This window comes from Embiotoca jacksoni, unplaced genomic scaffold (assembly GCF_022577435.1).
Source record: "Embiotoca jacksoni isolate LCO1_2020_lvr unplaced genomic scaffold, fEmbJac1.0.p SCAF_37, whole genome shotgun sequence".
NCBI lineage: Eukaryota > Metazoa > Chordata > Actinopteri > Embiotocidae > Embiotoca > Embiotoca jacksoni.
In genome coordinates this window covers 433,871-502,513 of record NW_027185389.1, presented here as the reverse complement: position 1 = coordinate 502,513, position 68,643 = coordinate 433,871, and the positions used below count along the sequence as shown (strand labels likewise).

General features: G+C 44.3%; 5 protein-coding genes across 6 annotated transcripts in view; all 5 read right to left on the bottom strand.

Moving 5' to 3' along the window:
- Positions 1 to 3,322: 3,322 nt before the first annotated feature.
- Positions 3,323 to 6,443, bottom strand: bmp10 (bone morphogenetic protein 10). Its single transcript, XM_069166149.1, has 2 exons — positions 6,032 to 6,443; positions 3,323 to 5,554 (listed from the first exon to the last, which is right to left on the bottom strand). The coding sequence occupies exons 1-2, from the start codon at positions 6,441 to 6,443 to the stop codon at positions 4,488 to 4,490; spliced, it is 1,479 nt and encodes a 492-aa protein (XP_069022250.1). The 3' UTR covers positions 3,323 to 4,487.
- Positions 6,444 to 10,544: 4,101 nt separating this feature from the next.
- On the bottom strand, positions 10,545 to 22,147 carry arhgap25 (Rho GTPase activating protein 25). 2 transcript variants are annotated; one of them, XM_069166027.1, is made up of 12 exons: positions 21,849 to 22,147; positions 21,547 to 21,655; positions 18,916 to 19,118; positions 17,225 to 17,312; positions 16,763 to 16,876; positions 15,265 to 15,469; positions 13,805 to 13,937; positions 13,606 to 13,679; positions 13,172 to 13,293; positions 12,848 to 13,002; positions 11,606 to 12,156; positions 10,545 to 11,218 (listed from the first exon to the last, which is right to left on the bottom strand). In XM_069166027.1, the coding sequence occupies exons 2-12, from the start codon at positions 21,608 to 21,610 to the stop codon at positions 11,032 to 11,034; spliced, it is 1,896 nt and encodes a 631-aa protein (XP_069022128.1). In that variant the 5' UTR covers positions 21,611 to 21,655; positions 21,849 to 22,147; the 3' UTR covers positions 10,545 to 11,031. The 2 variants fall into 2 exon arrangements, with proteins under 2 accessions (XP_069022128.1, XP_069022127.1); XM_069166026.1 differs by having other exon boundaries at positions 21,547 to 22,147.
- Positions 22,148 to 22,217: 70 nt separating this feature from the next.
- On the bottom strand, positions 22,218 to 36,830 carry cds2 (CDP-diacylglycerol synthase (phosphatidate cytidylyltransferase) 2). The gene is made up of 13 exons (XM_069166028.1): positions 36,634 to 36,830; positions 32,104 to 32,246; positions 31,574 to 31,670; positions 31,090 to 31,187; positions 30,354 to 30,493; positions 29,297 to 29,355; positions 28,115 to 28,197; positions 27,834 to 27,921; positions 27,615 to 27,683; positions 27,181 to 27,333; positions 26,623 to 26,742; positions 26,381 to 26,484; positions 22,218 to 25,729 (listed from the first exon to the last, which is right to left on the bottom strand). Exons 1-13 carry the CDS (start codon positions 36,688 to 36,690, stop codon positions 25,591 to 25,593), a joined length of 1,350 nt encoding a protein of 449 aa, XP_069022129.1. The 5' UTR covers positions 36,691 to 36,830; the 3' UTR covers positions 22,218 to 25,590.
- A 6,961-nt stretch (positions 36,831 to 43,791) lies between these two features.
- neff1 (neuronal intermediate filament family member 1) lies at positions 43,792 to 49,967 on the bottom strand. Its single transcript, XM_069166083.1, has 4 exons — positions 48,834 to 49,967; positions 46,666 to 46,983; positions 46,360 to 46,484; positions 43,792 to 45,877 (listed from the first exon to the last, which is right to left on the bottom strand). Exons 1-4 carry the CDS (start codon positions 49,581 to 49,583, stop codon positions 45,520 to 45,522), a joined length of 1,551 nt encoding a protein of 516 aa, XP_069022184.1. The 5' UTR covers positions 49,584 to 49,967; the 3' UTR covers positions 43,792 to 45,519.
- Positions 49,968 to 60,718: 10,751 nt separating this feature from the next.
- The window catches only part of mxd1 (MAX dimerization protein 1), a 17,549-nt gene continuing 9,624 nt past the window's right edge, over positions 60,719 to 68,643 (bottom strand). The window contains exons 4-6 of the mRNA XM_069166023.1: positions 65,862 to 65,976; positions 65,374 to 65,533; positions 60,719 to 65,010 (exon numbers count right to left, since the gene is read on the bottom strand). Coding sequence (XP_069022124.1) covers positions 64,814 to 65,010; positions 65,374 to 65,533; positions 65,862 to 65,976 — 472 coding nt within the window. The 3' untranslated portion in view covers positions 60,719 to 64,813. The remainder of the gene's footprint in view (positions 65,011 to 65,373; positions 65,534 to 65,861; positions 65,977 to 68,643) is intronic.

Genomic DNA, 68,643 nt, shown 5'->3' with positions numbered 1-68,643 from the left:
GCTGAATCTTTTGGCAAGGAAGAAAGTTCCAGATCTAAAACACCTGGAAGAACACTTTGAGAATGCAGAACTTCACCAAGGCTAAAAGTGAAATCTTCTACGACCATATCTGGATATATTTCCAAAAAGTGCATGGTTATCTGAGGACTATTGAGACATTTTACCATGAAGTTTGTTATGAAGTTTTTGTATTTCTAGATTTTCCACGATTAAGCTTTCCTGCCATCTCGGTGATGAAATAATTTATGAAAGTGTCACAGGTTGTTCTGTGGCTTGTGCTTACAATCCCACTTCGCCCAGTTTCCATGAAACTCGAGCCAGTAGTTTTTATTTAATCCAACGGAAAAACGGACAAACCCATAAACATACAACCTCAGCAAGGGGGACAAGGGAGAAAGACAATTAGCAGGACGACTTGAGGCCAAGGACAGAGGAGCTGGACTGAAGACACAGGAAAAGGAGCAGAGGAGAGGGAGAGAGAGAGGGAGAAAAGAGGAGGACAGCTCGGAGATTCGTGTGCTTGAAGGGTGAGTTCAGAGACGGCCCGTGTTGCACGTGCAGCACAGTGACATGGTCCGAGTAAGGGGAAAGCTATAATCTCCATGAGAAAGTATGTTGAGTTACATCGCTTGTTTTTGTGACCACTGATACGTGAACATTTGCGATTTTCCCATTGAGCAGAGAGCGCATATCAAATTGTGTATCCAATTTTTGGTGACGCACAAAGAAGTTGCAGGGAGCCAAATCTGACAATGAGGAGTGGTGCGGAGAAACAACCGTGTTTTTGTGGGCGTGAAACATGTGAGCGGGCGTGTTGTCATGTTGGAGAACCCTGTTGCCATGGCGCCACATTTCAGGTTTTTAAGCGTTTTCCCCTGAGACTCCTCACAGCGTTACAGTAGAGCTCGACGTTGACCGTCTGACCCTGCGAGACGAATTCATGCTGCGCAACCCTGCGAATGTCAACGAAAACCAACCTGGTTGCTCGCCATCTGGCGTGCCTCCTTCGGTCTTTGATATCGACATTTTGCCCCTCTTGAAAAGCAGATGCCCAAAATGTTTCCTTGCTTCATCTATGTGGATTTTCTGCAGCGTTCGAAAGGTCTCCGTCGCTATTTTCCTAATTTTGACCCTAATTTGATGTGCGCTCTCCGCTCATGTTCACGGTGAAAATCGCAAAAGCATGTGTGACTCAGGTCCTGATGTGGGATGAGGAGACGTCATGATGGTTTTCTTGCTGCGTAATAACATTTCTGTGTTTCACCGTGGTCGCAAACAACACGAGCAGTCATGGAACTTTTTGATTGCCCCTCACGAGAGTCACTTAGAGACTCAACAGGGAGGCAAATGTAATTCTTCCAGAGAAATAAATGTTTTATATATCATCGCTTTAAGGAGCACTTGAATTAGACTTTTCTCACAGGTAGCAGTCTACTTAGTGTTAAAAATTACATTTTTGAGGGTCTGTGGGAAGTGAAAGCTATTCATTTTTATGAGGGAAGACAGTTGGCTCTTGTCCCGGATTTCACTGAACTAATTTTGCTGAGAAATCAGAGTGTTTCTTTAACTTGGTCTGGACAGCCATGAGCATGTGTTTTTCATTACTGCCTCCTTCAACAGGCTTTCTGAAATTTCGCAATGCTAAATGTTAAAAGGTGTTTTTAATTTAGGTGCTTTTTACATGTGAAAGTCGAGCAGGGGTTGGACAAACTATCCCTGAAGAGATGGGAGGACAGAGCGAGCAATGAGTGTTGGGTGGTGGAGTTGCCAAAAGATGGAGCGATAAACATGTGACCCAAAACGGAAACAATCAGGCCCTATTACAGACCCCACGTCAGAGTCAGGGCGAGTCATGACACGCACCGAAACCACACGTTCACAGCAGGCTACACATCGACATCCAGCAGCCGCAGGCGGGATGTCAGTCAGTGGAGAAGTACAGGAGTTTGAAGCGTCTGTACATGCGCTCTTAAATTGATCACGTAGGCTAAATGTTCCATAAACTGCAGCACAACAACAAGCAGTCAGATTAAAATTCTTCTGACTGATGAGGCTAAATCAAAACAAGAGGGAGAAGAAGCACAGAGCGCTCTGCGGCAGTCCTTATCACCAGACTAAATACTTCCTATTTCATCATATTCCACTGAAAGTTTGCCATTCGGTGACAAAGGCCAGATTCATATTTCTCCCACCGTTCTGTAAATATTCAATTAGTGAGCTCCACGTAGCCGAGACCGCCTGTTGTCACAGTAACTGAGGTTCTTGCTCTCTAGTCTGCAGCCATTTTTAGACGACCTCTGCTCTCATCTTCTACGAGAGGTCTGTCAGTGCTCGACTTGTTTCCTTTCTGAAACAACTCAGCGCATTTGTTCGTTGGCTGCTGCCAAAGACTGCAGCAGCATGAATAAAATGTTAACGTGTTCCATGTTGGAGAACCGGGACACCAAAAAGCAGCCAAAGCGTTACGTAATCACTACTTTTGCAACAATGTAACTTTTGTTTAACAATTGCATAATTTTTATTTACCCAAAGTAAACTTTTTACAAGAGTAAACACCTACAAATCAACAATTATAATAACGCATGTTGCTTTCTTGCCAAGAGCGAGACGAGAAGATCGATACCACACTCGCATCTGTTTGTAAAGTATGATGCTTTAGCTAGTTAGCTTAGCTTAGCATAACGACTACAAACAGGTGAAATTGCTGGCTCTGTCTGTGTGTCGTTTCTCCAATAGTCACACCGTCTACTCTATATTCAATCCAATTCACATCCATAGCTCTAGCGTTACACATTTCAGAGCTGCATGCTTTATTTACATCTTTCGTGTGCGTTGGTACATTAAAAAAAGAACAACACCATGCTCCTGCAGTCTGGTTTCATAGAAAATGTTGTGAGAACGGACAAGAGATGGTGGAGTCCAGATATTCGTTTGCTTTTTGTTCACATCTGCTCTTCTCCAACAGGTTTTCCATCACGGCGATCTGCAGCCTGCGAGCTGTCAATGTAAGCAGGAGGCCATCCGTTTTGTTCATTAGCGGGGTCTTCCACTCATTTTCCCATGGGTCTATGTTTGTGTGTTGTGCATGAACTGTGACCCGTGAGCTGATACCGTTGGACTGTATGATCTGAATGTCGGCAAAGCATTGTGTCATGTTTTGCAGCTTCTTAGATAGATCATGTACAATTAAGAGTGACAAACAATGTCGGTGAGGCATTTTAGCTCCAAATATTTACGAGATAATCCTGAAAAAAAGTGTGCAAACTGTCTGAAACAATAAAAATCAGCAATTTGTTGAGTAATTGTTCTTTATTGTCTTAGAAATTAACATTATTCTTCCCAACAAAATTCCTTTTGTGCTGCAAATGCATTGTCATGGTTACAAAACCCTTTGCTCTACACTAACTTACAAATTTACATATATATTTATCTGCTCTGTTGTAAAAATTAATAAATTAGAACAATAAATAGTCTCTTATTTGACACAAGCAGCAGAGGTATCAAAAGACATATAACAAAAAGAAAAATAAGTGTTTTTCCATTGGGTATCTGTGACATCAATGCGTCCCCCTCTTTTCCACTCCTGATTTCTGTTAACAGAAAATAAAAAGGTGGTATGTTCGGGGCTCACGGTGCTGGGTCAGTGAGTTGAGCCAGTTAAAATTGTTTGTTACCTAGGAATGTGGTCCTGTCCCACCACCTCAAACAAACTGCCCAGAACAGCTTCAAGTTCTCCGAGCCGAGTAGTGGCGTACATGTTTCTCAACCGCCGACACCTTGCTATCGCTGCAGCTCGTCGGGGAGTGGAAAAGGAGGCATGTGAAGTGGGAAATGGGGTTGGGACAGATAACCCTGCCAGTGGGATGCCTGCACAGTGCCTGTATGTATCAGGAGGCTGCAGGAGGCAGGAGGTGGGCCCGCAGAGTTCATGTCTTGTCAGGTCCGCCTCAGGGAGGTCATTTCGCTGCGTTGCGGCACATGAAGTGCTGATTAGTGTTTGCATCGAGTGGGGAGGCCAGAGATAAGCGGAGAGGGAGACAGAAGTCAGGGGAAAGGGAGAGGGAGGGAGAAAACAGGCCCGCTAGTTCCCACCAGGCCGCACAGACTGGAGGATGGGTTTGGATCTTTGGGAAGCCTTGTGCCTCTTTGGGCAACCATGACAACACAACGACTGTAGATCTGCTGCACATCTCTCGAGTCTCTCCACCGGCTGACCGATCGCAACAACGTGAAAAACTCGTTTCTGGCTGGCGGTACAAAATATATATCTGTCCACTCTCATTCATTTGGAGTGCACACAGTTTCGTGAATGCTGAACGCACACTTCCAGTCTCACCGAGTCACCCTTAAAGAGATGCCAACGATTGTCCTCCTCTTTCACCGAAGGCCTCCCTGACTCATCTCCTTTTCTCAGCTTATCGTTAAGTTTCGTGTCCTTCCCCTCATTGTAAGACTTTTCGAAGAGTTCAATTCTCTGAAAGCGTGGACTATCTGCAGCCGCACTCGGCCACCACCATGCCTTCGAACTTGTACTTGTAGGTGACCACGCCCGTGTCGTCCAGGTACAGCAGGGAGATGGGGTCCAGCTTGGTGGGCACGCAACACGCCCGCGCCGCCTTCTGAGGACTGTTGATGTTCACCAACGTCTGCACGATGGCGTGCTTCGTGGGCGTGACGTGCTTCGTCAGCGGGAAGGAACAAACGCCGCTGCACTCGAAGGCGTCGTAACCGGTGGGTGCCAGGATCCAGCTGTCCCATCCGATGTCCTTGAACTCCACGTACAGAGACTGCTTCTTGCAGTGGTTTCCCTTGGCGTTGCGGCGGATGCGGGAGGCCGAGTCGTAGATCAGATTGGAGCGCATTTGGATGAGGTCTTCCTCGTCTGGCTCTCCTTCTTCGTCCCTTCCCAGGTCCCCCCACAGCCCGTTCAGGCCCGTCCCCAAGTCGTTCTGCGGAACCATGTTGGAGGTTTCGCGGTCAATCATCTCATTCAGCTCGAGCTTGTCGTCGCGGTGATCACTGCTTTGATCGTTGGAGAAGACAATCAGCAGGGGTTTGTGTTTTTCCTCGGGGCTGGTGTCAATCTTCATGTCTCCTTCAGCCGGACTGCTGCCTTTGTTGTCTTCCATCACACCTTGAACGTTATCAGCAGTAGCGATGCTGGCGATGTGTACTTCCAACCGGTGCGTGGTGCCGTGGTCAGACTTGCGCCAGCGCTGAACGCTGGCAGTGAGGTCGAAAGCCTCCCAACCGTTATCTGTGTTGAAGACCTGGCGTGACGCCAGCTCCACCAGCTCGATCCGCTCCTCTCCCCCTCCGAATGTATCTCCTCTGCCGGCGTTCGCGTCGGTCAGGTTGTCGTCCCCGTCGTGCGATTCCAGTTCGTAGATGGTGACCTTGCGGTCGACACCGGCATAGAGGTGGCGGTCGGTCTGGACGAGGGTGTAGAGGCGAAGCTCGGCGGCGGTGATGCGTTCGTGATGGGGGACTGACACGTTGAAGAGGAGTGGGTGGCGCCTCACTCCTCCAACACCCACAACACTCGGAGAGGAATCTGGGGAAGGGAAATAAACAGGGAACGTTAATCTTCTGTCCATTTTGGATCATCTTTTTAACGAGACGAGTTGCGCAACACACCCTAGTCCTACCCCCCAAAACACGATTTAACTACTATATTACATTGTTTTTGCAAAGTGTACCACATCAGAATAACAGTAATATTTTGATATTAGCATTGTTTTGCAAAGAGAAGTAGCAAGAAGGGTGTTTTCTGGTGCTGAGATTTATTTAGCTAAACTCACTTGGAGCGACAGTCTCCTTAAAAAATTTTGCATATATGCGAGAAGATACTTATTCTAAATTTCAGTTCTCGTATATCCTGGCCTTAGACATCAGGAAGCGATCAGGTAAATACAATTCAAGTTTTTATGATTGAAGAAAACATGTAAACAAGTAAAATGGGTTTTTTAACTACTTTTTTAATGAATCTACATTATCATCGGGGTCATCATGATAGCTTTTAGAACTGTACCTTCATTTTTGAAGCTGCGGATGATGTTGGCAGTGGGCATGGCGGTGCGGTCGTTAGCGAAGCGGTTGTAGAGCTCCATCATGTACTCGGGCGGCTCCTCTCGCGTACCTCCAGGAGGCAGAGGAGGGGGACCCAAGCCGGACAGGTTGAAAGTCCTCAGGAACTGTTCCTTCAGGCTCTCCATCAGGCTTTGCATGTCCATGTTGCTCTCCTGCTCCAGCATGGAAAGATCCAACACCCCTCCATGTCCGTCCCCGAGCCCCGGAGCCGGGCGATGCCTCTGGTGGGTGTCAGAGATGGGACTGCCCCCTCCACAGAGAGGCCCCTGGAGCAGCAGCAGGATGGAAAACAGCAAGAGCAAAGTCTTGGAGCTGCAAATGGTTCCCAGTTGAGAGACCCAAATGCTCGCCATGGGAGAAAAAATCTGCAGCAGTCTACTTTATGCCCTCTGGGGTTGCCTTCGGATGAGCTCATGCAACAAATGATTGCAAACTTTAATCCGAAGGTTTGATTAAGTTGTGGTCAGTTCATCTGTAGCCTCAGAAAGTTCTGGCAGGAGCTGCTGACCCTTGCGCCGACCGCCGGGAGTGTGTATTCCTGACGCTCTCTTCCAGATCTCACAGCATTTATTCTCATGCACACCTTTTGATGTCCTTTGAGACGGGGCTGCAGTTCCGGTGACAGGGTGGCCGAGGTTTGCCGTCGCCCGTTCGACTCATCTCTGTGGTGTCCTCTCCTCTGTCAGTCTCTCTCTGTGCTCTGCTCTTTCTTTCTGTCCCCTTATCTATGATATGGTGGGCTCTGCATTGCTCAGTGCTTATGGTCTCTTTGCTGGTGTGTGTGTGTGTGTGTGTGTGCGCGTGCGTGCGTACGTGCCTTCCCTTCAACTCTGTGTGATGCACATGAGTGTGTTATCTCACAACTTCCTTAATGAGGACTTTGTAAACACTGTCCTGTAGCCTCTTCCTTGTGGAAGAGCTATTTTGTTTGGGTGGGTGCTCCGGGCTCGATATACTTCATTTGTTTATTTGCTTTGTAAATGGTGTAGCTCTGCGAGCTGCTGTCTAGGCTCCATTGACCATTTCTATTTGACAAAGTACACCACAGGTCCGTTGATATCGTTGAGTGCAACAGGATGCATCTATTAAGGCAACGCGTGTCCAAATGAAATTGAAATGCAATGAGCTGTAAAGGCGGTAACGATCGAGGATCAAAGATATCGAGTTCAGGACATTTCAAGATGCTCACGAGAACAAAAGAGTTGGACAAAATAAGAATTTAGAAAAAAGGAGGATAAACCCGTCAGTTGTACTCGCTGAAACGTACTTCCTCCTCTGGTAAGTGGACACCATGTTTGAAATGAGACACGTGGGCACAAGAAGCTTCTTCAAAATGCAACGCAAGAAGGAGAGATGATGTACGTTCACAAGGTTTCATCAGGGGCAATTTCCGAGAAACATTCGTCTCAATTAGAGAGACAGCTAAAAGTCAAAGGTGATGAGAAACTCGAAGACGCCATCCAACAAGTCGTCACCGAATCTACACGTTAAAGCGGACTGGCACAGCTACCAGGTCCGAGATGCTCCGATTCAACTTCAATTATATTTATATAGCGCCAAATCACAACACGGGTTATTTCGTGGCACGTAACACATTAAAGTCCTTGTAGGGGCAATTTGTCCTGACTTAACAACAACAAAAATAACTCAAAGCTCAAATTCAAACGGTCACTGAGGCACAGAGGAACTAACTGGACGTAAGGAAAACATTCCATTAGGCAAGCGTAACCTTTCAGAGGATTTATTTGATCGTTTCAAGCGAGCAAACAAAGAAAACGATAACGTCTGCTGCCTCTCTTAATCTGGTAAAAAAACAAAAACAAACATGAACCTTTCCCGGGGCCTGCCCAGGCTTTGCCTGCATACCAAAATGTGTAGATTCACCTGAGGTGCTCGAGCTGACCGGTGCCTTCAAAATAAAAGCATCAGCAATTACTCCAATTAATTAAAGTAATAATATTAATAACGTCGTCAACAAGTGAATCTATACTGTTCAAAACAGCAACAAAATAAATAGATATGGATTTAATTAGTAAATACAACTAATAGCTCCAACAGTCAACAGAACTTTACAAAAGGAATCCAACAATTAAAAAATTCCAACGTAAGCTAGGAGGAATAAAACTCCTCCGACAGAGGGAAGGAAAAAAAACTCCCTTTTAACAGGAAGAAACCTCCAGGTGGGCGGCCATCGGCCTCGACCGGTTGGCAGAGCAGAGAGAGATGACATAAGTAAGGGCTCACGGTGGATCCTCGGCAGATCTGCATACATGCCACCTGAAACCCTCATTCCACCACACAGCCGTCCTTCATTCCTGAGCTTCTTCGGGTGACCTGCAGATACACTCCTGATTTTGGTGCGTGACATAGACGGGAAGGAATGAGCTTTTTTCCTGCCTCTGCCACTCATCTGCCAGTCTGACGGTTGACAGACCTGCTTGTTATCTGCCGCTTTGTTAAATTCCCGCGGCAACAGACCATCACATCTTCCTGATGGCCTTCAGAAGGTTTTGATAGTGGCGTTGTCCTTTTCGCACACACAGCCAGGCCCCTGCATGTGGCGTTCATTATGGGCCTCAGAGTGGGACGAATGTGGAGACTTACGGAGTTGTTATTTTTGGACTGACCTCTCTAACAGACAATATTTTGTGCTGATATACAATTTCTGAAGTTTATGATTTCAACCCGTTTCCCCTCCAGTGCTTTGTTTTTACGATGAAAGTACATTTGAATAACGAATGTATTTCCAGACAAAAACCAAAATCATGTTGGGAGGTGGGAAACCAAAATAATACTGATCACTCTTTCGTTATTAATATTTAGTCTCTTTTCACGTCTGACTTGTTCTTTAACTCCTGAAGGGAATATACACCAAGTCATTGGTCCTCAACTGGTGGTTCCCAACCCATAAGTGGGCCGCTTTGAGTGGTTCGATGGTTTGTCTGTGATTTAACAAAAGTTTAGGGGGGAAAAAAAGAAGTCCCACTTTTATTTTGAAGAGTACACATTTTGTGCTGCTGCAGTTAAATTTTGAAGGACAGACGTTTCCCATGATGCAGCATGTGTGTTAAAACTGTTTGCAGCTAATGTTGTAAAGACAAATGATTTAGATGTCATTCGAGCATTTGTCGACAGCTTTAAGATGCGATAAATCTGCCTTTTATTTAATTGGGTCTTTGTCCCTCATTGCACTTTTGTTGCTTTTTTGCTGTTGTTTATTTCATGTTTTTATGTATGCCTTTTCTTGGTGAAATAAATTTCAGTGGCACAAAAATTGGATACATTTGCATCTTACCTTAATGTCCAAAGGAAAATGAAGGTCTTGAGCAACTGGAAAACCCAGCCGCTGGTTGATGAAGGGTCGTTTTAAAAGTCTAGAGTCTGACTTTTTGGCCACCGCCATCTTGGTTTTCTGGAGCAAGAAGTTAGCATGTTTGGACGAGCTGTGGAGGAGCAAGGGGGTGGATCTGATCCAACGTGACCAAAAGAGTCAAGCTGCAGCAGTTGCTTTCAATTTGTTGCAAAAATAAAAAGAAGAAAAGGATAATAATCCAAAACCAACAACAGAAAGCTGATGGGCCGGCCAAAATTAACTAAAGAAGGGAAGCCACTCAGACCGACCTACAAAGAGTCATCGGATCCAGTGTTTTCCCTCTAAACTAGGCCAACATCAAAACTAATCCTAAGACCAATAAAGCCCAAAAAAATCAGGACTCAACAAAAGATCTGAGCTCCCTGCCCCCTTTTTATTGGTTTCCACTCAATCAGACCAGACCAGATTCATCTGAGACTTCACAACGTTGTTTAGCTGCTAATTTCTCCACTATGATCACCACCTAGGTCGCTGTGGGCTGAAAAAAGCTGTTTACTGTTGGTAGCCTCCGAAAGGTGTGTGTTTGGGGGCGTGTCTGGTTTGATTGACAGGCCTCTGTGCAGTCAGACCTCCCCTTCGCTCCTTCTCCAATTTACACAAATATGGTAACTTCTGGCTCAAAATTGTTTTTTTTTTCAAAATGTCAGTTCACAAACCAATGGGTTGCCGCTTGGGCCCGACATCCAAAACAATGAGCTGAAAGGGTCTATAATGTGTCATAGCCCTGAGCTAAAGGGAGCTGAAGAATCCAGTGATAATTCTCTGCAAGTTTGTACCAAGTGGCACCTGTCAGCTTCATCTAGTTTTTCAAATGTAAAGTGAAATTAAAAAATAACATTGATTAGTACAGTTTTAATAAAAAAAAATGAAAAAATGAAAAAAAAAAAAACAACTGCATTTTTAGAGGAATGTATAGAAAGCTGTATGATTTACATATACTTAACCTATAACAGGATGCTCTGTCAGGAAATTTAATAGTTCCCCGAAAGAGTCTTCATGATTTTCGGGCTCATGCAATCACCAGGTCAGAATTTCCAATTTTGTGGAGTAAAAGTATTTCATGCATTCACACAAAAACCACTTAGATTTGTGCAGTTTTATTAATTTACCACTGAAATGAAACACTAAATGACGACGTCCACATGACACACAGCATTTGTATTGTCCGCCAATGATATTATCTAATATCCAACTGTCTTCTGATCAAAGGCTTCGAGCAGAGCTGACGTTGCATTCCCACGTCAACAACTCATTCATTCCAGATGCGATTCTTCCTTCTCTGTATCCTGTATGGCTTATACACAGTGACACGGCTCCTGCAGCACTTTGTGCTAAAAGTCTCTAATGTGAATTTTAAAGCCTATTTAAATGTCCTCTGAACAAACTTTTCTCACAGGCACAAACAAATGAGCCAATTATTTATCTTCAGGACCAAACAGAGCTTAAATGGAAAACATCCAGAAATGACGTCTAGTCAAATACGGGAGTATTTTTTTTTCCACCCGCAGCTCCTGTGAAATTACTTCTGCAGAGTTTTAACGGCGGTCATAAATCCACAAGTCGCAAATTTACTTTTTTTTGTCTTTTTGCTGAATGTCCCTCTGCAGCTCCTCCTTGCGTCTCTGGGCCTTGTCTCGACTGCGCTCTGCATTTTTCAGGGAGATCTCCAGATCGGCCACACGACGGCGCTCCACCTCCAGAGCAGACTGGAGCTCCGCCACCTTGGCCTTCAGCTCCTTGTTCTCCTGCTGCAAACTGACCAGCGATAATACGAAAACAAGGAGGGTTTAGATTTACAGGAGAAAAAGTCTCCCCCCCCAAAAAAAAAACTTTTCTGGAAACAGTTTTCAGTGTAATTGTACCAACGTAAAACAATGTGCTTAGAGAAGTTTTTAGGGATTCAATTTCCTTTCATTCATTTTGTCAAAATACTGACTTGCGTTTTATAACAAAAACCCTTTAAACCCTTCATTCACTGAAAAGGTTGTTAAGATAAGAGAAGAGCATTTTTTTTAAGTGATGTTTACAGCAGTAAACATGGTTAAATGTTGGTTTTAAGGAGTTATTTTAATGAAAGAAGTACCTTTAAGAGTGATATCAGTTGGTGTGTATGACATGGGACGGCTGGTGAATGTGACTCACCAGTCGACAGGCTGCTGCTCTTTCTTCTGTTCTGCCTCGCTGTTGACCTGCTGACCTGAGCCGCTCGCCGTCAGGACGTCTGCGCTCTTTTGATGGGAAAGCACCCTGACGGGCCGGGGGGCACTATTGGGCTTTTGGGAGGCAGCGTCAGCGGCAGGAGCACCCGTGTTGTCGCTTCCCCTTCGGGCAGTGAGTCTACCCTCTCCCTCCTTGTTAGTCATCTGAGAGCCCCCGAAAAACAACCCTGAATTCCGCAGGTCCAGGGTTTTAAAAATGTCCTCCGACAACGTCCCGCTCTTCTCCTCCACGCTCTCGTGGATGCGGCTCCACCTGGTGAGGGCGTCGGCCTTGGCTGCCATCCCGGTGAGCGGGCAGTTGAAGACGGGCAGCGTCTGAGTGCGTTTGCGGGGACTTTCGTGCCATTCGTCCTTTGAAGAAGAAGGAGGAGGCTCCTTCTGGACGGTTCGGGGGTTGCAGTTTCCTGTAGCGGGACCTGGACTGTCGGTGTCCTCCTCTTCCTCTGGAGACTCAGACAGAGATGCATCACCCATCTGAGAAAAAGATGAACAGACAGAACTGGGGTTGAGTCAAAAAAAAAATAACCAAACGTTAATTTAATGACGGCATTTAAAAGTTAGCACACAGGAACTATTAGTACCAATGGCAGAAGCTATTAATGCTGGCATAGACTGTGTGTGGAGATGTAAAGATTCTCCTATAACAATGTATTTTAAATACCATAAAATATTCACTTTCTAGCCAAGAGTTTGATGAGAAAACTAAAATCTAGTGTCTGTGCGTTAAAAAAGTAAAGGGAGCAGGCAGCTAAGCTAACCGTCCCCTACTCCACTCTTATAGATTTTAATAATGGTATCTTTTCACCTAACTAACAGCAATAAAATAACTACACATATTTACCAAAATGTTGAACCATTACCTGTTGATACTGACAAAAACATATGCAACTTTATTTGTTAAAATTGATCTAGTGACAAACTTAATTGTCTGCGAACGTGGGGTTTTCATTCAGTCTTATTTTATCAAAAATTCACATTGAATTTTGGACCCTTGTGATTTAGATATTTTAGAACATGTTTTTCCTCAGTGGCCATTCAATCGCTTGCAGAATAACAAAGCACGATTTCATAATGTTATTCTTCTCGGTGCCAAAGCAGGATATATAAAAAAAAAAAAAAAAAATCCTATCACAGAGGTTCATGTTGCGCAATCAGCCGCTCATACCTCTGAAGACTCCCAGCCCACAAAGCTTCGGGGAGTGTTCTTCTGGCTCTCGGCCTTGTTTGAAGGGGAGGAGGGGGGCACGTCTTTGGAGAGCGGAAACAGTCTCTCATGCTGTCTGATCATCACAGTCATCAGCTTTTGGATCTGAGGAGTCGCTGCAAAGAAAAACGAACACCAACGTGAAACGATAACGATCGAAATGTCTTATCTTTTGGCTTTTATGCAAATCTTTGGACTTTTGAAAAAAAAAAAAAAAAACACTGAAGTTCACCGTGCTTCTACCGTATCTCACAGCACATTAAAGGGCCCGACGTGGTTTCTCACCCTTCATCACCTCGATGGGGTCCTCTATCTGAGGTTTGAGCAGGTTGATCCCCATCACCGTCGCCAGGTTTTCCACGTTCATCTTATTCACCTTGGACTGCAGCTGCACCTCGAACAAAAACCTGAAAACAGAAAAGACGCGATTCACACCGCTGACAGATGTACCGACGGACCCGGAAACTAATCTCAGGACAGAACTTGGCTCATGTGGTCAACCAGAAGGGGCTTTGGACACGTCAATAACGGGGTGTCGTCTCCACGAAATGCCCTTGCTGGGCCTTCGTACCCACGACTGTTTGTTGTGCTGTGAAGGTCAGACATGGGGTTAAGGACCTGAAGGTTAGTCTCTGCCTTACAACCACGAAGACACCAGGTTTATTGTTTTTTTCTAACTGGACCGTCCCGTGATGCTTCGTGCTTCGGCGTCCACTCACCGGCAGACATAACCGAGAAGGTTGTAGTTGGTCCTGGGCAGAAGAGCGATTTGTTTGTCCATCTTTTCCCAACCCTGCGGGGACACACGAAGAAGAGATTAAAGGACATGGACGCTTCAAATATCTCAAGACCTCTCCTTCCTCTCATAGACTTTTTTTTTTTTTTTTTTTAATTTTATTTGATTTTTTTTATGTGTACCTCCGTGCTGCTGGAGTCCAGCATGTTGGTGCAGTCCAGGAAGTCTTGGTACTGAGTCCAGGGCACGACGGGTTCAGGCAGCTCCCGCAGGTACAGTTTGAGTAGTGACGCCACCGTGTGGACATCTGTGTCACTGAGGGGTGATGACGCATTGTTAATCATCCACTGAAACTATATGACCGACATTTAAACCTTAAACCACTCAGCGCCGTGCCAGAGTTGGCGTGTCTTTGATATAAACTGGAACCTTCCCTCTGCAGCACAGACATGCAGTTTGATTGATTACATGCATGTAGAAACCTCTGACATCTTAAATACAAGCTCGGTTGATTCTACTACTGCATGCATTTTAATGCTGTTGACATCATTCAAACATCTTTTCTCACTGCGGAGTTAAAATGTTTGTATCAAGTATGCAACTTTCTCCGTGTTCCCCGTCATGTGTTATAAATATTTTACAGGAAAGCGTCGACATGTGGGATGCTGAGTAAACAAAGTCATTTTCTTTGGAAGTCCTCCAGGATTTCCTCTGATGTTGTAAGATCTGGGCCTCCGGGCCGAGTTCTGTATATTTGGCTGGTGCTAAATATACAACTCGACAAGAATACAACTCAAGGGGATAACACTGAAGCTCATGTCTCAACTTTGTAATAAAGCCTCTTTCAATGACTTTGTGTTCTTTGATTTTATAATACAGTCAAACGGGGTAAATGCAGCAGATGAATGTAACCAAGTACATTTACTCAGGTACTCTACTTCAGTACAAGGTACTTGTACTTTACTTGAGTATCTCCATGTCATGCAGTTTTATGTTGTACTCCACTACTTCTCAGAGGTAAATAATTTACTTTTTACTCCACTACATTTCTCTGACAGCTTTAGTTACTCTTAAAGATGAAAGATTTTCATGTCTCTCCAACTGTGTTGATTTTGAATTTTGCTGATAAATAAACTTGCTGAATAAACTATTTAAAATCCTTTTTGGATCAGGTAAAAACATGTTTCACCTCTAGTTGAGTATTTTCACATATGGTATTAATACTCTTACTTCAGTACTTTACTTTAATGGATGTTTTAACAGCGCTCTGTCAGAGCAGCCTGTGAGGTTGAGTAATAATAGGCGTCCTCTGTGTGCCTACCAGAACAGGATGTGGTACCACCCTCAACTCTGAGAAGACAGAAATCAAACAGCCTCTCACTCTGTGTCATTCTCATCGCTCCTCGTTTTTCTCAGAGTAAAGCGGATGCCGCTGATTGTTTGAGGTTTGGACATTCGTCTCCTTTTATGGCAGTGCCCTTCTTAAGATCATCGAAAGACGACTTAAGAAATTATTTCCGAGCACGCAACTCGTGATGAGTAAACCACTTTATAATCACTTCAGCATTTCCGGCGATTTCAAAAGCCAGAATAATGCTACTCTCAGTTTAGCAGGGTTCAACAGTGTAAACGTGATTTTCACCTGGGGAAGGAGGGCCTCTCTCCCGCATCGAAGGCGTCTCTGAACTGTTTGACGGCGTTGTCCTGGCCGGGCAGGCGGAAGATGCCCTCCTCATTCAGCCCGTGTTCCGTGATGAACTCCACACACTTCTGCACCAGGATCGGCACCATGTGAGGCCCGAAGCGCCGCTCGTACATCACCGTGTCCTTCAGACTCTTTCCGAACACTGCAGAGATGCAAGGAGGGGAAAGACGTGACTTCTCTGGCCGGAAGTTTCCTTCGCAGTGTGATAAGAAAGACAGATTCACACATTTAAAATGACACTATGCTGTCCTTTTCTCTCTCTGCTCTCCCGTCACTCCAACCGGTCGAGACAGATGGCTCCGCCCACCCCTGAGCCTGGTTCTGTCCGAGGTTTCTTCCTGTTAAAACGGGAGGTTTTCCTTCCCTCTGTTGGAGGTTTTCCTTCCCTCTGTTGGAGGTTTTTCTCCCTTAAAGTGGAGGCTTTTTTTTTTTTTTCCCTCTTAGCTTATGTGGGAATTGTTGAATTGTTGGGTTTCTCTGTATAATGTTGTAAAGTTAAAGGACTTTAATGTGTTAAGTGCCATGAAATAACCTGTTGTGATTTGGCGCTAAATAAAATAAAATTGAATTGAATTGAATAGTGTCGCTTCTCACACGGCCTTTATGGTATTTGTGGTACTTGTGCTTTAAACACTTGATTTGTTAAATTGAAGATTTAAAAAATAAAATTCTATTCACTTTAAAATAACGGTCCCAAATCTTATCTTTAAGGAAATCATGAATTCACTTGCAGTTTATTTACAGTAAATATGAACCTAGTCAAAACATTGGTAGCTTAACTTAGCATACAGACTTGAAACCAAAGCTTGTCTCTGCCCACCAACCTCCAATACTCTCTAATTAACACAAGACATTTCCTCTCTGTCATGAGAGGACTCGCCTCTTTGCTGGACTATTTTTTTTTTAATTTTATTTTATTCACTTTATTAATCCCCGAGGGGAGCTGCTGCAGCAGGCTGCCACTAGCGCGGCGCCAGGTAACCTGACCTGAGGTGCATGTTTTTGGATGATGGGAGTATATATGTATATACATATATATATATATGCATTATGTATACCATAATGTACAATGACTTCAATGCTTCCTTTTTTTATGCTAAGCTAAGTGCACCTAAAACAAAACCTGCTTTGTTTGTTGTTGCCTGGAAGCAGATTTTTTTATTTTTATTTATTCATACTTTATTTATTTCTACGCTTGCTTTACTTTTGCCCTTCCCCCCCATTCCTACTCTTTATGCTAAGCTAAGCTACACATGTAAAGGACAGTTATGAGAAAGGGTATCGATCGTCTCATCAAACTCTTAGAAAGATTTTCTGATTGACTGAATTTTCCCAAAAACCGCTCAACACTTGCTGTAGTTTCTAGAGTCAGATATAACAGTCGCAGCGTGATACATGACCACAGCTTCCATAACGATGTACGGCGTTACTCAACCTCCACTCGTCGGTACTCCGATGACTCTGCGCAGAGTGCGAACCCACTCCTCCATGTCACTCTGGGAGTTGGCCATGAACACGTAGGGACATCGCTCTCTGTCTCCAGTTGCACCTTAGAAAGGAAAAACAACAACAACAACAACACACCGTCAGAAAATGTCAGCTCTGAATAAAGATTTCCAAAGTAAGCTGTGATTGTTATCCAGTTCTTGGTAGTTTAGACATTTTTATCATACAGACAACTTTTTTTTTTTCTCAGACAGGCAGATACAGGAACGGGAAATGATTCATGATCTAAAAATACTGGTTTACAGGGAATATTAAAAGTTGTGCGTTTGACGGATGAAGAAGGGCGATGAAGAAATGGTCAAACGAGATAAAAATAATTAAATTTAAAAAAAAGAAATCCATGCCAGGCTTCCCCTTTTTTTTTTTTTTAAGGGGTCAGCAACATGCTTACGTGGTATGATCTCAAAGAGGCATTTTCCCGAGTCATCTGAGGTTGAAGGGAGTTCATTGACTTTACTGAAGCGCAGTTGGATAACTCCCTGCAGACCAAAAACAGGAGCACAAAAACACACAGAAGAAACGTAAATATCCAAACCAGAACTTCGAACCAACCGCCGATAGTCATACTGCGACTTAACATTCATTCATGGAGCACCACACGTTACCGTTTATGTAAACCGGCCACTCTGAATTACAGAAAAGTGTAGACAAGGTCAAAGAAGGTCGGCCTGTACCTGCAGTGAGAACAACTGCAGGTACAGATGTACAATTTACAGTAAAATGAAAATGTTTCAGGGTGTACTAACGTTCACTGCTGACACTGCAGCATATACAGTTCATTTTGGTTATTTCCAATTCCTCTTTCTCCCATTCTCTCCACCCACAGGCCACTCATAGGTCAAATTTTTTTTTTAAAAAACGGCTCAAAGAAGAAGAAAGGGAAGAAAGAAAACGACCAAACATGATGAGCGTGTTTTCTTTGTTCGTTGATAATAGTAAACAAATGTGACCATTCTCCCTGTAGATCGTCCCGATAGGGGTTTTGGCCTCTCCTCCTCAAATCCCAGGAATGAATGGCTCCATGAGGGTTCAAAGGTTTTATCATCTCCACGCCACCTTTCTGAACGGGCCAAGTATCACACAAAAAGCGCGCAATACCCACATCTGTCCACTAGAGGGTAGCGCGTCAGCGTCACGTTTAGCCTCGCCGAGGCGTGAAAAGTACACGCATGTGTGACCGGGGTCGAAGTAGTGATGAAGCACAAAAAGTGTGTCGGTGTTTGAGTCTGCCATGAAGCGAAAAATTTATTTTTCCCGAGTAACATAGCTACGTTTCTTGCGTAACATGCGAACTTATCATATGGAAAGCAACATGCGCGACGTACGAAATGTTACTTACGAATATATTTTACCCAAACCACGACCTTCTCTTTAACCGAACCAAGTACTTTTGGTGCATGAGTCTAAAGCACGAAACTCGTCACGCTTAGGCGAAGGGGGAAAACTTGACACTGACACGGTATCCCCTAGTGGGCTCACGGGTGTATTACACGCTTTGGTGTGACACTGGGAAGCTTTGGAGGGTACGCCCACAAAGATGGCTTTTAAACCCATGACAACGGACTAGATAGACAGATAGAGAAACTTTCTTAATACCGCAAGGGGAAATTTTGTAAAGCTGCATAACTGTATGGTCGTAGCTACATGTTTGATAAATGTGACAAATATGAATGCAAAACTGTTCAAAAAAGAAAACACATAAAAGTGCAAAATATATTAAAAAAAAAAAAAATACTATCAGTGAATAGTGGCCTCTCTTGTAGGGCTCCAAGCACCTGTTAGTTTCATCTACAGGAAGTCTGCTGCAGTTAGCCACACTTAGTGTTTGTGGTGTTGATTGGAAATGATAAAATTTCTTATTGACTTAACTGTGTATGAAGATACAAAACATTTCCACCAACGAGACTTACTTCAGATGTCTGCAGACGGCGGTTATAGTATAATACTGGTTTGCTTTAATTAGTCACAGCATTTTAAAGAAGGAAAAACATCAGAGTATAATAGAGAGAAGGAAATGTTTTGATGACGATCGTGTAATTTTGGAGAGTATTAATGCAATAGCATGAATAAATGTCTTGTCACCTGGACGGTGGTCTCCTTGTCATCTTTGTGGTAGGTCAGCGTGCTGCCTCTCAGCACAAAGTAACGGTGCTGCCAGTTCTTGACCAACGACCTCTGTTGTTTCTTCAGCCAGCCGGCCTTCAGAGGCCTCTCCATGGACCTGGGGGAGCGCGGTGAGCCCGGCCCGGGGCCTCCCTCTCCAGGTACCACGCTCTTGGATCGTGCTGCTCCAAAACACAGCAGACGGAAGTAAAAAAAAAAAAAAAAGTTTAAAAAAAACACACACACACACACACACACACACACACAATCCCTCAACGTGCAGTGTCACAGCCGGCGCTGCAAAACTTTAGCAAAACATCAGCGGGGCTCGGCTACACAGCAGAGCACTTCCTCTTTTTTTTTTTTGACCTGACAATGCGTCAGCCTATCAGGGACCGGCAGCGCTGCGGCCTGTTTTTTGTTCCACATCTACTGCTGGTCTGACCTGATCGGTTTCCTGTGGAAGGTTGCATGAATACAGCAGTGATTGTTGTGCAAAAATAACAGTGACGTGCGAGGAACTGACCGACAAAAAAAAACACCAAGACAGAAAAGTCCCGAGATTTTAGTTGTCTGTAAACTCAACTAAAAGTGAAACGGACACAATAATAAAGTCCTATGTTGTTGGGGGTTTTTTGTGTTTTTTTTAAAAGGTCACCCTTGTGACCGTGAAAGGCTGATATGCGCTGGAGCGATGAAAGGAGCCGAGGTTACGTGGCCCGGAGAAGACGGTCCGAGTACCAGGCGGAGATAGCCGGGACCGACACACGGCCCGCTCTCTCAGTTCTCCTTCAATTCACCGTGACTTGTTAGACAAGATGACAGAGGAAGAAGAGGAGAAGAAGAAGGGCCGCAGTGGGGTAAACAGGAAGCCGCAAAAACATCGTCGCCGGGGGCCTTTGAAGGTCTCCACCTACGAGCCCGGGGAGGCCTTTTGGTCTAATTGTAATTAGCACCACCCTCCCCTTGATTAGTGGAAAGTCGAGCCCACACACGGAGGCTGAAGTCACACCACGCCCTTCACTCACAAACACATGCCGTCGATTCACGATGGGACCCGCAGAGATGTGTTAACCATCATCGCAGAGAAATTCACGTCAAGAGTAACACTTTTATGTCGAGACAGACACAGGAGAGAGTGATATTCAGTTTTCTTCAAACAGAACTCAAACTAACAAGCCATTTCATTGAATGACTTAAAAAGTCACGTGCGGAAACGTAAAGTTGGTATTTACAGGCCTGAATTTACACGATCCTGCATCAGCTGATGACAGAATCAACATCTATTTTGTACTTCTGTGATCAGGCAGCATTCAAACACGATGAATTGGCTATAAAAAAAAAAAAGAACTCGGTTCGAGAAGAATAGTTTGATATTTTGATATTCTTGCTGTGAGTTAAAGATTGATATCACTCTCACGGTCAGAAGAAGTTATGTCAAACTTCTCTGATAACGCAGATGTAAAACCAAAAAGTCAAGATTTTACTGGTTCATGAAGAATCAGTTTCTGATAGTTTCCTTCCTTGAATTTAACCTTTAGTCTAAAAAGGTTTGCAGTTGACTGTTCAGATGTTTATCAAAGGACTGACGAAGTGGGATTTGTGCGAAGACAATCATCGCACATCATATATATACTGTATGTATTCAAAGTGTTGGTGGAGTTACACACCGAAAGCCACAAAGTCAGAGTTTTGCAGAAACCGAGCTCTTGCATCAGCTTCCTGCTGGAAGCTTTCATGAACTCAAGTTCCAGAGTAAAAAAAAATAAAAAAAAAATAATAATAATAATAATAATAATAATAATAATAATAATAATAATAATAATTCCTGCTGTCGTGGTCCACAAAACATCTCGAATCACAAGAGGGTCATACTTTCATACCAGACAAGAGCAGCATGAGAATAAAAACCGACGCGAAGCAGGTGAAATAAACGCACTGCAGGAAGCCACTTCTTTCCACCACGCTCGAACAACCAGCGCCACCGATGGCACGACAAGATTAAAAGCTGGAGAACTGCGCAGAATCCTTCCAGTCGAGTCATCGCTTATGTGCAAACCTCCTGTGATGTGCATGTTGCAACCGTTGTGCCACGCACGTTTGAGAAACCAGCCATGTACAAACACTATTAGTACACATAACCCAGCGGGCAGCACAAATACATAACAGCACACACACACACACATGAACACATAGGCGGGTCAACCACTGGGAGTTACTTTAAAGTCAAGAAAAAGCACTTTTTGAAGTATCGAATGTGACGTTTGAATATATAAACGGTGTATTTTCTATTTGAAATAGCAGTGACTTGTGTTTATTTTTCTTAAATGGCCAACAACCAATACGCTCACAGACCCCACACGGAGAAAACAATATGCAGCATGTGAGTAATTATAATTATTTTTCGATGATAAGACACCTTCTACAACTCCTTTCAGTTTTACTTTACACGTCATAAATTCGTAAGGAAAAAAACCAGAAACAGAACTTTCACAGAAGACGATTCGGTTCAGATGACTTTGGATGACAGCTCATAAAGTGTCTGTAATGTGGAGTGTGTGAGTGCTGCATCCACTCCCGGCCGTCAGTGAACGCAGCACGGCCACTCACCTATCCGAGCCGTCTCAGCCTTGAAGGTGCTGAAGTCCCAGTTGCGAGGTAGTTTCAGAGACATCGTCCGCCGGTCAGTGTCTCAGGTTCAACACGTGCACTCCCACACCTGTCCACACACACACATACACACATGCACACTCATACATATAAATACACACGCACACAAATACACACACACACAAACTGGAGATATCGCAGATCGCACTTCCTGCTTCCTCTGTGTTAATCTGTCTTCTTCTCTATTTTTTTTTTTTCTTTTTTCAGCCCTTCACAACGTGTCATCTCATGTTTCCTCTTACTTCCATGTTCATACTTGTCTCTGGCTGCATTAATGGCTTGCAGGCTGAATCATTTAAAAAAAAAAAATAAATAAATAAAAGAAGAAGCTCCAAGTCTTCTTCTTCTTCAAGTGACAGATGCTCACTGGTCTCGCAAGAAAAGAAAGAAAGAAAGAAAAAAAAGCACCGCCGACTTCAGAGGAAATGGGTTTCGACAGTGAGTGAAGCTTGTTGTTTCACATCTCAGCCTGCAGAGAGACAAACAGTCAGCAGCTACAGAAGTCGCCCTTTAAGGGGAAAGCTGGAGGTGTCAGGTGGCTTCTACCGACTGACACCAACTGAATATAATGTCAAAATGGGGAAGACCAAGAGGGAAGAAGCTAGTCACACTGCCGACCACATGATTGTTTTTATTTTTTTGTAATAGCTTTAATTTTCTCTCAACCAAGGCGAAGCACATTTCAGCATCAAAAGAGTACAGATTTTTTCTTTTTTTTTTTTCTAGACAACTCAACACAAACCATTGCACAGTTTAAGAAGAATGTACCGAAGTCAGTAAGAGAATCTAAGAAATAAAAAGTTTCCACAAAAAGGGGGGAGCCTACACAGTTAAGTGGGACAGTCACAACTCCCATACATTCCTTTATTAGAGGGTCCCGCACGACAGCAAAGTGGCAGTGTGTTGATTAAAAATGGCACAGAGGTGCATCCTGGGTGCCTTGAAATAAAAAAAAAATAAAAAATTAAATTAAATTAAAAAAAAGAAAAAAGAAGTGAGGTTTGTGTTTTAATTTGCTGAAAGAGGTTTGTTTATCCGTTATAATCGGCCATCCTTGTGAGTAAATCTCAACTTTAAGGGATGCTGGAATGTATCAAGCAGCAGTCACACACAAAAAGGGATCAGACCTGAGCTCCAGCGCCCTCTAGTGGTCGTCTGGAACACCAGGCAGAGTAATGGCAGTACAGAGCTGCAGGGCTTAAAAAAAAAAAAAAAACTCAAACAACAGATGACAGCTGAGACTCCTCGCATCACTTTTCGTTGAGTCAATTCGCAGAAGTTGACACATGACAGCTACCAGGAAAGAGGCAAGAAAAAAAAACACCCAACTGCACTAAAGTGACAGAGAGGAGAAAAAAAATCTTTTCTCTGCTATGCTCTCTCCTATTTGGCAATAATACTTTTAAATATTCCTCTAACCCCAAAAAATACTAAAGAACACTCAACAGGTCTCTAAACATCTTAATAAATGTACAATATAGTAACATTGAAAAGGTTGGATCTGCTTACAGTACATAAAATAAATACTTTTTAAGAGAGAGAAAAGACAGACAAAAACAAAAATCATCAATGGAATGACCGATAAAAAAAAAAATATTAAAAAAAAAAGAAAAAAGATGACTGAAGTGATGTTGAGATATGGGGACACGTAAAGCCACGCTGGGTTGGTTACAGTGGTTCAACCATGAAAAAATAAACTTAAAAATCAATCGCTATAACGAAGCAAAAGCTCATTTTGGGGATACCAAGTATATATTATATAAGTGGGCAGTGATGTAATGTACACGGATGAAAGCACAATCAGAAGCTGTTTTGTATTTGCTGGCGTACAGAGACGCCGAGTACTGACCTCCACATCCCTGCTACACTGCCTGCTGTATGTTCATATTGCTGTTTAGTCCGACGACACCGTCAGGTTAACATCTACAGCACTTCACTGGACAAGGATAAACTCATTTCTTTCCTCTGATTGGACAGAAAACAAAACGACGACGGTGCACAGATGCTGATTGGTTGATTCACGAGAGAGCGGGTCGGATGATTGGACACAAGTTTGTTTTTTTGTCGTTGTTTGTTTTTTTACTTACAGCAGAAACTCACAGGTTTATTTTTGCCACATCGGCATAAACGAGAATGTATTTTTAAATCCATTGGACATTTTAAATACCGAGCTTAATTCACTACAGCGTTTCAAAGCAGTGCCGGCATAAACTCTTCAAATTTGCTCCCCCAACTTATTTGAAATGAATCAGTTCATGTGGCGTCGGTGGTTCGAGCAGAGTTAGAAAAATAAAAGCATATTTCAATAAAACATGGTGACAAAACTCAAAACAATAACAGCAAAGCCAGGTTGTGTTGGCAGTTTAGGACCGAACCTCCCTGAAGTTGGGGAGGTGTGTGTGTGGGGGGGGCTCTCGCACGAGTCAGATTAAAAGAAAGGTCAAAATTTTGACCGTAGAGGCGGAGCGAGCGTGACGTGTTCAGTGAATACTACACTTCCCACAATGCATCTCAATCGCATCTTTCGTTTGATCCAATACCAAATTGTTCCGCTAAGATTTGTCGTGCCCGAGCACCGCCCACGATGACGTCGCTGTGACATCATCGGGGTTACTTTCCCAGACTTCAGAAAAGTCCACAATAGATAAGGAGTAGTGCTGTTGAAGTGATGTTTACGAGTAAAACATTTTTTTTTTTAATTGAATTAAATAAAAAAAAACAACTCAAGTGTAGTGCTCCTTAAACATCACAACAAGCCGGTGGCTGAAATTCTTTCAGAAAGTCTGACAGACGGGAGAAAAGCTTCACCGCAAACAACGTGCGTTTACGTTTCAGTCCCACCGCTCGGGTCGGAGCCGCGGCGGCGACGCCAGCTTGCATTTCTGCCGAGGCTGCAGACGTTGGCGACGTTACGAGAAGCACGTACAGCGGCGGTGCGTAAACCATCGCTGTGCCCTAATTTGGGATTTAACGGTCCCGACGATGTCACGAAGACTCAACGGGAAAGAAAAATTAAAAATGAAACATTAAAAAAATTAAAAACACGACCGTTCTATCTCTGATCATCTCTGACTTTGCCGTAAAGCGCCGGTGTCTGTCGCACCGACCGTCGGAGGCTGCCCCGCTCCTTTCGATCAACAACAACAACAACAACAACAACAACAACAACAACAACAACGCAAAGAGTCGGGAATCTTAATACTTCAGTGCGATTGTGTATTTTGTCACCTCGCGTTTTCAGCACGACGATGTTCGCATTCATGATTTTGGAGCCGAGCGCGAGACGCTATTAAAATGCTGGAATTAAAACACGGGAAACACAAAAGGTGAACGGAGCCTGAATTAAACAGACACAGCATTAAGATATAATCCAACATAGCAAATATAAAAAAACATCTATTTATAAATAGAAACCATCAACAACAAAGAATATTTTAAAGTGTGTGTGTGTGGGGTGTGTGTGTGTGTGTGTGTGTGAAGGACTACCAGGGTCGAGAGCAATGCGTTCAAATAATAATAAAAAAAAAAAACCATGTACAATAAAATATAAACACACAGTAACAGGTTTATAGAGGACGTCCTGGTTTACATTTAGAAATGTACAGCTGACCGACATTTTGTTTCATAACAGTGTTAATAGATAGAAAGCTGAGCGACAACGGAAGCGCGTAACAGTACAGTGAAAAGTTCACAAACTCAACCTGAAAAACGTCAGAAACATGATTCACAGACCGGCCGAGCACGAACACGACTCTCGTAACACAAATGAAGTGGAATGACGCTCGCAGCCGTCGTTGGGTTGTTGTTGTTGTTGTTGTTGTTGTTGTTGTTTTTTGTTTGGATGCGTTCTCGTGAAGCGCGGCGAGTCTCCCGTATCATCTCCGGAGCCGCTCAGCGCCCCCGTGGGTGCTGCTGCTGCTCCTCCTTCCGCCCCTCCCTCCTCCCCTCCCTCCCACCTCCCCCGCCGCCGGTGGAGGTGGTGCCCTATGCGGCGGCGGCCTCCTCCAGCGCCGGCAGCAGGCCTTTCTCCATCAGGTGAGCCTTCAGGGAGTTGAAGATGTACAGCTGCTGGTCGGCCCGCAGGGCCAAGAGCTGCTGGATCACCTTGGTGGGGTTGGGACCCCTGGAGGAGGAAGGAGGAGGGAAGAGGAGGAAGGAGGAGGAAGGAGGAGGAAGGAGGAGGGAGGAGGAGGAAGGGGGAGGAGGAGGGAGAGAGGGAGGGATGATCAAACACAAATCCTACGTTTCCAAATGATATTAAACTCTCCGATCGCAGCTTTAAGTTAGAGACAAAAACGTCCTTTAAAAAAATAAATAAATAAATCACGTTTGCGTAGACAACAAGCTGAAATTGTGGCCGCCTGCGTTACCAGAGGATTCCACTAGAGGGCACGCCACACCAACTGGCATGATGTCATCAAATGTATTTTTATGATTTTTTTTTTTTTTTCTTTCTACTGGATACATGAAGACAGCTAGAGTCGGTATGTTTAACCAGCTTGCAGCTGACAGTGGGTCAGCGACAGTTGGCTTTTTTTTATTTTTATTTTTAGCCATAGCTATGAATACATTTTGCCGACAAGCATCTCAAATAACACCGTTTCAACCGTTTGGTATTTATTCAATTAAATAACTTGCTGTGTACATTTTAGTGACCTAATAAACATGTTTTGAAGGCAGAGAGCATCAAAATTTGACTGTGTTTAAATCAAGGAAAAGAAATCGGACAAAAATTAAACTAAAATACTTTAAACAGGCGTTGTGTGTTGTTTACCTGATGAAGCTGGCGATGTAGACGTTAACGAACGTGGCCATGAGGTACTGACAGTCGAATCTGTCCATGATGCCGCCGTGACCCGGGATGGTGTTGGCAAAATCCTGCATTAAAGCATTAAAAGGGTCATAAAACACACGATACAACCCCAAAAACAACACACACTCATCTAAAAGTTGCCTTTTTCCAAGCAGGTCAGCGGCAAGGACGCGACGTAAACACGTTCACGGCCACGCCCCTACCTTGATCTTGAACGCTCTCTTGAAGCCGCTGGCGAAGAAGCCGCCGAAGGGTCCCACGATGGAGGCGAAGGTGGAGAGAGCGATGCTGTGGATCTGGAACGGATACAGACGCACGGTGGTCTGTGGGGACGAGGAGGAAGCGTTACGCCGACACAAGCAAACTCAGCACAGCACGGACCTGCAGCAAAATTCAACCGTTTTTATAAACATGTTAAAAAAAATAAAATAAAAAATAACTGAGCTGAAAGTACCAACTTGGTTCTGAGGTAAATTAAAAAAAAATCTGTGAAAAAAAGATGGGTGACATTCGTTTCCAGCGAGTGGGCCTACAGGTTCATATGCTGCGTTGCTATCGGCAACATAACAGGCTTGTCATTTTCCTTCATCAAAGTTCAACACAGATCCTCCACACTGTGAACATCCCGGCAGGAAGGCGGTAAGAGGACCTCGACCGCTGCCACACATTGTTTCTGCTTCCTTTATTTATAGTGAGAGGAAGTGAATGAAAAAAAAAAAGATAAAAATAAGAAAAAGGGGAAGACGGCGGCCGAGTCGTACCCATCCGGTGACGGACTCCAGGACGCCGGGCAGGACGTAGTCCTGCAGCTGAAAAAGATCCGACGGCTCGCAGTCCACCTGGAAGCTGTTGGAGTCGTTGTTGAACTCCACCGGACACACGAAGTAGCGGTAGCCGGCCATGACGTAGGAGAACTGAGGAGGAGGAGGAGGAGGGGGTTATTCAATTAACCTTTATTCACACCGGGAGAAATACATATTTGAACTCCGAGTCGCAGGGTGTTCTTTGCTTTTTTTTGGTTGGGACGTATTTGAAGACGTGTGCAGCTGTGATCGGCCAGCACGCTACAGCTTTTCTTTGCTGACACGTCAGGAAATTGAATGTCAACTCGTTAATAAAAAATATAAAAAAAAATAAATAAAAGAATCAGTAAAATGTGCAGGTGAGACGTGGAAAGAGAAGAAGCTCGTCTTACCATGATGCCGAACACGACGGTGGCGAAGAATCCACCGATGAATCCCTCCCATGTCTTCTTAGGCGACAGCTGCAACCGCCAAAATCAGGGGATTAACACGACGTCGGTATCACGAATATTCACCTGAGAAATCCTCTTCAGGTTTTGGAGAATAATTCAGCAGAAATGTGTTAGAAAGAAAAAAAAAAAAAAAAGCAGCTGAAACACGTGACGACCGACCTTGATGAGTGGCGTTCGGCCGAAGAAGAAACCGAACATGTAGGCCATGATGTCGTTACAGATCACGGTGGAAATGGGCACGATGAACCTGTTTCGGACAGAGAGGAGTTCACATCACGATGGAGTCCCACTAATGGATCCAAATGAGAAAATCAAGATAATCTAATTTCAAAATAATTCAATTTGGAGTTAAAAAAAAATTTTTTAAAAAAAGGAGAGAAGACGCCCTGTTTCTGACTTTTAAGTTCAACTGTGCGGTATAAAAAGGACTCGTTATTTACCAGATCATCCCCTCGAACAGGTTGTGAATGATGAGGTGAGACTGAGTCACCACGATCAGCAGAGTCACGTGAGTCCAACCGAACTGCGGAGACCAAGACGACACGATCAGCCGCTCATGTTTGCAGTACGATGGGTTTCCATGCAAACACGCCGTTCACGACCATCCACAGGTTCATCTCTAAAGCTGGATATTCTTTCAATACCAATACTAATTCCTCTAATATTCATCTCAATAAAATGACATTTCACATTACAGTACGAATACTTAGTGTTCATGCAGTTTAGAGGGGGGGGGGGGGGGAGTGTAACCCTGGTTGTTTTCTGTAGATGCAATTTACCGATGTTCCCTCAACGCCTCACAAGCTACCAGTTGACTCTGGCTTGCGATCAGCCTCCGATTACTGCAGTGAAGCTCAGGCAGGTTTGAGGCCAAAAATGAGTTTGAGAAGAGCGAAATGAGGTGCTCAACTGTAAGATTTACTTTTCTAAGAGAAAACTGGGCGATTTAGTTTGTTTTCTATGTAATTTGCCCACGTGGAGGCCGCGTACGGTGACTGCTGTGACTCAGCGAGGCTGATGGGATTTCAACGCCGCACGAACGTAGAAAAAAAAAAAAAAAAAACGTGAGCACGTACTCGCGTTTGGTAGCAAAATGACAAAGCGGCTTTCACGAGTAGACGGTCACGAAGCAATTTGATCGGTTCTGTCAAAGATCGGTAGCCATCTCTGACCGTGGCTGTCTCGAGCGACTGGGAATACAGTAACAGCATTTACTGACGCTTGATGGGTTTTGCAGGACGAAAGCTGGAGGAAGAAGCAGCTAAAGCAGCACCAGAAAGCGGTTTGGTTATATCCAGCGTGATTGGAACATAAATGTTGAAATAAATCTGTCTGACACGGGAGCAAAAGTTTATCTTTCAAACGCCGAAGGAGGAAATTTTTTTTCCGTGTTGTTGTGTCTTTATCCAACAGAACTGACGTGATGTTGCGGGATTGATTTCCCAACTAAACATATCTGGCGTGACTGTGTACCACGCTATCAGAGCAAACTCTGGCCCACTTCTCCGTTTACTTGGGGGGGGGGGGCTGTAATTCTTTTATTTTGCTAGCCTCATCAATAACCCAGTAGCCCCCGAGGCAGGAGGCCAGGAGGCCAGGAGGGCGGAGGAGGAGCGACTCACCATGTAGAACTGGAGGCGGTAGTGTTTTTTCACCAAACTCAGCACAAACATGCAGAAACCTGCAACGGCAGAACAAATGAGCGCGTCAAACACAGAGAAGGTGAATTAATGGACAATCCAGGTCATCTTTGGACCGACTAAATTTAGATTGACCTATTTCGAACAAAAGCCCGGTTGAATGTGCCGGGCGAGGTCGGTCCGAGGACCGCCGGAGCCGTTCATCACACGAGCGAGGTGAGGAGGGGATGTCGGGGGGGGGGGGGGGAAGAGCGGAGATAATCTCAGACAGAAGGTGCTTTAAATGAGTCCAAAAACAAAAAAAATTAAAAAAGAAGCAAACTGGACACGCCGGAGCGCTTCAAAGAGACGATTATACTTTAGATGCACCGTCTACGGCGTGACAGGATACCGAGAATCGGAACATTTTCTGAAGGCGTGACTCCATTAGAGTCGAAGACGCATGAGAAAGTTCAGCTTTCACCTTGAATCAAGTAGGCAGGAGGCAAAAAAAAAAAAAAAAACAGTCGGGGCGCTTCCTTCCTCCCCACATCCTGTTTGGCATCAGCCAGAGGCTACGGCGCTTCTGTATCACTAACTGACAAGCTGCAGCACAGGAAGTGGGACTTCTTCGGTTCAGATGGGCACTGAAACAACTAAATGTGAAGTAAACTAATGTGGTGACACGACTGGAGACTCAAAAATTAAATTATTGCTGATTGGACATTATTTATAATTTCCCAACTGGGAGCCTGAATAATCAAATCACTGGAATGCAATCTCTTCTAATCAGATCCGTTTAGTTTAGTCTCTCTTTTGCCGGTTTGCTTTAAGTTCATCTGAATACATCTTATTCACAAAAGAACAAAATGTGACGTAAGAAACTGCTGAACAAATAAAAGGTTTTTGTGGCCGACTGGCACAACGAAAACGAAAACTTTGAAAACCGTTCACTTTTCCTGCAGTTTTATTCGTTCGCAAACACGAGAATGGATCTTTTGGGCATTTCTTTTTTTTTTTGTGTGTGTGTGTTCCAGTGTTTGACTGTCGGTGTTTGTACCTGTGAGGTAGAGGGCGAAGGAGATGAAGCGGTGGTATTTGCTGAGGATGCGGAGCGGCTCCTCCCTCTGCACCAGCGTGAAGAAGTAATCCGTCACCGTCTCGCCGTAGAAGAAGTAGTTCACGCACAGCAGGAAGTACCTGCGGAGGGTACGCAGCGAATGTACACATCTCACGGCGTTGTCACGGCAACTAATCGAGACTCTGAATTCAATATGCCAGCAGAGAGAAGAAGAAGAAGAAAAAAAAAAAAAAAAAAAAACTCCGAGGCTTGAGATCCATCTGGTCTGCCGTGGGAATAAAGTTCGCTCACCTCGACTCACCTTCCTTCCGGGAGAAACACCAGACGGCTTCAAAAAAAAGTCACAGTTCTCATTTTGTTTTAAGTTTTTTTTTTCAGCGCTCGTGGCATAGTGAATATCAGAGCTCTGCTATCTATGACACTACACTGTACAGCACTACAGCTAGAAATCAAACAGCACTGATGATTCAGGTTGTTGTTGGTTTTTTTTGCCATTATTTCCTAATTGGCTTAAAAATCTAGAAGATACTCAAGTTTTACAACCGGGCCAGAAAACAAACCTCGGGGCGTCTGCAGGACAATAAAAGACAACACGATAAGAACAAACAAAAAAAGCAAACGTGGGTATTTTTTTTTTTTTTGCTTGCCTGTGTGAAAACGTGTGATTGCTCTTGTGTGTGTGTGTGTGTGTGTGTGTGTGTGTGTGTTCCTTTACCAGCTTAGCGTCCTGAACCAGGGCAGGTGGTAGGAGTGATACACGCTGTAGCCGATGGTGATGATTTCATGGAAGCACTTGATCTGAACAATGAGGACCTGCACGGAGGAACAGTGTGTCACCAGTATTACATCACAGTGTGTGTGTGTGTGTGTGTGTGTGTGTGTGTGTGTGTGTTGTCCTACTGACACAAAATGGCTGACAGGCCTATTTCCAAGAGAACTCCCAGATGACAGCAGCAGCGATCCCGCATGTTATTAGAGAGCCGGGATCCGCCGTTAATCCACAAGATTTGTTTTTTTCATTTGCGCCTTAAAGTTTGGCTGAAAGGTTTTTGATTTTACGAGCAATTACGAACCCGAACAGAAAATGAGAAAATAAACATGCGAGACGAGCACTTGGCTCCAAACCACTAATGCCGTTATTGATTTGACATTTTTCGCTGCGAGAGGTTTTCGCCCCGTCGGGCGCCGTCCGTACTCACGATCGTCATAAGCACCATGGGGCCCAGGTAGATGATCAAGAAGAAGAAGGAGATCATGGCGAGGGTGAAGAGGCCTCGTACCCACCAGTTCTTCCATCTGAGGACGACACGCAAACACACCGATGTCAGCTCAAAGGTGACTAACAGAAAATTAACATTTGGATTAATAAAAGAGAAGACAAAAAATAAAAACAAAGGCGGTCGCGCTGATAGCGTCGTTTTTCTCGGACAAGTTAAAAAAAATTAAACGAATAAAAAAAGAAACGCTTAAACGGATCGGCGAATGTACTTGGAAGGCCGTCGATAAACACCGGCGGCCCGTCCGAGCAACACTTTACGTCTGGGGAGCGCTGAACATCGTTGAAACCTTCAGCGACCCCTGACGTGAACAAACCTCAGAATACACAACACAGACCGCTTCCTGAAATAAAAGGCCGTCAAGCGTGCGTAAATAACATCGAGCGTGTTCAGTGTCCAAGATCAGAAGAATCGCATGAAAGGCAGCGACATGTTTCAGGTGTTGTTTTTACCTCGAGGAGAGTCCAGACAAGGCTTTGTTTAGGACCTCGGGGGTGTCGTCAGGAGGGACCGGCACCTCCGGGACCCCCGAGTCCACCTTGGACTCGCTGTCTGACGCCCCATCTTTTTCCACCTTCAGCTCGCTGTCCGATCCCTGACGAGGAGACAAACAAGAGGGTGAGGCGCCGACATCCAGCAGAGATGACGTCTGTTCAGGACGAGCGCGCGTCGGGAATATTTCACCGCAGGTTGAACGAAGCAGTTTTTTTTTTTAAAGTTTTTGTTCGGAGCTACCAAACAATATGACACGGGACCGTGTTTACGTATTTCCAGCAGCACAGAGCCACAGCAGCTAAAAAAAAAAAAAAAAAAAAATGTGTTTAAAGTATGTCGCAGTGTAAACAAACTATAAGTAAACACTGTTTACATCACAGCTGGCCTTGAAACTAAATCACATGATATGGTATCTGTCAGTTTGTTTTTTAAAGCTCAAACAACACGAGCCATCCTGCAACCATATCCTCCGACACTTTAAATATAGAAACAGCTTCTCACAGAAAAAAAAAAAAAAAAAAGACATCAGATGCTGGCGGCTGAGAAATGTCCTCTAAATAGATTATTTTAATTGTTTTATTCCATTCTGAACAAACTGTCGTCTGACTCTCTGAGCAGAAACTCACGGCTGCAGACGTTGAATTGACGCTTTAAGCATTTTATCAAAGTACTTCTGTCTGTTCGAGGTCCAACAGTCAGGCTGAAACCATCAACTCAGACTAGCAAACTAGTAAATGCCAAGTGTTGATATTTTATACATGCAAAATATACATGCAACATGTCGCAGTTTAAAAAAAAGAAGAGGTAAAAACATGTTGTCGCAGTGCTCAGCATTTTGCTTTATGTTCACTATCGTAATAATATTGTAATAATAATAATAATAAACTCTATTTGTATAGCACCTTTCATACCAGAAACGCAGATCAAAGTGACTCGCAGCACAAAAATTACAGGCAGCGCTTCACGTAAAACAAATGTAAAGGAACGTGGAAACAACTGCAATAATAATTTTGAGGCCTCTGGTGAATACAACCCCCCCTCCTCCCCCCCCACACACACCATAATCAGCTGAATTGAAAACATCTGTGGGCCATGAATGGACGTGCACGGCCCTACGAGCCCCATGTGCCGCCTCATTGAAAACACACGTATATTCTTGCGTTCTGTAATTGATAAGAACTCAAGGAGAAATATTGATATTAATATTGATCGGCTTCGTCGCATGGGAGATGGACGATGTTGAAATGAATCAACCAGGAGCGAGACTGCCAGCGCAGGGTTTGTGTGTGTGGGAGGCTAAACGCTGCGCCAAATCATCTCCATCCATATTGTTGATTTCTCAGAACCATCTGCTGCCTGCTGACAACACTCGGATGATCTCTGCTTCTCCATGGCAACGACAACGAGCAGGACAGGATGTCGGTTACGGTTATAGCGCCTTTCGTAAAAAAATAAATAATAAATTAAAAAAAGAACGGAGGAGGTTTTATTCAGGTCACTTTGTCCTTTGCACCTCGCGCACAGTTACACACACACACACACACACACACACACACACACACACACACACACACACACACACACACACACACACACACACACACACACACACACACACACACACACCTCCAGACGACTCCCCGCTGACCTCTCTGCTGCCGATGACCAAATTAGGCTTGCGGTCGTCACCTCACTTTCACCCGGCAGATGGTCGACTGGCTGTTTCGTGACTCGGTGTCACGTTTTAACCGCTGACTACAACGTACTACACTACTGCAGCTGGATTTTTTTTTTTTATATTCATACCTTTGTTGCTTTTCCCTTTGAAAGCATGGAATTTAATGTGTTGTCCCTTTACTTTTTTGGGGGGGTATTTTGTGCTCCTTCCCATACATGTACATTTACAGTCTTCACCCTCAGATCAGGGCACTTCATACTTGTGTAAGGCCTATCAAAATGTAACTGTGGATTAGTTTCACAATAAACCTCTAAGTATAACAAAAAGACAATGTTTGCTTTAAAAAGCCCCTTTACATGTTCGAACAATCTATTTTCCAGATCAAAATCACATGAGCAAAAACACCAAATTATAGTTTTAACACAAAACTTCTTATGTCGTATCATATCGCTAAAAAACAGTATATCTATATGAAAAAAAAAAAAACAATGTTGATACATTACACATATGTTATAATGTGAAAATGACCTCACTCAATCTAGAAAGAGTCATAACAAAAATCGGAGATACCCTGCCGCACCGATGCAGCAGACTTTTTAGAGATTTAATGGTGACGATCACATTTTAACAGCTGCAACATTCACCGTTTCTATTGATCAGCTCGGCTAATAAAAACTAAAATGGTGTATTTTCTAACCTAAAAGAAGAAGAAGAAGAAAAAAAGCATCTACTTTCCTTCAAATATATAAAAACCCTCTCGAGAAAACCACTAGCTGAACACACGAGCGCACGCACACACACACACACACACACACACACACACACACATTCTCCATCTGCTGGTTTCTATGGAGACAATATCCGTCATTCAGGATGCTCGAGTTAAAAATAGGCGCTCCTTTCACATCAGCGCTCCTCCCCTTTCATGTGTTCTTGCGGCGTCGGAGTCTCTGTTTTGTTTTATTTTTTTTTATGGCCCCGTAGATGAGAAAAAGATGCGTCTCTGAGCCGTGAAAGACAATTTTATTTGTTTTTAACCAGCGATCTTAAGACCCAGCGGGACGTGATCCCTGCAGAAATAAAAACCGAAGCCAAACCGGGAGGCTTGTGATGGAGGATTTCGGCTCGGTCGTGTTCGAGTTCGTCGAACACAAATGTTCCGGAGCGACTGTTCTTGTTTCGTAAAAGCCACACGTGTGTTCAGATGCTCCAGATGAATGAGTGTACCGACATCCCCTGAAAGATGACTACATGTCCTTAAATAGAAATATACACAGTCGGATGCTGCACCATGGCACTGCAGCTACATTTTGAGGCATAACGAGTGACTCATTAAAAAAAATTCGACAACTAATTCCATTTAATAACCCAAGGACATCGTTTTTAAACCTGCTTTATAAGGGGATTTTGCTAAAAAAAAAAAAAAAAAAAAAAAAAGGCCACATCAGTCCAACTTTTCCATCCACCTCTTTCTCAGTGTGATCACTATTTCACAAGAAAAGGGATCCACTACATCCACGACCAGCTTTAATCCAAATAAATCCCGCTTTTCCTCATGTATCTTCAGCGGGTGGATTCTTCTCAGCAACAGGATGCAACAGGCTGGATGCTGCTTGACACGTCAGTTATACAGTCGAGGCAATGTAACGTGGAAGTGTCTGCATCTTGAGCTTTATTTGGCCAACTACTGTCAAAAAATAAATAAATAAAAGAGTCAACTGAAAAAAAACACTGTATTGTGAATTCTGTATTGGGGATATCAAGCGTTTAAAAACACAGAAATTATAGTGAAGGTCAACAAAAACGGCTTCTTTTGTTTAAATATTGACAGGCAAACATGATGAGATGTCTCAGTATCAGAATATTAACAATAGCCCGCCCTGAATGTCAACAGCAATTCAATGATTGCGCAAGCTGACAACCACATCAGCACCACAAATGGTTGTGAAGTAAGTTGTTCTAAAAACATGACAGCTAAAAGAAAACAATAAATCATTTCCTGCATTTTTAGCTTCACTGCAGTCCCCCCCCCCCCCTTTTGCTCTTCATGCATTTGCATGAAGCAGCTGTGTTGTTTTAACATTTCCTTGATTTCACACTGTGGCTGTTTGAAAAATGTATTGAGATAAAAGTTTCCTGTTGCTTTTAAAATTGTAAATCAAATCAAACCCCTCGAACCAGCCGCAGCACCATTAAAAGGGGTTCCCTGCCCTCTGTGGTGTGACGGTTCAGCATGTTCAGTCATCATCTCGTCCTACGTACCGTCGACTCGCACGTCAATCACACCGTTGACCACGCCCACCGCCCCGCCCCCTTTCCCGGGCTCCGACTATTCCCCGGGACGCAGTCAACCCCTACCACCAAACACCAGTTCAATATATCGCAATTTACCGTTACGTTGCCGAGCAGGTAATAAATTAAGCAAACTAACGCAGTTAAAAGGGTTATAACTATACATAAACAGCTGTTCAATAAGTCGGCGTACGCCGCATAAACAAAGCAAAGCTCAATTTTGATAAAATGTCAACTTTTGGCGTTTGCTTTGGTAGCGCGCACAGCGGGGAGTATCGGCAGCCAATCACGTCTAAAATCCGAGTATTTTGGCGGATGATTCGTGCGGCTTGTTTTTGGTTTATTATTAAACTACGTGACTGGCACCCAACAAAACAAAACGTCAAACTATCGGATTTAAACCGAGTCTGACGGGACTTTTTTTTTTTTCTTCCGAAGTAGCAAAAAATAAAAATAAAAGGACTATGACATAGCTATGTGGCTAGCTGGCGTTAGCACCGCCGCGGCTTAGCGTTACCTTGTCCTCCGACGTCGGGTCGGTGTCTCGGGCTCCGCGGTGCCTCAGCTCTGTCATCTTAGCGGGTCGCAGCCTCAGTGGGAGGTCGGGACGGGAGGGGGGGGAAGGATTGTCAGAAAACTTCTGCTCGATTTCACCAGGAACACTTTTTTTCCATCGAAGAACACAGTCGGTAAAAAAACAACCAAACAGCCGTTGTGAACGATACAGAGAACTTCCGGTTTTCAAAATAAAGCATTTGTTTACGTTGTGTCACCAGATTTGAAAAAGTTTTGCGTGCACTACGCGTTACAGGAAGATATTTAATAACGCTGCAGACCTCCTCGAAAACGTGTTTATCTGCTATCCAAAGAAGGTCTGCGGCAATTTTGGTCGCATTTGAATGAATGTTTGTGGATGGTGGAGTTATATTATCAATGTCACAATGCTGTTTAACTCCTGGGAAGGTTGGTGGCTTAGCCAGAAGGTTTAGGGTTCAATCCCCCTTTATCATGACTCAATAAAAAAAAAAAAAATTTAAAAATCTATTTTGACTTTGAAAATGCTGGTCATTTTTTTGAACATGACTTTTTGGGTCACTTTTTGGCCGCCACACCACGGGCACACCGATCGACGAAAACAAATTATTTTCATAACTTTTAATTCCAAACATGTTCAAGGTGCACAGACTAAATTTCAAGTCGGTCCGACAAAATCTGTAGGAGGAGTTTGTTAAAGTACAACAGGTGTGAATCGCCAAAAAAATGGCGACTAGATTCACCGAGGTTGCTATTAATGGTTCAAATTCCACCTCGGCCTGTTGATGGCGATTCAACTTTTTGTGAAGTTGAAATGTTTGGAGAAATTAAAAAAGTTTTGCATACACTACACATTACAGGAAGATATTTAATAACACTGCAGACCTCCTTGAAAACATGTATATCTACTATCCAAAGAATGTCTGCTGCAATTTTGGTTGCATTTGAATGAATATTTGTGGACGGTGGAGTTATAGGTGAGCCAAAGATTTGTCACAATGCTGTTTAACTCCTGGGAAGATTAGTGGCGCAGTGGTTAGCACTGCTGCCTCTCAGTAAAAGGTTTGGGGGTTTGATTCCCCCATTTTTAAAGTGTCATTTATTCAAAATTGAAACTGTTGTTATGCTTAAAACTTACCTTCAAAATGTACAAGTGTGTGATTTTTGTCTATATTTTGGGCTCGATTTCAGTTTGTCAACGTAAAGGGGCTTCGCTTTCCTCGGTACTGCTGATGCGCATCTGAAGATACTGAAACAAAAAAAGATGACAGCCTATAAAAAAAAAAAAAAAAAAACTGGAAAAACATATTTACATTCAGCATACATCAATACACAGGAAACCTTTTTTTTTTTTTTTTAAATTGGGACAAAATCCTTGTTAACCAGTGTTATCTGTAATTTGCACCTTTAACACCAAGTGGCAGCAAACGCTCACTGTAAGTGTGTGTCCGTGTGTGTGTGTGTGTGTGTGTGTGTGTGTGTGTGTGTGTGTGTGTGTGTGTGTGTGTGTGTGTGTGTCAGCTCTGTGGCCTGACAGCAGCCGACAGTTATAAATATTTAATGGCTTACAGCATTGTTGCAGCAGAAATGAGAGGCGGGCGAGCGTCGCAGCCCAAATACAACAGCTCAATAAGACCTGACATTATACTGTAGGTGTTCACTTTCTCTTCAGCCGGCGATGAATGACATTAACGAAGCCAATGAAGCAACATTAGGATCATCAGGTTGATGCTGCGCACCTCTGAAGGCACCACTTGCACAACGATCTACAAAACCTGAAACGAGGCCAAAGGTCACTTAACCACTTATTGCTTTATTTAAATCTCCACTCGGCTGCACTGATTTCCGTGACTCTCATTGATTTTTGCACACACTTTTCCCAAATGACTTGTAGCGACCACACGAATGAATGAATGAATTATGGCTCAGGAGGTCTTCGCAATATCAGAGCGGAAATGAATCAAAACGTCAGATTATGGACTGAACAGAGGAACTAAAGCTGTCTGTGTTCTGCAGCTGCTCACATACTTCAGCTGTGTCTTTCCTTGAGGTCTACATCGTTTATTTCTATCTTCTAATGGAGTTTAATCCCTTTAAATCCTCTTTACAAGGGTTATTTTATATTATCTTGTCTTCCTTTTATATTGAGTCCTATTTCTCTGTCTTGTTTGAATTGCCTTTTTGGTTGGCAGATCTGATGCCAATTCCTCCTTTGAAAATCAAGAAAATACAAATAAAAGCTGCTGATTTCTTCCATTTGATGCTTAAAGTTAATCGACATTCAGCCATCAGTAGAAGACATCAGACACAATGATGTCTAACCTTTATTTGTTGATAATATACTTGATGTTTTTGGAATTGAACAACTTGAAAACAAGAAAAAATGTTCATTAATTTGCACTGAACCTCGATGTTAATGTCTGCAGGCCCTCATTAAATTACAATTCAATTCTTTTTTTTCTTCCTCTTTCTCTTCTATTTCATTTGCTTCTTCCATAACTGCTGTCCCTAAATTACATCTGTTGCTGTTTGTAAATGTTTGTGGTGAGGTTATATTTGATGTAATACTTTACCTAATGTATTGTTTATACTTGTATTATTTAGATAAACGTCCTCAACTGACAACCAAATAAATAATTACAATCATGTTTCATGTCTTGCGCGAAGAAAAATGTACTTACAATATGAATATTGTGTTTTTTTGAACGTGTGATTTTTCACCATTCGTCCTTGAAGCTTTCAAACATCCAAAGGTGTTTTTTTTGTGTTTTTTTTTTAATTTGAGCCATGACATGGCTTTTTTTTTTTTTTTCCCTACAACAAGACTAAAAAGGAAATAGCTCAGGAAATTAGCATGATACCACCCACTCACATACCTACGCATCCACAGATTAGGACTGCAGTGGATTTGACTGTGTTGGGGGGGGGCACTTTATCCTTACTGCAGTGCGTTGACTGCACATGGGCAGCGTTACTGTGTTCAGTCCCGTCACGCTGTAACCGGCCCGTCCTGTGGGGCACAGCTTGTCTGCTGTCTGGACTCTGTGTGTGTGCGTGTGCGTGTGTGTGTGTGTGTGTGTGTGTGTGTGTGTGTGTGTGTGTGTGTGTGTGTGTGTGTGTGTGTGTGTGTGTGTGTGTGTCAAGGCTGCCCAAATGTTTTTGGCTGGGACTCCTCAGCGAGCTCCTCCAGAACTGCAGGGCTCTAGGACATCTGCAATGCAGAAGTCTATATATAGCAATGGAGTTACAGGGAGAGGGAGAGGGAGAGGAGGGGACGGGAAGGGGGGGGGGGGGACAGAGACAGACAGAGAGACAGAAGGATGAAGGGAGACAGAGAAGGGGAAGGACAAGACGGAGAGAAACAATGAATAAAAAGACAGATCTTTACACCGAAAATGAGCTCACAGGAAGAGGCCAAATGTTCCATCATGTTGAATACAAACTTCTACCTCCGTGAAACTAAAGCTGTGAAACACTCATGTTAAGAAAGAAAAACGCAGAAAGCCACGCACACGTGCCAAGCGTCCACTCAAGATGTCAGCACTTGCCATCACGAGGACACCGGAGGAGTGTTGCGGTATGTCTGTGTTTACATCACTTAAAAAAAAAAGAAGAGGAAATGTAATTACAAGCTTGTAAACAGGGAACAGGGAACAGGGAAAGGCTGTTAGATACCGCTTAAGGATATATTGCTTTATCTTGAAGGGTCTCGAGAGGGCAGTGGAGGAGGAGGAGGAGGATGAGGAGGAGGAGGAGGAGGAGGAGGAGGATGAGGAGGAGGAGGAGGAGGATGAGGAGGAGGAGAGCGGCTCAATTATGTATGCATCTCCACAACAACAGAATCTGCTGACAGCGGAGCTCAGCACGCACACGGCAGCAGCGGCAGCACGGCCAAATCAAGGCCGACCCCGCGGTCCGGCCGCCGGGCCCGCTGAGCTGCTGAGGGATTGATCGGACTCTTACATCTTCATTAAATCTGCCCCCCCCTTCCCCCCGACCCCTCCCTCGACCCCTCCCACTGACACGCTCCCTGTCTGACCGCCCCACCACAGAGGTCCATGCTGAGTCATAACTCACCTTGTGTCACTCAGGGAGTGTGTGTGTGTGTGTGTGTGGGGGGGGGGTGGGGGGTGGCGGCAATCAATCACACCGAGTTCACAGGAAGACTCGAGGAGCCGGCAGGAGATTTACACAACAACTCCTTAAAGAAGCGTCAGAGTACAAATTCTGTGTCACTGGCCTCTTTGATTAAAGCCACACTGTCAGAGGTTTACACCTGTTACAAGTTGAACCACTAGTGGTCAGCAAAACAACAATTTCAGAGGGTATTAAGTTTCTCATTTACTGTATTGATTTCCAGTCATGGGTTCGAGTTTGTGCAGGATTTGAATGATTTGTAATTTAAAGGAATAGTTCAACATTTTTGGAGATCTGCTATGACGCGGAGATTTATTATTCAGATTGAAGCCACTTTTAAATGTCTGCATGTCATAAGCAACCAAACCAGCGTAAAAGCAACTCCCTGTGGTTTACAGGTTGTTACGTGACAGACAATTGGCCAGCTTCCTTTTTTTGGAGCCAGAGGTCTCTTTGAGGACTAATATCTAATTAATTCTGGGTTTATTTCAAGACGAACCACCGGAACAATGATCAGAAGGAGTGAATTTAACAAATGACGGCTCATTGGACTTTGTGAAAAATTCAATAACTTTGTATTTGATGAGAGAATCTAATGCTGTTTAAATGGGAATCTATTGGATCTAAAAAAAAAAAAAAAGAATTTGGGAGCCAGCCCCTGGTGGCCCTCACTGGTATTGCACTTTAAGGCACTTCTGCATTGCCTTCACTTTCAAGACCCGGAGGCTACGGCTACATTTATATAAACAGTCTATGCAGACTGACTGCAGCTTTCATATTTACACAGACAGACATGAGAGTTGTAAGTCAGATTACTTTCCAAAATGTCAAGTTATTCCTTTAACATGATACTTAATGCAGTAGGTGATAAAAAAAAAAAAAAAATTAAAAAAATGCATCACAGTCTGACTCAAGTATTATTTAATTTGGCTAAAAATAAGAAAATGAAAGAAATCCACAGCTAATTTGCGCCCTGAGTTGCACACAAGTAACTCAGTCGTGTGACTTAAGTCATTTTTAAACATGAATTGAACTCTTTGCAGATGCAGAGTCACTGTAGGATAAGAGATAGGCTGAAGGATGTGAAGTTGAACTCAGTACACAGACTGAGCAAATGCGGTATTATGGTGATCCGTCTCAATGTGTAATGTAACTTCTTATCGATCGTCCCGAGCACGGCCAGCTGTGTCACGTTGCGTTTTCTTTTCCTGAAGCTCCTTTTCATCTAATACTTTGGTCCAAAAACATTCGTCCTTGCTCCGTTCGCCCGGCTTTTCTGACAGATTTATTGATTGCCTCTTTAGCGCTGATAATGTTTTCGCCAACTGTGCCGAGTCTCCCGCGCACGCACACACACACACACACACACACACACACACACACACACACACACACACACACACACACACAGCACAATACAGTCTGTGAGCAGGGAAACAAACAGTCCGTGGCTGTGATGAAGTTCTTGCTGTTGACAGCTGTGCCGGTGGGCCGGCGCTGGCAGCGGTCGTCCATCTTAGCCGGCCTCATCCTTCACCTCCGGGTGCAGTCGGGACGCCGTGACGAGGAACACCTGGCAGAGTTTACGCAGCCTCAAACCTTGTGAGGTATTGACCACGGCGTGAAGGCTGCGATGCAGGCCGGCATGTGACTAAAAGTGCGGTGGACTTTCTGTTGTGAATGAAAGTAAATGAGTTGACGCCAGACTTAATAACAAAGTTCTCGTTAACCTCTTTTCACCGCGACCCATCTTCTCCGACGCTCGAATACTTTGACGTGCAGTCCTAAAACCAGAAAATAAAAATAATATTCCCCGAATGAGAGGTCAATGAAAGGAGTTAAAGTGCCACTTCAAAGTGTCCACCAACTGTGATGTCCCCGATTGTCTTGTGAAGTGCTGTTTGGAAGTGGTGTTGTAGTATTATGGTCCTTCGCCAGCTTGGTTTTTGGAGGAGGAAGTGACCATATTTGGACGAGCCATGAAGAACAAAGGGAGGACACCAATATGCCCCGCCCACTTATACTGCAGCCCAGGCGCATCAATTAAACCAGACACGCCCCAAACATACCTCTCTTTGACGCCTTATTGTTAGTAAATGACGGAAACTTTTTTTGTTTTTTTGTTTTTGGAGAAGAACTACCAGAACACTAATTAGAAGGAGAAAATCTAACGACACCATGATGGAAAAATGGATTGACTTTGTATTTTATGTGAGAAGTTAGCAGAAGCGATGAAATCAGCTGAAGTGTAAGAAAAGGAAGTCATTTGAAATATGCACTGAAGTCAGTTGTGGTGTCATTTGAATGTAAAGCAATGTTACACAAACGTCAGATGAAGAGTGAGCCGTGTGAATATCAGTCGAAATGTGTGAATTGAAAGCAGTTGAAGAGTCATTTTGAAGTGAATGAATGCATATTGTGTTTAGTTATGTTGGCCTCATGGTCGACCTCGGATATGAGGTTGAGCAATGCAGTTTCATGTTTGAGCACAACAAATGTGTGAAGGAGATTCTATCATTAATAAATACAGGCTTTAATATTTAGTGTTTCTGGGACCTTAATCATCATGTCAGCGTCACCCTTTTCCTGCATTGTTTAATATTTAATATTTCAGCAAACTTTTCAGCAGCATCGTGTGTCACTGTCGGCTTTATCGGTACAACACTGCGCATAGAAATAGATTCCACATTGTTTTATGATTTATTGGTACCTATTTTAAATGCAAGTTTGCAAAACTTTAATCCTGTATTTACTGAAATCATACGAAATTAATGTTTAGGCTTTTCTTCTTTTTTTAACTGCTTCTTGAAGCACTGAACACCTATGAAGACATTAAATGATCTTTTTCTTTTATTCTAATACAATAATATGTCATTTCAAAGAGAATTTGCATCTATAACGTTGAAGAATATTTTATTTTGTTAATATCTTTCTCAGATTTGTCACTCATTCATGTGTTTTGGATTAGTTTTCATTCGACTGAGGACACGGAGAAACGGTGATGTTTGGTTAATAAATGTCTTTATTTGGCTTTGAGAAGAATATCACTGCATGAGATAGCAGCACGTATACAGTCACAGTTGTATAGCAGAAACGGTCTGGAAAGTGTCAGCACTCCTCTGAATCCCCAGAAAACAAGTGAGATGCAGGTGAAAGCATGTTATATATTTTTTTTAACTTTCATTCAATGGTTAAGGCAAGTTTTTCTTTTTATCGTTTTCAATTTTGAACGACACACAACAAGCAAAAAATCTATCCCATCCAGCAGATATTCAAGCTCCGAGAATCAGGCCATGCATTCATGCCCGGTTGGTTGATTCATCAGTCAAGGCCCGAGGGAGAGAGGTGATGAACGATGGTAATAAATAAGAAAATTAATAAAAAAAAAAAAATAAAAAAAAAAAAGAGTTCAGGGCAGGGTGGGGAGGAGGAGTTATGGTGAAAATAGCCCTTATGTGTGACTCTGTACCTTATAACCGTGAACCCAGCATCATCTGCCACTTGCAGCCCCGGCTGAGGGCCGTCAGTGTCACCGTCAGCTGCCTGACGCTCGACAGCGACGCCCCGCCGTCCTTCGCCTCGTTTTCCTAATTCCCCCTTTAGATTAAACAAAAGCACCACCACGTTTATGAGGAAAATGAAAACAGGTTTGTCTAAAAAAATAAATGAAGGGAATATAATAAATAAATAAAACAAAAAAGCAACAAAAAAAAAAAAGCACACTAAATTCCTTGACAAATGAACCAATCAAAGGGGGGGGGGGGAGTGGGATCATTTATATTCCCAAAATATATATTTAGCAGCAATGTTAAACTCTACTTTGTTTCATTTCCCAAAGATGCACTTTCTTTACACCACCTGCCCTCCCGCAACACTTTGTATGTACAGATATATTTTTAATTGTTTCTTCCCGAGCTCCGAGTTATTGCCGTGCTGTGCAGGAAATAAAGAAGAAAGAAGAGGGATGAAATGTGGAAGTTGTGCGGAGGAGAATGGAAGCACGAGATGTGTGCGGGGAGGTTGGACTTCCTTCCGGGTTTTCCTTTTTTCCCCTCGGAAAAACATTCCTGCTCTCGACGCGCCGACATTCAGGACTGAGCTGGTGGAGCTTCGTTCTGTGGATGGAAACTTTCCCCCTACGTGGGACTCCCCAACTTTTATATGTAAAAATCAAATAGCACCGTAAAAGTTGGACTGGCTGTTTTTTCTCATGCTCCAGGATCTGTGCGTTTTATCTGGAAAAGTCTGTGTGCTGATTGTTTTTGATTGCTCTTAAGCGTGAATACCGATGGCACGTTTAATTGTTGCTCGTACGAAGAGAGGAAACATTCGGACTTTGTGGCGTCGTGCTCGCTTTCCGGCGCTTTTCTGACGACCTCGGGCGGCGCACGGAAACGATTTTTACTCTTCTGCCGCCGCCGCCGCCGCCGCCGTCCTATCGGTTCCTTGTCTAACGCCTCTTCATCGTCTAATACAAGTTTGAAACTAATCACTTCTAGATTACAGAGCAGAGACAGAAAAAACACAGAAGATGTGAGGCATCTGGAGTGTGCAGATGTGTGCAGATGTGTGCAGATGTGTGCAGATGTGTGTGTGTGTGTGTGTGTGTGAGACAGAGATGATGTGAACAGGAACCAGATCCATAAGTGATCGGTGGGATGTGGAATGCGTTATTGATGATGATGATGATGATGATGATGATGATGACGATGACGTCGGCGAAACAAGCAGTTTAGGTCTTGCTGATCTTCCCGGCGGGGCTCTCCTTCTTCTTCTCCTTCTCCTCCTTCTCTTTCGGCTTCTTCTCCTCCTCCTCTTCCTCCTCCTCTTCCTCCTCCTCCTCCTCCTCCTCCTCCGCCTCAGCCTCCTCCTGGTCGTCTCCCTCCTCTGCCTCCTCCTCTCCTTCCTCCTCCTCCTTCTCCTCGTCCTCCGCCTCCTCCTCCTCCTCCTCCTCGGGCTTGGCTTCGAACTTCCTGTAGGCCCCCAGGCTGTAGGTGCGGGCCGACATGTAGGAGAAGCCCGGGTAGCCGGACTGGACCATGGCGCCGCCGACGGAGCTGAGGCGGCACTCCTCGCCCTCCAGCAGCTTCCTGTGGAGACGGAGAGAGAACGAGAGAGAGAGAGATGACGTCACCTCCTCGTCTTTTCTTGTCTCAGCGTGTCTCTCAGGAGGGATCTAATGTCGCCGTCGCAGCGCCTCCGCTTTTTTTTTTTCTTACAGGAATCCGTAAGACCGTCCTGCTGATAAACGTTGGAGACGCATCCAGAGATCTTTTGGAGTTTGTGCACACGAGACCGATCCTAACAACGTCAGCGGTATTTTAAAAAGTTAAAAAGTTTACATGAGTGAAGCTGTTGGTGAATTTTACCCGTCACGTGTCTTCAAATGCAAATTACAATATAAACTTTTTTTTTTTTTTTTTACCGCGTATGAATCTCTTAAAAAAAAAAGAAAAGAAAAAAGGAACAATATAAAGCTCTGAAATAAAACATGAATATACGTGTGATGTATTCAGGCGAGTTTAATCTCCCGTATTGATTCCTGCCGTTGTGGTTTCTGACGCCAACAGACCTGTAGGCGGCGATCTCGATGTCCAGCGCCATCTTGACGTTCAGCAGGTCCTGGTATTCGCGCAGGTGACGGGACATCTCTCCTTTGGTGCTACGCAGGGCCGCCTCCAGCTGCTGAATGGTGTCCTGTACACACACACACACAATTATATCGTGAAATATTAATTATTTATTCAAAATGTATGTTATTTTTTTTTGCAGGTCTTTCGCAAATCATGTTTTCAACCGTTCTTGATTAAATAAAGGTAAAAAAAAAAAAAAAAAAAAAAATGCATCTAATCTCTTTTACCACGTGTTGTTACCGTACCTGCATCTCCCCGATTTCGTTGTTATGGCGATCCTCCATATCGGCGATCTGCCTCTCCAGGGCCTCGTTGTGGCCCCGGAGGGACTCGATCTCCAGGGTGCGGGCCTGCACCTGCCGGCGGTACTCGCTCAGCTCCTCCTTCGAATGCTTGATGGCGTCCTGGTTGCGGGCGGCCGCCTCGGTCACCGTGGCGAACTTGGAGCGGTACCAGTCCTCCGACTGGGCCTGGTTCCGGGCAGACAGGTTCTCGTACTGGGCCCGGATGTCCTTCAGGGCCGCGGCCAGGTCCGGTTTGCTCATGTCCATCTCCACCGACACCTGGACGCAGGGAAGACGAGGAAAAAAAACAGAGAGGCTTTTTATTAATAGGAGTGCTTGTTGTTAAAATATATATATATATATAAAAATATGATAATATTTAAAACTTTATTCATCTATAATGCTTTTATTTTGAAGGAAAACACAATGTTTGTGTGCATACATTTAGAAAAACTGCAGAATTGTTTGCAGTCTGTTTAAATGCTTTTTTTTTTTTTTTACTTTTTTTGCTCGTTACTTTAACATAATTTTTTTTTTTTTTTTAATCCCAATAAGACGTATTAATGTTCAATATGGAACAATCTCATTTGCAGACAGCCGATATAGGAAAGTCCCGAGTTTGATGAGCTGACTTGCAGTCCGGCGAGGTGGACCGCGGCAGGACTGATGAATCGACTGCTGACTCGGGCTTCGGAGAAAGCTGTGCTGTCAATAGCTTACATGGCAGTGAAATCCCCCCCACCCCCCACCCTCTACCCCTCCCCCACGCAGGGAGTCGGTGAAAGAAACCCTGGCGAAATCTACCCGGCAACCGTCCCTGCATCCCTTTATACTTATATAGTATATAAAGTTGCAGTGAAAGCTGCTGCTTGTCCTTTTTTTATTATTATTATTATTATTATTATTATTATTATTTTTAGTTTGCTCAGTCTGCAACATGATGAGCTCTCAAAGAGTTTCACAAATGATACCTCAGGTCCATAAATAATCAGAGTAAGTGGAGGAGCCTCTATATTTACACACAAATCGATACTATTGATGGTTTGGTTGATTCCTTCACACTCAGGGAGGGAAAGAACTTCTTGTTGGTTTTTTTTTTTCCTGTCACATTATCAAAGTATTTCCACTGTTGTGCTGCTTAAAACAAATGTTACTGCACCTCACAGGGTTTGTCCTGCCAGCTGCCCTCCACCTCTCCCCTCCCCCCCCCACCCACCCAGGGGGGGGACGACCACACCCTTGAATAATGCGCTATTTCACCGCATTTTTTTTCTCTCTCTCTTCCCCCCCCCTCGTCTGCCCTCCCCCACCTCCTCCACACCTCCTTTGATGAAAACATCACCATTATCCTCGGTTTCAGAGCACCTTGCCCTGACTTTACAACGACCTTCGCGCTCTGAGGACGTTTTTATTTAACATGATACTCTCTGATTGTTACCACAGTTAATTCAGTTTTACGACACACTTTACAGGAAAAAAAAAAGAAAAGATGTTTCTATGAGAGGAGGAGGAGGAGGAGGAGGAGGAGGAGGGAGGGAGGGAGGGAAGGACAGCGCGTGGTGCTGAAACAGAACTGCAGTGCCATCAATTTTCCAGTGCGCAGTGTTCCGTTTGGAGAGGACGCAGCATGTCGTAGGTGGGAACAAAAAAACAAAAAAAAAATAGTTCCGGACTCTTATTACTTTTCAATTCTAACACTTATGAAAGGTTATTATATTCCCGGGCTACTGAGGGAAACTTGTTTACATGTAAACAGCTGCTTCAAAATGCGTATTTGACCGAGTAGACTATTATCACCTGTTTAAAATATGTCATTTGTAACGAATCGCTCATTTCATCTGTTGATTATGCGTTATTATGTGCTGTATTATAGGAGTCTTATGGTCTATTAAAAACAATAAAGGAATAAAGGAGCCTCCGATAAAGTGTGATGCGTTGTGAAGTCCGTGCACGAGCTTAAGTAATTGTAGCAATATTAAAACGATATGTAGGCTTGTTATTTTAAATAGAAACGACGTAACGTGATTCTATGACTTTGAAAACTGGTGGCTGATAATAAATCTGACAGGTGGAGAACCGGGACCGGCGTACGGGCCTGCGGGTCGCCAGACCCCGGTGGGGATGTGTACCTGAGAGGCTTGTAGTGACGTCTGCAGCTCCTGCAGCTCCTCCTCGTGAACTTTCCTGAGGAAGGCGATCTCGTCCAGCAGGGACTCGACTTTCTTCTCCAGCTCCAGGCGCGCCAGGGTGGCGTCGTCCACGTCCTTCCGGTAGCCCTTCAGGGTGTTCTCCGCCTCCTCGCGCAGCCTGCTCTCCTCCTCCAGCTTCTCCCTCACGCGCTCCAGCGTGTCGTTCATCTGCACGCAGTCCAGGTGCATCTGGCTCTTCTCGTGCGTCAGCTCCTCGACGCGCGCCCGCAGCTCGCGGATCTCCTGCTCGTAGAGCTCGTGCAGGCGCGAGGGCTCGTTGTGGCGCTGGCGCAGCAGCGTCACCTCGGCCTCGAGGACTTTGTTCTGCTGCTCCAAGTTGTGCACCTTCTCGATGAAGGACACGAAGCGGTCGTTGAGGCCCTGCAGCTGCTCCTTCTCGTTGGTGCGGATGATCTTGAGCTCGTTGGTGACCGCGGTGGACTGGGTCAGGTCCATCATGGATTCCTGCATGGAGGAGAAGACGCGGCCGGGCGCCGCCGTCCTGCGGTAGGTGTTGGAGGACATCGCGGTGGGGGAGCCGTAGGTGCGGTGGCTGCTGCGGTAGCCCGCAGGGTGCGGGCGGGACGGGCTGCTGCTGCTGCCGCCGCCCATGCGACCGGACCGGGGGGCATCTCCGAAGATCTTCCGGTAGGAGCTGCTGCCGCTGTACAAGTCGCTGGAGTAACTCATGGTTCCTGAGTTGGAGTCCGTCCGGGTGCCTCTGCTGTGTACGGGAGAAAAGAGAGAAAGTGTGCGAGGAGTTCAGGAGCGCGTGAGGGTGAGGGTGCGTGTGAGAGAGAGAGAGAGAGAAAAAGTGAGATGCGAGTGATGTCTGGCCAGGACAGGTGCTCTTATAGCGAGGGCGCCGGCGCGTCATCTGACGCGGCGACAACGGAAGACGAGGGGAAACCTGCTGGCTTTTGCAGAAAGCCTCCACCCTCTGGGGAGACACGAATTCACTCATGCAGCTCCTCTCCGCTGCCCAGGCAGCAGCACAACTCCAAATCCCGATCACGTTTTGTATATAGGGGGACTTTACTGCACACAGATCTCCACCGCGGGCCTATTAAACCTCTCTTTACCTTCCTGGGTCACGATTTCGTGTTTTATTGACGCGCAACTAAAATATAAATAATAAACTCTTTAATAAAACCACGCGTGTAATGTCATTTCTACCCTGGTACACTTATCACGCCGCGGGACTGTCTCGTTTTTCCTCAGTCCGTACTGTCCTGTCATTGCAGGGGTTTTTTCTTCTTCTTTTTTTCTCTGCTGTCCCAGCAGAATAGCAAATGGGATCGATGCGTGGAGCTGCGCGCCAGATTGTGTTGTGCTCTGCTGCTGCAGTCCGCATCCAGCTCTGAGCCCCGCGACCTCCGCAGTACCGGAATACGGGATGAGCCTCACAGCACCGGCTTCAGTCTTGCATGAACAGCCTCACCTACAAGAAGAACGATCAGTTTCCAATGCAGTGACTCCCTATATTGAGTAAATCATGTTTTTTGTATATATATATATAAAAATTAAAAAAAAAAATATATATATATATCTCACAAGGTAGTGCAATTATTAGGAGCTTTATTTTAAAAACATATATGTATGGTGCCTATATGGTGACAGAAGTTGATGGCTTGGTGAGTTAACATTATATTCCTGTTAAAACTGTGGTTAAGGTGCATATTTTTTTCCTGAGTCAGAGTGAGGTATCATTCAAAAAGTCCTGGCTGGGTGTTTAGGTGCTGCGCAGAGCAGTCGCTGGCCTCGGCCCTGATCCAGGCAGGAGGCAGGAGGAGAAGGCACCACGCCCCTGCAAAAAAAAAAAAAAAAAAAAAAAAAAAGAGGCGACACCCACAGGACTGCAGCCACCACCACCACCACCTCACAAAACGCCACCCAAGGCGCCTCCATCGCTCATGAACAGCACGCTTTCCTGTCTGGCCTGCAGCCCAAACAGTACAAATGTGCAACACGAGACGCTGCCAAGTCATCTTAAATCACTTTAAACTACTCGTGAGGAGGCTGTGATGTCAAAGTAACGACCAAGCAAAACTTATCACAACAAAATAATGATGGAAAACTTTGATACAGAAAAACCCCCCAAAGAAACCTGAGTCATCCAGCCTGAGTTTAAGATATGACGAGGGAGGTTTTTAATGCTTTAACAACATACCCATCACAAAAAAAAGTATTTTGATCAATCTTTGAATCTTATTTGGCTTAAAATAAATGTTTGAATTTCGGAGATTTCAGAAGAAAGATCTAAGCTATTTATATATATATATAAATATATATATATACATATATATATATGTGTGTGTGTATATATATATATATATATATATATATATATATATATATATTTTTTTTTTTTTTTTTTTTTTTTAAAGAAAAACCTTTAAGTGCATGAAACAGTGTCAACATTCATCCCTTACTTCTTAACATGTTTTGCTTTGGGTCTAAACACGAAAACAAAACCAACATACTGTATGTTAAATGCATTTTTATTCTCGTATGCAGATCACTACAACCACTAGAGGGCGCCAAAGAATCGGCGCTCCACACCTGTGCAGCAAAAACCCTGAGCTGATGCTGAGCTCACTGTAAACAAGAAGCTCCTTATTCCGGCACCACGAAAGCCTAAAGCTTCTTCACGCTCGTGACTGTGGGTCGAGGTGCGGACGGTGCGTTCGAGGTCCACCGGGCAGCCGCCCCGTGGTGTCTTAACGGAAAGCTGTGATGCTGCTGGTGAGCCCTCAAGGTCACTGAACGACAACGTGAAGGGCGGCCGGACACAACAAGGGCACTGATGTGATGTTTTGAATTGAGCGCAAGTCTTTGAATACAAATTCCCGCAGGTACATAAAGAGAGTTACGATGGCAAAGGACGGGATGACCGGAGTATAATCTGAAACAGAAAAGCGCCTCAGATTTGTGTGTGTGTGTGTGTGTGTGTGTGTCCGTCCAGCCATTTTGACCGTCAGTGGTAACAAAGGGCCCCGTTGAAGGAGGGTGCTACGGTGACTCAGCAGGAAATGACAGGTAGTCAGAAACGTCTGATTTCCATCGTTATGCATCTCGCTCAGCCTCCCCGCCGCCCTCCGCCCTAGCGACCGAGCGTCACGGTAACGGGACAGACTTTGATTTAGTCAACCGAAAGCATCACATCACAGAGTAAAAGTGACTCATGCCATCTCTTTAGCCTTTAACTAGCGACTCTTCAAGCTCTCTGGCACTTGAACTACCGCGGCTTTAAAAATGCATATTGCTTAGTTTATATTTTAACTCTATTTGAGTTTAATTTTATGCATTTGATCTTGTTTCTTATGCATCTCATTTCTTTTCTATAGTTTCAAATGTTCCTTTATATCTGTTTTTACGTGAAACACTGCATGTGTGAAGCACTTTGAGCTGCATTTCTTGCATGAAAGGTGCTATACAAATAAAGTTTATTATTATTATTATTGTTATTATCAAATAATTTTTCACAACTGCACCAATAAACAACCGCTGCATTAATTCTGAGACGTCCGTGTGATGGCTGTAAACAAACAACACCACAGTGGGGAGACTTCAGCACAATCCTACTTTGGCTTTTTATTTATTTATTTATTTTTTAAAATTTTTCTCATGCAGGCATTTGGATTTCACAGGAAATACGCTGGCGGGTGTTTTACTACAAAGAAACAGGAAGAGGGCGCTGTTCGTTCATCCAGCACAAACAAATGGAGGAACACGTGAAAGGTTGATGGAGCAATAAAAGAAAACAAAAAACACAGGTCAAGTTTAAGTGTAAAAAGGAGAACGAGCACACGTGGAGCGACGCCGACAGGGGAAAAAAAACAAAAACAAAAAAACAGCAGGAGTTAATTATGATTGCTTTTCCCTTTAATTCACCCTCATTGGAGAACGTCTTCACTGGCGTTGCTTACGGATGCCGCTTTTTCACAGCAGACATTTTGCCTCGTCTCAGTGAGGAATTCACGACGGCTCGGCTCCATCACGCGTCCCATTAAAAGCCATGACGGCGAACCAACGGGCACAGAAGCAGCCCCCCCCCCCAACCCCTCCGCCCCCTCCTTAGTGGGATGCAGCCATCATTAATACACCTGTGCCCCCCCCCCCTCCACCCCCGCCCCGATGGAAGCGAGCCTCCATTAATTTGATTCGTTACAAGTCCAAATGTCGGCGGTGAAGAATAGTCGTGTTTTAGAGTAGCAGCGTCGTGGTGACAGTGAACGTGGGCGGTTGAATAAAAAGCCTGAATGACCCGAGGGCTGATTAGAGAAGTCAATATTTGAGGCTATTTTATGCAACAAACTGAACAAATCGCAGACAGCAACGTGCGAGAAACGTTCAGTATCTAAACAGGGCACTCACGACGTCAGAAGTCTACATTTTCTACGAGCCTCGAGTTCACACGCTGCGACGCGTTTGCTGACGTTTCCAGAGAACAAGGAAGTTCATTTTGTCGAACGTTTAATATTGTCATTTGAGAGTTTGTCTTTATAACTTGGATAAAAGTCTACGTCTGAGGAAAATGTTGATCTTCCCATCAAGCCTCATCTTTTCTCTCTGCGACTTCCTGCATTACGTTAGCTTACTAAATTGTTAGTCTCTGTGGCTTCTAGACGCCGTCTACGTTGCCTAGCAACAGCAGAAATGAAAAAAAAAAAAAAAAGAAGCCTGTTTTAGGGTTAAACAACTCAAACTAACACTTAATCATATATCACATATTGAACTATGAAATCCTCGTAAGGCAAGTTTACTCGAAGGGCTTTTACAAATTAGGAAAATACAAGACGAGTTAAAGGTGAAAATCAAAGTTTAAAAAGAAAAACATAATAAAAACAATGGATCTTAAAGTGAAGAAATCTGACAGTAAATTCAAACTTAATTTGTGCATTCAGAGTGTTTTTTTTTTTTTTTATTAAAGCCAAAATCCTCCTCCAACAGGAATGTTTCCGGGCGGGATGTATAGCGTCACGGCTTTTCAAGCGCTTTCTGGCAAACCTGTTTCCCTTAAGATCAGCACAATAGTCTCTTTACTCTAGGCAGGACTGACGAGTTTCTATTAATATGAGGTCATAGCGCTGCAGCAGATCAGATAAATACACACTAGATTTAAAGACTAATAATAGTACTCTGTAACGTACTGGTAGACGGTGTGAGGATTTACTTTTTTTTTTTTTTGTCAGAAGACAATGACAGTAATCCGTCCTGTTTCTCCAGATCTGGAGATCTAATCTTGTTAATGTTCTTCATATGATAAAAACGCTGATTTAATAACTGCTCTTGACTTGACTGCTGAAACTGAGACCAGTCGAACGTTCACACAGTTCTTCATGTGTTTACCTGTAGTCAAAAAAAAAAAAGTTTTTTTTTTTTTTTACTCAAAATATACCTCCCCAGCACATATTAACGTTTATAATGTAGTATTCACAATGAATCATCTCGAGATGTTTAAATCCAATAAGTGTGCAGTGAAAGACGTACAGTAGAGGGGGGGGGGGTGTTGTTTATTTACCCCGCGTCACCTCCTCCCGTCTCAGACATCATGAGCCCTTCCTCCTCCTCCTCCTCCTCCACGCAGCCGATTCATTTCGCTGCTGCTTTGGAATATTACAAAACAACCCATCTTAATATTTCAACAGATATTCATTTCGTGGTGTTACCCCCCCTCCCCCCCCCCTTCCCCCAGCGTGCATTATAATGGCCATCGAATAACTCCAGAAGACCCAGATTCTTCTCCACAGAGGCCCAGACACCAAAAAACACTCTCCAAACAGCGCCCCCCCACCACCACCAGCACCCCCCCAAGCTCCTTTGAAACCCGTCTCCGTTTTGGGTGCTTTGATATGCCAGGTGTTCCTCACCGGCACCGAGTCTTTCTGTGAAGAGCTCCACTAGTGTCACGAACGGGCACTCGGCTCCCTTTGTTTTTGTTCTCTCTTGGACGGGCTGATCTTCGTCTGATGTGCACTCTTCACCCACCCACCCCCCTCCGCCTCCCTCACGAGATTCCTCTCTCGCCTGCACATAGACGATCTCCTCCATCTGTTTGCACACACACACACATACGCAAAACCACACGTCTAAAGGAAATCCCTTGATCTACGGCGTCAGCTACGATGAAGGATGATGGCGTGCTGCTGCTGCTGCTGCTGTCGCTCAGCAGTTTCTGTTCAGGTGATGAAATCCTCGGAGGCTTCAAAGTATTTTTTTCAATTTGGATTCAAATATTCATACTGGAGTAGTGAGTGTGGACTTACTGTAGATAACTTTTGATATGAGCTCTCCACTCTTCATTGACCTTTTAAAAATCAGTTTCCGCTGGTCCACCTTTACTATGATAGATTGCACCATTAGACACGTGCTTAGTTCAATTCAGTTTTAATATTTAATTTGGGAGTTTGGAGCACAGACTGTATATAAAAGTGGCTTCCAGGTCAGGCAAGTAAGGCCGAGTGCCTTAAGCTGAAATACCACCGAGGGCCACTAGGGGTCAGCTCGGGCTCCACAGACTCCCACTCAATCCATCTAATGAAAAACAAAGTCAATACATTTATTCCCCCTCCCCCCACACGTCATAATGAGATCATTTACTAAAACCGCTCCTTCTGATTAGTTTTCTGGCGGTGCATTTAAAAATAATACCGTCATTAATGAGAAAATAAGCTTCAAAAAGGCAGCATGTTTGATTGACAGGCCGGTGGTGCAGACAGGTTTCCGCTCTCAGTGGGCGGGGCGCAGCGTCCACAAGAGATCGAGTCAGATCAAGCAGGCAACCAACCGTGACGTCGCCCGTTGGTTTGTGAACGCTCGCTATGAAGCTTCGAGGTTCGGATTTTGGCCGGCAACATCTTTGCTCGTCCCGAGCGGTTTGAAGCAGGAAGTGACCATATTTGGACGAGCTAGGGGAGGAGCTAGCGGTGGATCTGATTCGATCTGATTGGCAACTCGACGATACAATGTCCCGCCTACCAATAGCGGAAACCTGACTGCACCACAGGCCTGTCAATCAAACAGACACCCCGCCCAAAAACACACTTCTGTTTTTGGAGCTTATTTTATAACGAATGACGGATTATTTTCAGATGGACCGCCAGAAAACTAATAAGAAGGAGCGACTTTAGCTAACAACACCGAGATAACTCGTGGAGATATTTTATTGACTTGAGTATTTTATGAGACTAGTTAAATAGGAGTCAGTGGAGCCGCAAGTTTTTTGGCCTCTAGTGGCCCTCGGTGGTATCACAGCTTAAGATACTTCCGCATTGGCCTCAATTTTCAGACCTGGAAGCTACGAACACTTTTATATACAAGCTATGAATCAAATCATCACCGCTCGCTCCTCCCGACTCGTCCACATATGATCTCTTCTGACTCCACAATAGCGAGGCTTCAGAACGGACGTCCACAAAACAACTTGGTTTCGAGTCTAAAGCCGAAAGATTACGAATCAGTTTGTAATTCAGATTCTTAAACCTGTAGAAAAGAGTCACGTGGTGATCAGGAGCCAGGTGTTAAATAGCCTCGGCAAACAGAAATGTAATTTTTATTTGTGTGTTCCAGTGTTCAGTGTCGAAAAATGGTTCATTGATGTATCGCTTAACTTTTCAGCCAAAACAAATAATCACGTTTTTCAAGTTTTCTCCTTAATTGCAGTTATTTTCTCCGACAATTTATCAACAAAAATGTCTTAATCGTTAAGAGCACCTCCGGCTGTTCAGGCAAAGTTTACCAAATATTTTCTATATGCGCAACAGAGAACATTTCCTGACTATAGGAAACATTGAGTTCATATGAAACTGTGCTTCATCATCATCATCGTGTGGCGAGTCAGCAGGTACTGCGAGTCATTAAATGCTTAACGCCCACAACTGATTAAATCCCTTCAGTCCTTTCTCAATTGTTCACGAGGGTTTGTTTTTTTGTTGTGTTTCCATGGCACACGTCATTGGGTTGTTTGACTGAGATGCCTGGGTGTGTTTATGTGTGTGTGTGTGTGTGTCATGTGGGTGTGTTCTCTGTATTATGTGTCTAAATGCAACTTTGCATCCGTGTGTGTGCGTGTGTACACGATCGGTCGGGACACCGCTGGGAGGCGAAGGTCAAATTAAGCCGGGCGTGCAGGTCCCGGATAAGCTGCTGGATTTGACTAATCTGACAAATGAGGACGTGGAAAGGTGGGTCAGTAAGGCCCATGACCCTGACACACACACACACACACACACACACACAAACAAACTTACTTACACAACTCGGTCAATAACATCTCTACACACACACACACACACAAACACCGGCAGCTACGATGTGTCAATAAATCCAGCTGGGTCATGTTGGACTTGGCCCGGGCCGCGCTGCATTGCGGTTGCGTGTCTCCTGTTTCACGTGCAGATTAAATGTAAAGTGTGTCTTTTGCTGCGAACGGTGACCGAAGGACAATCTTATACCGGCGCTGACAGACAGACGCACACCGCGGTGCTCGGGGCCATTCGGGGGCCCGTCCCGTCCCGTCCCGACCCGTCCCGTCCCGTCCCGAGCCCTCTCTCTCTCTCTTGTTGACAGCCCCTGACCCCGCCGTACCTCCCCCACCGCACGGCGGGCTCGCTCTCATGACCTGGACACCGCGAAGGGCTGCGGATGCACAGCGATGTTGTCGACAGTACAGCACTTAACGCACAGAATCAGCTCATCTGTTGACTTCCACCGCTAAAAGGTCGACAGGAAAAATCTGGGTTGGAATTGTACTTTTGATGAGATTTCTGAGAAATGACGGCATCTTTGGTTCTTTTATTTCTATATCTTATCAATGTAAACTAAAAAAAACAAACGTTGTTATACTGTAGGAAGCGGTTCTGAACCCAGTTGGTTTGTTCCGCCTTAAAATGATGCAAGAATCTACGGTTTTACAACCCGTCCCAACATCTTGTGTCTATTTGTGTTCAGGGAAGTTTTGTGGTGAGCGTTTAGCACAAAGGGGAGACCAATATAAACGGGTTACAACACACAAAGTAGTTCTCAGCTTGAGATTAGTCACTCGGAAGTATTTACACACACTAAGTGCCTGGTAGGACTGATCAGTGGATTATTACCAAGAACCAGTGTAGCGTGAGCAGTATAGGAAGTAAAATATAATTTGGTTGACACATCTGCCAGTAAAAAATTGCATTCGGACAACAGGAATTTTTTTCATAGTTCTATGAACTGTGGGAGGAAGTTCCCTCTTCTTTTAATAATCATTGTAAGTCTGTTTCAGGGGGTGGTTTAGTTCCTACTTCAGGGTAGGTACTTTCCCAACTGGTTCACAGCTTTAGCTTTTCCCAACAGGCAAACTGATCTCGCTGTCCTCACAGCCGCCAGACTCCCTCGACAAAAACAGGTTTTTTTTGGTGTTTTTTTTTTACCTTGTATAACACGGCAGGCGCTGGTTCTAACGCGGCATCGATCCGTCAGTGTGTTTGTGTTACTGTGTGACTTCGGCGGCGTTTAAACACGCCGGTTCCAATCCGAACTAACGTGCACAACGAACAACAACGCAAAGAAACGAATCGATGGAGGCGGGAGCAGATCAGCAGCTCCTGTGTTCTGAGGGGGTAAAATTGGTGTTTTTGTCAAGGGAGTCTGGTGGCTTTGAACACAGCCGTGTAACAGCGCAGCTTGCTGCAGGACGGCGAGGTAGAGCGCTGAACATGCTCTAAATCTATCCCACACTTTGGTGAATATTGATTTTGTTTAGGTGGGTCTATTTTCAGTGGCTAAAATACATCGTGTATTACTTCTGTATCTCCAGCCCCCCCCCCCCCCCCATCTACTGCAGATAACACACTGACTAATACACGGACCGTAGACTATAAATATAAATACCTCACAGATCGTTACAAACAGTCCAGCTTTAAAAAAAAATAATTATAATTATTTAAATAAAATATATATTTTAATAAAATATTTATAAAAATAAATAAATAATTCTAATTATTAAATAAAATATATTAAACAAAATATATTTAATAATAAATTAAAATTATTAAATAAAATATATTAAAAATAAATAATATTAAAAATATTAAAATAAATTTTAAATTTTTTTTTTTAAAAGTGGAGAAAACAGAAGTGACGTCGCTGATCTGCTTTACGTCACTTCCTGTTGGCGGAATGCAAATAAAGAAAAGTTTGATCCGTAAAATGTCTACTTAAGATTAGTATGATTGGACTGTTCCATCTTATTTTCAGCACATAAACTATATAACTCATATTTCTCCATGTGTGCATACAGATAATAACACACACACACACAAAAATTAATACATACACAGTATTAGCATAGCTACATTACGCTAACGCAATTCAAGTTTAAAAAACTATTTTAAAGACACAAGCACGTTAATGTTACAGGACTGCATCAGATACTGACCTTCTGCCTCTTCGGCAGGTGTTAATACTTTAAAACGTTTCTCTTCCGTGTTTTCCTTTTCCCGTTTCTCATTTTACTCACTACTTTCGCGCGCGGCAGGAAGTTGAAAATCCTTCTTCTTCTACGACTTCATTCTTCTGTTTGTTTTGGTTTTATTTACCGGATGTGGAGGAACTCCAGCGAGTCCTTTTCAAAATAAAAGACCCTTCGAATAAAAACAGAAAATAAGACGAGGTATGTTTAAAGCAGGAAAAAAATAAAATAATACATAGCAAATTAACAACAACAAAAATAGCATTCCGCATCTCTTCATTAAAGTTAAACATATATATTAAATAAACGAAATACTCGTGAATTAGTGTATTTTACAGGTTGTATTATCCAATATGGTATATTTCATTTTCTGTAGCTCACTGCTTTTTCCTGCTTTCTTCTTCTGTCGTTTCATGACCCTCTTTGATTTATTGTGTGACCCCCTCAATGGTATCTCAGCCCAGGTTGGGACCGGCAGCCAGAGTCGAAGACACAAACACCAGATCCAGATCTGACCTATTTATTACATCCAGTTACGGAGGTCTGGCTGAGATGTAATTTTGTCAAAGATGAATTTTAGTGTGCGGCGTATCTGCTCACTTTAGAAATAAATTGCTGTGCAGACATTTTAGTCTGCACAGGGGTGTAATTGAAACCGTCATGGCTTTTACATGCATAATTTGTTGCACGTGCTTTTTTTTTCTGCTATGACGGGTCAACACGTCTGCAGCCAAAACGGTCAGCTGCAAGCGCCAAGTGCATTTGTGTGTTGATGCGAAAAGGCTGAAGAAGACTCGCGTTTCATTCAGAATGAACTTGGTGAAGATGAGCATTTTCGTTTCATTTTCTGGAGCCTCGTAGTCCGGCGTGACAACCGGTCCAAATGTTACTGAAGCTGGCGAGGAGTTACAGAGCTCTCCACGGTAGGAGCAAATAAAAAAAATTAAATCCTATGGCTCCCTTCCCCCTCAGCAGTCAGACCGCTCCAGAAGGGAAGCAGGATGCTTTTCCAAGATGCCCATCCCCCTTTTTTTTTCTCCCCCTCCTCCTCCTCCTCCTCCTGTTCCCACTTTGTGTGTATTGGTTATTGAGCAGCAGTCAGATGGCTGTGATCACACAAACCTGGGATTTGGCCAACAGATTACCCTGAAACGCCACTCGATGGCTGCCGAGGATCAAGCCCCCGTGGAGGCTTTCTTTTCATCTCCTGTGGCAAAAAAACCAAAAAAAAAACAACCTTCCTCATTACTGTCTATTCAACCTCTACATGAAAATGAATTCATTGTACGAGTGAAACCGGTGGGTCGGGTTCCCATCAATCTCATGACTGCCGAAGCTTCTGCACCACCAATAAAGACCACGACACGCAGGTAGGTAGGTAAACAAGGGCTTCAAATGTTTTATTCCTTGAACATCACTGGTAAATATAAATTGCTGCTGCACAATTCATTGTCAAAGGATTTTTTTTTTTTTTTTTTTTACCCCCACACACATTTTAAGTGCTTTATTTAGAAGACAAGTGTCCAAATTCTCCAATTCTTTAAAAAGTAAGTGCACAAAACGTCCACCTTTCGGATTTATTACTTCAGCAAATAGACATTTGACCTTTCCGAGGAGAAAAGGCGGCAGGTGACGACGACGATGTTCATGGAGCAAATGACGGTTGCGGTGTGTGTGTGTGTGTGTGTGTGTGTGTGTGTGTGTGTGTGTAATGCATGAAAGCACCACGCCTGAGACCGCCACGATGGAAAAGGGAATGACCTCCGTGATACATGTCGAGATATATATATATATATATCATAAACACTCATACATATCGTATACTTCTTCTCTTTAGGTCGTACATTGGTGTCTGTTTTAAGGCATTATTAGCCACTTTGTATGCAGGGACAAAAAAAAAAAATTGTGCAACCCCCCCCCCCCCCCCAAAAAAAAATAATAATAATAATAATATCGACAAAAAGCCCAAACATAGACATGAACACGAGTGTTTTTTCCCCTGATGCTGAGAGCTGTAGCTTAAACAACTGGTCTGACTGCAGTCTTTTTCTTTGAGAGATTCCACACCTGCTTCTTAAGGCAGATGCTGAGAGCACCAGGGTCTTTGTATTGGAGAGAGGGAAGGGGAGGGGGGGGAGGGGAGGGGAGGGAGGAGTTAATAGTTGCATGTTTCAATGACACATACAGTACTCTGCCCACCACACACACACACACACACACACGCCTGCAACACGCATGCCAACGCAGCATGTGGAGGAGGGGAGTCATGCTCACACATGGTCGCTTGGCAAACACATGCAAGAGTACAGGAAATACACACACACACACACACACACACACACACACACACACACACACACAGGTAGATTGGCGGAAGACAGATAACAGGCCACGAATTCAAAAAAAAAAGAAAAAGAAAAGAGGAAACTCCCGTCGACAGACATTAATGCTCAGGTTCATACAAGAAGTGTTTGTCAAGTGGACTTTAGTTGTTGTTGTTGGTTTTTTTTTTGCATTTTACTAGTAAACATGGAAACCAGAACAGAAACATAGCCTTACAATTTGTTTTTGTTTTTTGTGTTTTTTTTAAACCCACCCACCCTCTACCACCCCAAAAATCTTCTCTCTGAAGACAGTGACGAAGTAAACACACACACACACACACACACACACACACACACACACACACACACACGTGCGCCGACAGATGGCGTGTCAGCAAACACACCTGCCCACTCACACCGACTTCTCAATACATTTCTTCTGTAAGTTCCTTTCCGTTCGAAAAGGTTTCAACCCGACGAAAATAAAGCACCGTTCCGCACTCAAAAGACTAAACAATCCCATATCTTTTTTTTCTGCTTTTCTTTTTCATGTATATATTTATATGTCTTTTTTTTTTTGTTTTTGTTTTTTGTTTGTTTGTATGTTTTTTGGTGTACCATCTTCATGCGTTATAACTGAGATTTGCGAGTGGCGCATGCACAAAGCGGGGGAGCTTCCTTTGGCACCGTGCTGCTACACCGCACGGTCGAGGACATGTACATTCACAAAAAAGACAAACCCAAACCCCCGGCGATCCTCGCCGCGTCCCCTCGACCAATCACGAACGAAGGGGTTAAAATCTCACGAGGCCGGGCAGCCATTTTGTCTGAGGCTCCGAGGGGCGGCTGTCGCCGCCGCACTCAACGTGGCGACTTTTATACATTTTACTGCACATTTTTCTAAGTTATTCAGATTTTTTTTTTTTTTTGTCCCTCCATTTAAAAAGAAAAAAAAAAGAAAAAGAAAAAAGGATGGCTTCGGAAAAACAACTAAAGAAATCTTTGAATCAACCACAAAGAAAACATTTCATTTCCCAGGAGCAACCACGCCGAATTCAAGCAGACACAAAAGCCTCGAGGCACAAGAGACATTTCTAAATATTCTATGGATCAACTCGGCTGTGCAAACAAACTACGGAGAAGAAACTCTCAATAAAACCTCACGAGAACATAAGCTATGACTAATTAAATATATTTTCATATATTCTTCTATATATTTAGTATATCTAATAAATACATTTGCTGATAGACATAGAGATCTTTCTTTCAACTATTTACATTTTTTTTTTTTTTTTTTTGCAGAAACAATAAATAGCTACGAAGGCAAAGGAGAGAAAAATCTGCGTTTTTCTTTTTTTTTTCTTTTTTTTTACATTTTACTGCTTCTCAGGTGGGAACACGAGAGATAGCGCGCGTGTGTGTGTGTGTGTGTGTGTGTGTGTGTGTGTGTGTGTGTGTGTGTGTGTGTGTGTGTGTGTTCCCACTGGGAAGTCCAAAACAAGTCGTTCTGTTTCAGGGTGACTCGCCTCGTCTCAAACTGAACTCTCCCTTCGTAAATAATCGGCAGGAACGTCCACTCGCCCAAAAAAAGACAACAACTTAAGCTCAGTCTCTCCTGCTCTGCTCTGCTCTCTCTCTCTGTATATATATCGTGGAATGTGCTCAAGACTCGGTCTCAGTAGATCGACTCTTCTCTTCCTGTTTATACCTTTTGAACAGGGCAGTGAAGGAGCGGTAGTGTAGGATTTTTTTTTTTTTTTTTAATTAAATAAAAGTACCAGCACATGCCAAAATTTACCAGCATTCGGCCGGGTGGCTGGTGTGTGTGTGTGTGTGTGTGTGTGTGTGTGTGTGTGTGTGTGTGTGTGTGTGTGTGTGTGTGTGTGTGTTTTCTTTCCTTGGCGGCGACAGACACACACCTATGAGATAAAAGGATGCTGTTTAAAAAACAAAAAAAAACGCCACCGTCATCAGAGAGACAGAAAAAACATCGAACCCCCCCCCCCTCTGAAAAAAAACAAACCCTCCCGTGACCCCTTGACCCCATCACAATCTCATGCTGCACAAATTTTTTTTTTGTTTGTTTGTTTGTTTGTTTTTCTGTTGATTCTTTGCTCTGAACGGCAGGTGTGGACGTAAAATTACAGGTTAGTCGCGAACCTGCGTACGAGAACGGGGACGTATTGCTGTCGGCCCCGATAGTTTCAACACCGCACGGCACAGTCTAGTTTTAGTGTCCACGAAGTCCGCTGATTGTTTCTTTTGTTTTTTGTTAAACAAATACTCGCGTCGTCGGGGGTGACGTCGCTGCCGTAATAGCTGCGGTGTCTTTTTTTTCTCGTCTTTTTTTTTTTTTTTTTTTAAAGAGACGAGTGTTTTGGAAAAGATGACAGTCTCGTTTACAAAAAGCGATTTTAAGTGCAAAGTACCGTGCACAGATGGTTTGACTGGTGAACGGGGTGGGAAAAGAAATAATAATTTTAAAAAAAGAACCGCCCCGCATCATGTCAGTGTCACACACACCTTTGGGTCTGGACAACTAGGGAGCGAAGGAAGGGTGTGTGTGTGTGTGTGTGTGTGCGTGTGTGTGTGTGTGTGTGTGTGCGTGTTGATGGAGGGTGAAATCTCATAAGTGCTTCCCATGGCTCTTGAGGCGTAGAAAAAGAGGCAGTGGGACATTGTGTGGTAACATTCTCTGGCTGAAAGTTGTGTGTCGGATTTGACGGACGGACGGACGGACGGACGGACGGACGGAGGAGGGAGGGACGGAGGCGGAAGGGGTGGAGGGTCTTTAAAATCCCACTCGTTTGATTGGTGCAGAGCGAGAACGGGTGACACCCCGACAGACAGACTGACCGCTGGCGACGGGCTGGATGTGGGCGGGCGTCTCAGAGGTGCTGCAGTCTGGATGGAAGTCACTCGGGCGGACGGAGCGGCCTCGGAACATGGTTAGTCCTGCTGGTTGGGAGGGGTGGAGGGGCGGAGGGAGGGAGGGAGGGAGGGAGGGAGGGAGGGAAGGAGGGAAGGAAGGGTGAGCAGGGCCGAGGAGAGGTGAGACGATGTTGGGGTGGGATCGGCTGAGGGGAGGGGAGGAGGAGGTGAGGAGGGAGGGAGGAGGTGGGTGGTGGGTCAATGACCAGTGCTGTTTATAGGCTGCAGCCCAGCTGCTTGGCCGTCTCCTGAGTGTCCTGCAGGCGCAGCAGGCTGGCGCTGGAGTAGCCCTCGTCGCTACAGCTGCTGCGCAGGCTGCCTCGCTCGTCCCCTGAGTCGCTCACGCTGCTGGTGCTCCACTCCAGGTCACCCAGCAGGTAGTCGGTGCCCTCCACGTCCACGTCCACGTCCTCTGTCGGGAGCACAAAAGAACAACAGGCGTCGTGAGAGAGGGCCGAATGCAAGCGGAGGTTGACCTGAAGCTGGCGTTGGTGTGATGTCGTACTACATGTCAGGTTTAGTCATTTTTGCAAGTAAAGAAAGAGTTTAACAGTTTAAAGTAATACAAACAAAAAAAAAAATTACCCAAAGGACTAAATTTATTGCGCATATCAAACTAATCTCTCGTCTCTAGAGCGAGACCATAAATCCTCCTCGTTTTGAACGGTTCGCCTCCAACGGTCCGATTTCACATTTCGATATCAGATGGGAGTATTTAGCGAAATAAAAGCCTCTTAATGAAACGATAAAAGTGCGGTGATGTCGGGAGGCTCACCCTGGTCGGAGTCGGACTTGTCGGAGGACCGGGTGGAGCCGGTGCTGTCCATGCGGACCCTCTCCACCCCGAGCTGCTCCAGACGCCTCCTCAGGTGTCTCTGCTCCCGCTGTAGCTGCTCCACGGTGTGCTGAGACCTCCTGTCGCTCTCCTCCAACCTCTGCGTTGGTGGGTGGAGGGGAGGGGGGGGGGGGGACGCTTTAGGAGGAGCAGCTGTGTGTGTGTGTGTGTGTGTGTGTGTGTGTGTGTGTGTGTGTGTGTGTGTTGATGTCCACAGCAGCAGTTTATCTAAGGCACACGTCAGTCACTCTTAACACACAACACACACACACACACACTTAGCCACCGTAGAGGTCAACAAATTGCCCTCTTCACACGGATTAAGGTGGCCAGCGCGCATGCACACACACACACACACACACACACACACACACACACACACACACACACACACACACACACACACACACACACACACACACACACACCTTGATGTGATCTTTGGCCTTCATCAGCAGGCTGAGGGTGGTGTGCCTGTTCGCATCGGGGCCCAACGGAACGAGGGATTTCAAGCGCTCTAAACACAGCCGTAGATGTGCCCGTCTGCACGGAGACAAGAAGAAGAAACAAAGATGGAGGAAACGGTCAAACGTCATTTCTTATTTTGACGCAACAACAACAACAACAACAACAAAAAACACAGACGCGAGTGGAAGCTCACACCGTGAAGTAAAGGACCAATTAGATAAATAAAACCCACAAATACGAGCAATTCGACCACAGCTCGCGGTTGTTGCAGTTCTCAGATGTATACGTGTACGAAACCTCAGTGAAGTCACAGCCGTCACCATGACGACTCCCTCCACTGACGAAACACCAGCAGCCTTGCAGGAATTGTGTCTCGAATTTGCAAAGCAAAATTTGTAAAGCACGAGAAAGCATTCAAAGCGAGGAACCTTTAACATGAGATCACGGGGCTGTCCGATTAACCGCCATAGGTTATTATTTTATAAACATACCTGAAGAAGAAGAGCAATTTTTTTTGGCTTTGACCATTTGGATATATAAATAAAAATCCCATTTCGCTCGCCTTTTAGGCTTCGTAAACCAAACTGGACAGGGCAGATTTGACACCAATTAAATTTTTAAATATAAAATCCTTTTTCCTGATATATACAAAGAATAATAATGTCATTAAAAAAAAAAAAGAGCAGAGAAAGTGACGTGAAGTGCTGGATATACGAGACATTCAGTCTCGTTAGTTCCTCCTTTATTTTTCTTAATATGCAAAACGACTGCAGTCAGCTCAAATAATGGCGATCGGGAGATTATTTAATAATAGTGACAGGCCTTTTTATGTCCAAAGTTGTGGTTGTGATTGATTCACACCGCCTACTGTACATTTCACAGTGTTGGGAACACACGTCCGCATCTTGGAGGAGGTCACGTGACTTGAATAAAAGAAAACGTCTTCCTCTGCATGTTTGACGTTGAACAGTTAATCTTCAGAGCAAAGTTCACTCGCTTTTATGAGAATGATCACGCAGATTAAGAGATTCGAAAACCAACAATTTGATCTAAACATGGATAGAAATGTCACTCAGCTATGTAATAGACAAAATAATGAGCTTCTTAATTAGCATATTCAAACGCACGAACGCCAACACGAAGACCCGTCACCACGGCGACACGAGCTGATCCAATTAGCGCCGCTTGTGTAAGTCGCCGTGACCGTTTGTCAGACGGCCATGAAAAGTCTAGTTTTTGTTCAGTGAGGTGAAGCACCGACGTTCCCACTTCCTGTGCAGACAGGAAGTGAACAGACTGCAAGTGTAAAATTGGCGGAATCTCCCTTTAATGCAACTTTTTTTTTTCACCCATGTACCACATCAGACTTTCACGACAGCATTATTTTGCGGCCGAAAGAACTGTAAAAGATATTATCGTGATATTTACAGAACATTTGAACAAAATAGTTAATAATATTACGATCAGTATTTGTTCATGGTGTGTTTTTGTCTCTTTTAACTCAAATGAATTCCACTTAAAATACAAGTGTAGGGAGGTGGGGACGTTATGAGGTCCGACGCAACGACGGCTACGAGCTCGACGTAACGTCTTCGAGGTCTCCGACGCCGAAGTCAGCATCGTAACGTTATGGCATCACGTTGCTGCATTTCATTGAGCAACGAGCGCGCGAATCCTCCTAGGACACGAAGTGTGCAGAAATCCTAAGATCTTCCGCGACATATGTTCAGATCTGGAACGATTATTAGTGTCACCTGTCGTGTAACACCCTCTCTCTCACACAAACACACACACACACACACAGATCACATTTACATTTCCTCCTGCGCGGCTCTCGGCTGCCGTGCAGCTGGCAGCTGAGGCAGTTTGCTGAAGTCTGGTGGGCGTTGGTGACCTCTTGACCTCGCTGTTACGCAACACACACCTCCAGCTGCAGCCTCGTCGGAGTGCGTACGTGTGTCTGTGTGCTTGTGTTTGTCCGAGCGAGTGGGCTTCGGCTACGTCAGACTCTTTTCTGAGTGTAAGAACGTTTTTTTAAAAAAATTTTTTTTATGTTGTTTAAAAAAATAAATAAATTTAAAAAAATGCATTGGTGCGGCTGAAGGCTGCCTCGATGAGCCGTTCAGTTATTGTCTGCCTGCAGGCGATGCGAGCGTCACGGCCGGAAAGACTTTGGGAGGTGTAAGACTGATTTGACTGCGGGCAGCGGACGCACACAAATGTATTCTCACCCTTTGCCCTTTTAAAACACACACACACACACACACACACACACACACACACACACACACACACACACACACTGCAAGTGAAGCCCTCGCACACGCATACAAAGCAGCTGAAGCCGAGCGGCTGCTCTTCAGCTGACTCGGTCCAAAGGGCATTACATGACACGGAAACGTCCCCGCTGGTGTTGGTGTGACATAATTGAGGGGATCAGCGGGGGCTGGTTTAATGTTTGTCAAATGACACAGATGAGCAGCAGACTCATCAAACAGCACAGGTCACACGGCGTCTGAGAGAGAGAGAGAGAGAGAGAGAGAGAGAGAGAAGCTACAGCGCCGCTCCGGCATCAGGTGGTTCTGGTTCAGTGTGCCAATGGGTGAGAACGTATGTGGAGCTGCGGGTCGGCGCCATCAGCCGGCGGCCACAACCTACATCTGCTCTGTCCTACTTTCACGTACGTGTCCTCTTTTCATGGACTGTGTGCGCAGCAAAAACGAGGTAAACGTGCAGCGTGTT

Excerpts from the sequence above, each read along its gene's own strand:
- bmp10 (XM_069166149.1), bottom strand. The coding sequence starts at position 6,443 with ATGGCGAGCATTTGGGTCTCTCAACTGGGAACCATTTGCAGCTCCAAG. Across the intron at positions 5,555-6,031 it reads CCGCAGCTTCAAAAATGAAG|ATTCCTCTCCGAGTGTTGTG; the intron begins GTACAGTTCTAA and ends TCCCTTCCCCAG.
- arhgap25 (XM_069166026.1), bottom strand. The coding sequence starts at position 21,610 with ATGTCTCTGAAACTACCTCGCAACTGGGACTTCAGCACCTTCAAGGCT. Across the intron at positions 16,877-17,224 it reads CCTCTTTGAGATCATACCAC|GTGCAACTGGAGACAGAGAG; the intron begins GTAAGCATGTTG and ends TTCCTTTCTAAG. Across the intron at positions 11,219-11,605 it reads GAGCAGCAGCCTGTCGACTG|TTTGCAGCAGGAGAACAAGG; the intron begins GTGAGTCACATT and ends ATCGCTGGTCAG.
- cds2 (XM_069166028.1), bottom strand. The coding sequence starts at position 36,690 with ATGACAGAGCTGAGGCACCGCGGAGCCCGAGACACCGACCCGACGTCG. Across the intron at positions 31,671-32,103 it reads TTGTCTGGACTCTCCTCGAG|ATGGAAGAACTGGTGGGTAC; the intron begins GTAAAAACAACA and ends TGTCGTCCTCAG. Across the intron at positions 27,334-27,614 it reads CCGTCGTGTTCGGCATCATG|TTCTCCTACGTCATGGCCGG; the intron begins GTAAGACGAGCT and ends CCTCCTCCTCAG.
- neff1 (XM_069166083.1), bottom strand. The coding sequence starts at position 49,583 with ATGAGTTACTCCAGCGACTTGTACAGCGGCAGCAGCTCCTACCGGAAG. Across the intron at positions 46,485-46,665 it reads ACGAAATCGGGGAGATGCAG|GACACCATTCAGCAGCTGGA; the intron begins GTACGGTAACAA and ends GTGTGTGTACAG. Across the intron at positions 45,878-46,359 it reads ATCGAGATCGCCGCCTACAG|GAAGCTGCTGGAGGGCGAGG; the intron begins GTCTGTTGGCGT and ends CCGTCTCCACAG.